The 56,880-nt window shown below is 44.4% G+C and overlaps 7 protein-coding genes and 1 pseudogene across 7 annotated transcripts; 3 read left to right on the top strand and 5 right to left on the bottom strand.

Annotated features, from left to right (window-relative positions):
- Positions 1–25,956: 25,956 nt before the first annotated feature.
- On the top strand, positions 25,957–26,350 carry LOC144494197 (histone H2B 1/2-like). The gene has a single exon (XM_078213799.1). It carries the CDS (start codon positions 25,957–25,959, stop codon positions 26,332–26,334), a length of 378 nt encoding a protein of 125 aa, XP_078069925.1. The 3' UTR covers positions 26,335–26,350.
- Positions 26,351–27,768: 1,418 nt separating this feature from the next.
- Positions 27,769–28,213, top strand: LOC144494196 (histone H2A type 1-J-like). The gene has a single exon (XM_078213798.1). The coding sequence runs from the start codon at positions 27,769–27,771 to the stop codon at positions 28,150–28,152; it is 384 nt and encodes a 127-aa protein (XP_078069924.1). The 3' UTR covers positions 28,153–28,213.
- A 742-nt stretch (positions 28,214–28,955) lies between these two features.
- Positions 28,956–29,366, bottom strand: LOC144494194 (histone H3). The gene has a single exon (XM_078213797.1). The coding sequence runs from the start codon at positions 29,364–29,366 to the stop codon at positions 28,956–28,958; it is 411 nt and encodes a 136-aa protein (XP_078069923.1).
- Positions 29,367–30,394: 1,028 nt separating this feature from the next.
- LOC144494040 (histone H4) lies at positions 30,395–30,706 on the bottom strand. Its single transcript, XM_078213615.1, has one exon. It carries the CDS (start codon positions 30,704–30,706, stop codon positions 30,395–30,397), a length of 312 nt encoding a protein of 103 aa, XP_078069741.1.
- Positions 30,707–46,690: 15,984 nt separating this feature from the next.
- On the top strand, positions 46,691–49,887 carry LOC144494193 (late histone H2B.2.1-like). Its single transcript, XM_078213796.1, has one exon. It carries the CDS (start codon positions 46,691–46,693, stop codon positions 47,069–47,071), a length of 381 nt encoding a protein of 126 aa, XP_078069922.1. The 3' UTR covers positions 47,072–49,887.
- LOC144494192 (histone H3) lies at positions 48,992–49,444 on the bottom strand. The gene has a single exon (XM_078213795.1). It carries the CDS (start codon positions 49,416–49,418, stop codon positions 49,008–49,010), a length of 411 nt encoding a protein of 136 aa, XP_078069921.1. The 5' UTR covers positions 49,419–49,444; the 3' UTR covers positions 48,992–49,007.
- A 606-nt stretch (positions 49,888–50,493) lies between the features above and the next one.
- Positions 50,494–50,805, bottom strand: LOC144494039 (histone H4). Its single transcript, XM_078213614.1, has one exon. It carries the CDS (start codon positions 50,803–50,805, stop codon positions 50,494–50,496), a length of 312 nt encoding a protein of 103 aa, XP_078069740.1.
- Positions 50,806–53,083: 2,278 nt separating this feature from the next.
- On the bottom strand, positions 53,084–53,255 carry LOC144494560 (U2 spliceosomal RNA; annotated as a pseudogene).
- Positions 53,256–56,880: the final 3,625 nt, after the last annotated feature.

Below are 56,880 nucleotides of genomic sequence, written 5' to 3'. Positions count from 1 at the left end.
GAGTGCCACATAGTATGTTGCCCGTCTGGTGTCAGGGTGAGGAACATCTCTGACCAGCTTGAAAGGATATTGGAGTGGGAAGGGGAAGATGCAGTTGTTGTGGTCCATTTTGGGACAAACAACATTGGCAAGACTTGGAGAGAGGACCTGTTTGGGGACTATGAAGCACTCGGAACTAAATTAAAGAACAGGCCGTAAAGGGTTATAGAAATTGGATCACTACTCGAGCCACATGCGAATTAGCATCAGGTTGAGAGTATTACAGAAGTTAACACATGGCTAAAGGAATGGTTGGGGAAAGAGGAGTTTCATTTCATGGGGAATTGGTATCGATATTGGAACACGAGGGATCTGTACCATTGGGACGGTCTCCACCTGAAGTGATCTGGGACCAGTGTTCTCGCAAAAAGGATAAACAGGGACTTTAAACTTGCAAGCTGGGGGGAAGTGAAGAGTAAAAGTACAGGAAATATAACTGATAATAGAAAGCAAAGCAACAGGTTAGTATGTGGGGAGAAGGTTCCAACTACATCAAAAATCAGGAAAGAAGTTAAAAGGAAGGAGAACTCAGGAGATGTTATTAATTGAGGAATTCAAAAATAAGGTATACAAACTAGCATAAGTGCACTTTATCTGAATGCTCGTAGCATTTGAAACAAGATAAATGAGTTGACGGCTCAAATCATCATGAATGAGTGTGATTTGGTGGCCATGACAGAGACATGGTTGCAGGATGGTCATGACTGGGAGTTAAATATCGAGGGATATCAGACTGTTTGGGTGGACAGACAGGAAGGTAAGGGAGGTGGTGTAGCTCTGATATTTAAGGATGACATCAGGGCGGTGGTGAGAGATGATATAGTTTCTATGGAAAAAAGGTTGAATGGATTTGGGTGGAAATTAGAAATAGTAAGGAGAAAAAGTCACTGATAGGTGGAGGCTATAGGCCACCAAATAATACCATCACGGTGGGGGGAGAAATAAACAAGGAAATAAGTCATGCATATAAAACTGTACAACAATTATCATGAGGGATTTTAATCTACATATTGATTGGTCAAACCAGGTCAGTCAAGGCAGAATTAAGGAGGAGTTCATAGAATGTATCCACGATAGCTTCCTTGAACAGTATGTAATGGAACCTATGCGGGAGCAAGCTGTCCTAGATCTGGTCCTGTGCAATGAGAAAGAAATAATTAACGATCTTACAATTAGGGATCCTCTCGGAAGAAGCCATCACAGATGGAGCGTGACAAGATAAAGTCCAAGACCAGTGTCTTGTGCTTAAAAAAAGGAGGCTACAATGGAATGAGGGAGGAGTTGGCTAAGGTAGACTGGGAGCAAAAACTTTATGGTGGGATAATTGAGGAACAGTGGAGGACTTTCAAAGCAATTTTTTACAGTGCTCAGCAAAATTATATACCAGTGATAAGGATGGACAGTAGAAAAATAGATAATTAGCCATGGATATCTAAGGAAATAAAGGAGGATATCAAAAGTAAATGTGTACAAAGTGGCAAGGATTAGTGGGAAACTAGATTCTTTGAAGGTCAACAGAAAGCCACGAAAAAAGCTATAAAGAAAAGTAAGATGGATTATGAGAGTGAACTAGCTCAGAATATAAAAACAGATAGCAAAAGATTCTGCAAATATATAAAAGGAAAAAGAGGGGCTCAAGTAAACATTGGTCCTTTAGAGGATGAGAAGGAGGATGTAATAACTGGAAATGAGGAAATGACGGAGGCATTGAACAGGTATTTTGTGTCTGTCTTCACACTGGAAGACATAAATAACATGCCAAAAATTGATGACAGGAAGGCTATGACAGGTGAGGACTTTGAAACTATCATTATTATGAATGAGATAGTGTTGAACAAGCTAATGGGGCTAAAGGTAGACAAGTCTCCTCGTCCTGATGGAATGCATTCCAGGGTACTAAAAGAGATGGCGGGAGAAATAGCAAATGCACTTGTGGTAATTTATCAAAATTCACTGGACTCTGGTGGTTCCCAGAGATTGGAAAAGAGCAAATGTGATCCCACTGTTTAAAAAAGGAGGCAGACAAAAAGCGGGTAACTATAGTACGGTTAGCTTAACTTCTGTAGTAGGGAAAATGCTTGAATCTATCATCAAGGAAGAAATAGCGAGACACCTGAATATAAATTGTCCCATTGGAAAGACGCAGCATGGGTTCATGAAGGGAAGGTCATGTTTGACTAATGTGGTGGATTTCTTTGAGAATATTACATGTGCGGTGGACAATGGAGTACTGTGGGTGTGGTGTATCTGGATTTCCAGAAGGCATTTGACAAGGTGCCGTACAAATGCTGCTGCATAAAATAAAGGTGCACAGTGTTACGGGTAATATATTAGCATGGATAGAGGATTGCTTAACTAACAGAAAGCAAAGAGTGGGGGTAAATGGGTGTTTTTTTGGTTGGCGATCAGTGACAAGTGGTGTGCCTCAGGGATCAGTGTTGGGACCAACATTGTTAATGATTTCCATAGATGATTTGGAGTTGGGAACCAAGTGTAGTGTGTCAAAATTCGCTGATAACACGAAGATGAGTGGCAAAGCAAAGTGTACAGAGGACATTGAAAGTCTGCAAAGGGATATAGATAGTTTGAGTGGGCAAGGGTCTGCAGATGGAGTACAATGTTGGTAAATGTGAGGTCATCCATTTTGATAGGAGTAACAGCAAAATGGACTATTATTTAAATGGTAAAAAATTGCAGCATGCTGCTGTGCAGAGGGACCTGGGTGTCATTGTGCAGGAATCACAAAGCGTTGGTTTGCAGGTGCAGCAGGTAATTAAGAAGGCAGATGGAATTTTGCCCTTCATTGCGAGAGGGATGGAGTTTAAAAACAGCGAGATTATGTTGCAGTTGTATAAGGTGCTGGTGAGGCCACACCTGGAGTACTGTGTACAGTTTTGGTCTCTTTACTTGAGAAAGGATATACTGGCAATGAAAGGGGTACAGAGGAGATTCACTCGGTTGATTCCAGAGTTGAGAGGGTTGGCTTATGAGGAGAGACTGAGTAGACTGGGGCTATACTCATTGCAATTCAGAAGAATGAGGTGAGATTTCATTGAAACATGTAAGATTATGAAGGGAATAGATAAGATAGAAGCAGGGAAGTTGTTTCCACTGGCAGGCAAAACTAGAACTAGGGGGCATGGCCTCAAAATAAGGGGAAGCAGAGTTAGGACTGAGTTGAGGAGGAACTTCTTTACACAAAAGGTTGTGAATCTGTGAAATTCCCTACCCAGTGAAGCAGTTGAGGCCACCTCATTGAATGTTTTTAAGGCAAGGATAGATACATTTTTGAACAGTAAAGGAATTAAGAGTTATGGTTGACCCCGCCAATGCGGTCAACCAGCTCCTCCTTCTGCCTGCTATGAAATTTTAGAATCAAATTCTAAACAGAAATGAAAAGAGCGCGCAGAACAAATGTACAAACTGGAATATCATATACAAGCTGGTTAGAAACCCGGATCTATTCAATCCAGACATGTCAGTAATATTCCCGTCTCAATGCAATCCTTTCTACAGTGAGTCGAACAGTGTGCTTCCATTTCAATCCCAGCTCCCATTCCATTCCCAAACAACTCCTCTCCTAGGCGAGTTGAGAAATTTACTATTGAACAATAAGTCTGGTCTGAACAGGGTCACGTCACCCTGGGCTCTTCCAAGCAGTTTGAGAAGTTGTGACTCAACTCTCACCGATCCTGTACCTGAGGCAGACACAGGATTAATCCCAATCTCCTGCAATGTGTCAGAGGATCAGATCAATAATGTCTGAAATGTATGGTCAATATCCTCTGGAATGATCTGGAATATTTTGATCAAATTGCTCGATCAGTGCCCAGTGACCAACATTAACAATCTGATTACATTAATCTGGGATTGTTCTATTCAGATATTAACTCCTGCGATATCACAGCAAACACACCGATTTGGGGTGAGGATGTATTGGCGACGATGTGCTGATGAACAGCAAAGGCACTGCAAGGGATGATCTCAGTTTGAACTTCAGACAGGGATTATCCAGCAGCTTGAACCGTTCTGTGCCTGTCCCCCACAGTCCAGCTTCCTTTGCTCAAACTGAGAGTACGTCAAACGGGGGGAACCGTGCAAATTGGAATAGAAACAGAAAATGCTGGAAAATCTCAGCAGGTTTGACAGCATCTGTGGAGAGAGAAAAGAGCGAATGTTTGGAGCCTTCCTCTTCCTAACTCGAAACATTGGCTCTATTCCCTCTCCACAGATGCTGTCAGACCTGCTGAGATTTTGCAGCATTTTCTGTTGTGGTTTCCGATTGCAGCATTCGCTGTATTTTCGCCTTTATTATAACTCAGCAAATTGCATTTGTTCTCTGAATGACTGTGGAGAGAGGCGCATGCGCGATGCTGCGCTGTTCGCGGCCCTGGTTGGTTGGGACTAGAAGAACGCATGCGCGCTGTCCTCCCCTGGCCCCGCCCATTTGTGATGTGGCGAACATTTGCTTGAAACTGACTGAAATGGAAATGTCAGCGCCCAGGTCAGCGAGGAAGCAGCGTTCACATCCCAGCAGCACATCCATTGGTGAGTGTGGACACAGAGGAGCTCAGAGATCCTCACTGACTCGGGGGAAGTTCAGGGAGATTCGGGAGCTGTTTGTAAGAGGCAGAGCGGAGCAGGAACCTGTTCCGGGATTGGAGTGAGCCGGGGGGAAGGGAGAGGCGTCCCTGGGACTGTGTGAGACACTGCTGAGGGAGCCAGAAGGTGAATAAGCTGCTAGTGAAAATGATCGGGTTTTTCTCTGCTCAAACCTGTGATGTATAATCCCGGTTCAGTTTTTTTGTTGGCACTGCCCAGTGAATGGTGGAAACAGGCGGGACAGTGAGGATGGGAACAATCCTGTAACTGACACTGATCGGAGGCACCAGCTCATCCTGCTGAGAAACGAGAAAGAAACGTGTTAGCAGCGGCTGTTGGTTTCAGTAAATGGTAAGTGAAATGTGAAATTGTAATCAGATCTGAGGAAATCTCACTGTACCCCCGGGCAGTGACATCCTCTGAGCGGTACTGGTGTGGATAGATTCTAAATGTTGTCAAGTGATATCAAAGCACCAAAAATAGCGGATGGATAAAGGCTGTGTGTGGTAGTGAAATGAGAAACCTTTTTTATTGTTAGTTATGATCTCTGGACCATGTTTTTCTAACTGATTACCAATTGAAAAATGTCTTTGACTCATTGACATCGTCTGAGCTTAACTTACAAGATATCTCTTTTCTTCCTCGAGGTGAACATATGAAGAAATCAATTCCAGGTGTGGATTCATCACAGAATAAGTTCTCCTGTCGCCTTCTAACTGCCAGTAGGTACAATATTAATTCTAGAGTGCAGGGACACAGACAGAACATCAGTTCCACCTTCACAGAGAATAAAGAGTCAGAGTTTTATTGAATCGAACTCTACAGTGCAGAAGGATGCCATTCGGCCCATCGAGTCTGCACCACCCACAATCCCATCCAGGCCCGATCCCCATAACCCCATGCATTTACCCTAGATGGTCCCCTGACACTAAGGGAAAATTTAGCATGGCCAATCCACCTAACTGCACATCGTTGGACTGTGGGAGGAAAATGGAGCACCCAGATCACTGGTGCACCTGGATCTCAAGTTCTAGGTAAACATGTTCAATCCAACAATCATACATTAAAGGACAGGTGGAAAAAAAAACCCCAATTCATTCACTGAGTGCAGGTGAGTCTCTCAATGTCCAATGTCCCAAGCATTATCGCAGAGTCAGAGTGTACAGAAGTGGCCTTTTGTCCCATTGACTCTGGACCAACAAAATTAAATCTACAGTAATCCCTCTTTCTAACCCTTTGCCATAACATTGACTGTTATGACATTCAAATGTTCATCCATGTACATTTTAAAAGTTGAGTTTTTCCCATCTCTATTACCCTCCAAGGCAGTGCATTCCTAACTTCCAGCACCATCCGGGTGAAACAACCTTTCCTCAAATCACATTGAAAGGTGGACCTATCATCTCACAAGTGTAGACCTTCAGCTGCCAATGAAATATCCGATGCTGCAGATGACTGAAATGCACAGAATTAATCCGAAATGCACAGAATTAATCCGAGCATTGTACCCAGGCATCTCATAAAACTACACATTAAATTCCTCGACAAGGATCTCAAACTTTATCTTTATTTTGATATTGTTTCATCTTCAGCAATATACCATGTGCCAGATCACTATTCTCACTGATGGTCATAATATCAGATCATAGCAAATAAAAAATGTTATACTGGAACTTGCTCAACTGGTTCTTGATTAATAAGGGGATCAGGGGGAATGGGGGAAAGTTAGGAGAATGGGGATGAGAAAAAATATCAGCCATGATTGAATGGTGGTGGAGACTCGATGGACCGAGTGGCGTAATTCTGCTTCTATGTCTTATGGACATGTACAGAGAATAAAATAACATCAGTCACATAGGAGAGATAATCTGATGGAAAATAAACCTGGGTTCCCATATAAAGTGAACAGTTGCAATGTAAAATCCACACACACATATTAGAGAGAGTGCAGATATTAATGGCTGCAGTAAAAAAAAGACGTATTTAAAACTTTCTAGTGCAAATTAAAATGGGGAACATCACACTTCCATACTATAAGCTGACAGTTCCATTCTTACTCCAAGACTCTTGTGTGAAAAGTTAAACAGCAATATTTGATTCAAAATGTCATAGGTACAGAATAAAGCCACACCATCATGAAATAAATTGATGAATAGTGTGAGACATGAACATTCACAGGTTGAATACTGACTTGAAGTCAAATAATGCACCAATAATAATTCACAGATGTTAATGGAGCACATTCATTCACAAGCACAAGCCACACACATGTGTGCACCAGGACACAGAAATCATCTTGCATTTACTATTAGATACAGAGTTAACTTGACACGCATATAAATTATATTAAAGGATGTAAAAACATGCCCCCACTTCCAACCCTGTGAAAGCCAGTGATTTATTGATATTCACAAGCTACATGCACAACTAAAACTGACATGCTGACTAAAATCAAATCCACATGTCAGTTATTGACAGATGCAGGATAATTCTCACATCCACGTGCCAGAAACTGACAGAGAGAGGGAGAGAGAAAGGAAAAAGAAACAAAGCTTGTGTACAAACAAGGCTCTGTTTCCAAGCAAAACAGATAATCAAAACCAGAAATGCTCAGGGACAATGAAACACCAGCCCTCAATGATCAGAATCACAGAATACCACAGTGCAGAAGAGGCTCTTTGGACCATGGAGACTGTACCGATGCATGAAATGCTCTGACCTGCCCACCTAGTCCCACTTGGCCCATAGCCTTGAATGTTATGGCATGCCAGGTACTTTTTAAAGGATGTGAGGCAACCCGCCTCCGCCACCCTCCCAGGCAGCGCATTCCAGACCATCACCACCCACTGAGTAAAAATATTTTTCTTTAAATCCTCCCTAAACCTCCCACCCCTCACTTTTAACTTGTGTCCCTCATAACTGGCCCTTCAACTAAGGGGAACATCTGCTCCCTATCCACCCTGTCCATGCCCCTAGTAGTCTTGAACACCTCAATCAGGTCTCCCTCAGTCTTCCCTGCTCCAACAAAAACAACCCAAGTCTATCCAACCACTCTTCATAACTTAAATGTTCCAACTCAGGCAGCATCCTGGTGAATCTCTTCTGCACCCCCTCCAGTGCATTCATGTCCTTCCGACATGTGGCGACCAGAACTGCACACAGTACTCCAGCTGTGGTCTTACCAAAGTTCTATATAGCTCCATCACGACCTCTCTGCTTTTGTGATCTCTACCCCGATTGATAAAGGCGAGTGTGCCATATGCCTTTTTCGCCACCTTATTTATCTGCCTTTCTGCCTTCAGAGATCTATGGCAAACACGCCAAGGTCCCTTTGTTCTTCGGAACTTTCCAGTATCAGACCTTTCATAGTATAGTTCCTTGTCAAATTACTCCTTCCAAAGTGTATCACCTCTCACTTTTCAGGGTTAAATTCCATCTGCCATTTATTCCCCTATTTGACCATCTCATCTATATCTTCTTGTAACCCAAGAAACTCAATCTCACTGTTAACCACTCGGCCAATTTTTGTGTCATCGGCAAACTTACTGATTCTACCCCCCACATAGTCATCTATGTCATTTATATAAATGATGAACAAAAGGGGTCCAGCACAAATCTCTTGGTACACCACTGGTCACTGGCAACCAATCACTAAAAAGTTTAACAACACCAGGTTAAAGTCCAACAGGTTTATTTGGTAGCAAAAGCCACACAAGCTTTCGGAGCTGCAAGCCCCTTCTTCAGGTGAACCTGAAGAAGGGGCTTGCAGCTCCGAAAGCTTGTGTGGCTTTTGCTACCAAATAAACCTGTTGGACTTTAACCTGGTGTTGCTAAACTTCTTACTGTGTTTACCCCAGTCCAACGCCGGCATCTCCACATCATGACAACCAATCACTAAAGCAGCCGTCTGTCACCACCCTCGGTCTCCTACCGTGAAGCCAATTATGTATCCACCTTGTCAGATCACTCTGCATCCCATGTGCATTGGTCTTCTTACTAAGTCTGCCATGTGGGACTTTGTCAAAGGGCTTGCTGAAATCCATGTAAATTATATCAACCGTACCACCCTCATCCACACACTTGGTTAATGCTCAAAAAACTCAATCAAATTTGTTAGGCATGACCTTCCTCTGACAAAACTATGCTGAATATCCCTGAACAAACCTTGCCTCTCCAAATGGAGATAGATTCTCTTCTTCAGAATCTTCCCCAGTAGTTTCCCAACCATAGATGTGAGACTCACTGGTCTGTAATTCCTTGGCTTGTCTCTACAACCTTTCTTAAATAGTGGGACCACATTAGCTGTTCTCCAGTTTTCTGGAGGTCATGGGAGGAATTAAAAATTTAGATCAGAGCCCCTGCAATTTCCTCCTTGTCTCCCACAACAGCCTTGGACGCAATTCATCCGGACCAAGAGATTTGTCCGCTTTTAAGCCTGCCAATACCTCCAATACCCTGGTCCCTCCCTATGATAATTTTCTCTAGAGCCTCACAGTCTCTCTCCCTGAGTTCCATAACTACCTCCTCACTCTCATGTATGAAGACAGATGCAAAATATTCATTTAACACTTGACCAATGTCCTCTGCCTCCACCTACAGATTTCCCCCTTGGTCCCTAATAGGCCTTACTCTTGCCCTGGTTATCCGCTTCCCATTGATATTCTTATCGAATATCTTAGGATTTTCCCTACTTTTACCAGCCAGAGCTCTCTCTATTCCCCTCTTTGTTCTCCTAATTCATTTCTTAAGCTCCATCCTGCACTTTCTGTACTCCACTAATGCCTCCGCAGACTTACTCCCCTTAGACTTGTTAAAAGCTTCTCTTCTCCTTCTGATTGTATTCTGAATGTCTCTGGTCATCCATGGTTCTCTGGGTTTGTTACACCTTCCTATTACCCTAGGGGGTACATGTTGAGCCTGTACCCTCCCCATTTCATCTTCAAACACCCCATCCCCACATCCCTTCTGTAGATTTCCCCACAAGTAACTTGTTCCAGTCTACCTTGTCCAGATCCTGCCTAATTTTGTTAAAATCTACTCTTCCCCCAATCCAAAACTTTTTTCTGCAAGTTGTCAATTTCTTTGCCCATAACAAATTTAAGTTGAACCATGTTGTGGTCACTGTCACCAAAATGCTACCCCATCAACACATCAACCGCCTGTCTGGCTTCATTCCCCAGAATTAGGTCCAGCACAGCTCCTCCCCTTGTCAGATTCTCTACTTATTGACCTAAGAAATTTCCCTGTATAGATTAAGAACTTTATTCCATCTAAGCCTTTAACATGATGGCTATCCCAATTAATGTTGGGAAAGTTGAAATCACCTACTATGATTACCCTCTTAATATTTTTACATCCCTCTGCGAATTGCGCACACATTTTCTCTTCAATTTCCCACTGACTATCTGGGGGTCTATAATAAACACCTAACAATGTAGCTGTCCTTTTTTCATTTCTAAGCTCTACCCACAAATCCTCATTTGATGCGCCCTCCAAGATATCATCTCTTCTTACTGCAGTAACTGCCTCCTTAACTAACAGTACAATGCCTCCTCCTCTTTTACCTCCTCCTCTGTCTTGCTTGAAGATTCTATATGCTGGGACATTGAGCTGCCAATTCTGCCCCTCACTCAACCACGTTTCTGTGATGGCTATTATATCATAATTACATGTGTCAATCCTCACCCTTAACTCATCCGTTTTACCTTTAATACTCCTGGCTTTAAAGTAGAGGCCCTCCAGCCTTGTTTTACTCCCTTGAAACTTACTACCGCTGTATTCCTTCTGACCTGATTGCTTTTTAATGTTATACTGTGTCCCTACTTTGCTCACAGTCTGGGTCCCCTCCCCCTGCCAAACTAGTTTAAACTCTTCCCAACAGCACATTCAAACCCACCAACAAGGATGTTAGTCCTGCTCTGATTCAGATGTAGATCTTTTACCGGTCCCACCTTCCCCAAAAACAGTCCCAGTGATCCAGAAATGTAAACCCCTGACAGGAAATGTGCAAACATCTCATTTGCACATCTTGTTCTGAGGGAAGGAAGAGTGATTTTGCTTCATAGCTCTTGTCTTTGACCTTTTAACACTGCATGTGATGGTTTTTGCAATGCCTGACTTTCCTAAAATACGTTAGATGTTAGAATGCAGAAAGGAATCACTTTCACACAACTGAAAATTTCCATGGCAGTTCAGAATTCCCATTCAAATTTATAAAGTGCTACGCCAAATGTAGTGTTCTGACAAATGCAAATCATAATGTTATAGACAAACAAAGGCATTTGCTTCTGCCAAACAAGCTTTGACATGTACGTATTTTAGGAAAGTCAGGCATTGCAAAAACCATCACATGCAGTGTTAAAAGGTCAAAGACAAGAGCTATGAAGCAAAATCACTCTTCCTTCCCTCAGAACAAGAGGTACAGAATAACATATATAACTATAACACAGTGGACTGTGAAGTAGAGAGCTGAGTAAGCAGGGCAACTAGGAGGCACTGGTGAGAAAGGTGAATGCGGACATGGCAAATTGAAAGGTACAGAATTTACATTGAACTCAAATATCAGAGGTTCACAATAAAACAGAAAATGACAGACATGAAGAAAAAGCAGTACCCACATAGGGACACAGGATAAATTCATGGACACATAGATGACCCTGGCATTTACAGAGGGAATATTACAGTTACATTTGCAATTACAACTGCAGTGACATATCACAGAGTTAAAAAAATTATCAATGAAACCCACACATATGGATGTCAGAAACATTTTACATTTCAGAAACATAGAATGAATTAAAGCACCTAGCTCCTAATTAGCCACATTATTTGCAGAATATCAGCCATATTCATGTTACAGAGAATGGTAAGTTCAGTATAAAACTCACAGTCATTGACACATATACCAAATATCTCCAATTGTTGCACTTTGTTGCAGCAATTAACAATATGCAGAGTAAAGTTCCCATAAACAAACACAATGATCAAAACCCATAGTAAGGTAAAGGAAATTGACAGACACAGAGGGATCCCACATTCATAGAAACATAGAAGATAGGAGGAGGCCATTTGGCCCTTCGAGCCTGATCCACCATTCATTAAGATCATGGCTGATCATCCAACTCAATAGCCTAACCCTGCTTTCTCCACATAAACTTTGATCCCATTCACCCCAGTGCTTTATCTTGCCGCCTCTTGGATACATTCAATGTTTTGGCACAATGACTTCCTGTGGTAATGAATGGCACAGGCTCACCACTCTTTGGGTGAAGAAATGTCTCCTCACCTCAGTCCTAAATGGACTACTCTGAATCCTCCCCTGGTCTGGCCTCACCCACCATCGGGATCATCCTCCCTGCATCTATCCTGTCTAGTCCTGTTCAAATTTTATAAGCCTCTATGAGATCCCCTTCTCATTCGTCTGAACTCCAGTGAAATAAATCCTAACCTAGTCAACCTCTCATACATCAGTCTCACCATCCCCAGAATCAGCCTGGTAAATCTTCACTGCACTCCATTGGTAGCAAGAATATCCTTCCTCAGAAAAGGAGACCAAAACTGCACACAATACTCCAGGTGTGGTCTCACCAAGGCCCTGTATAATTGCAACAACACATCCCTGCTCCTGTACTCAAAAATTCTCACAATGAAGGCCAACATGCCATTTGCCTTCTTTACTGCCTGCTACATCCACTGGTGCACAAGGATACCTAGGTCCCGCTGCACACTCCCCTCTCCCAATTTGCAGCCATTCAGGTAGTAATCTGTAATCTGCCGTCTTGTTTTTGCTTCCAAAGTGAATAACCTCACATTTATCCAAATTATGCTGCATCTGCCTTTGATTAGCCCACTCACCCAACCTGTCCAGATCATTCTGAAGGATCTCTGCATCCTCATCACAGTTCACCCTCCACCAACTTGGTATCAGCTGCAAACTTTGAGATGTTACATTTTGTTCCCTCGTCGAAATCACCGGTATATATTGTGAATAGCTGGGGTCCCAGCAGCGATCCCTGTGGCACCCCACTAGTTACTGTGCCAATTTTAAAAGCATCCATTAATTCCTACTCTTTGTTTCCTCTCTGCCAACCAGTTTTCTATCCATCTTAATACACTTACCCCAATCTCATGCACTTTAAACTTGCACGACAATCTCTTATGTGGGACTTTGTCAAAGGCTTTCTTAAAGTCCAAATATACTACATCGATTGGTTCCCCTTTGTCAACTCTACTAGTTACATCTTCAAAGAATTGCAATAGATTTGTCAAGAATGATTTCCCCTTTATAAATCCATGCTGACCCTGTCTGATCCTGCCAATGTTTTCGAAATGCTCTGCTATAAAATCCTTGATAATGGATTCAAGATTTTTTTCCCACACCACCGATGTTAAGCTTAGTGGTCTATAATTCTGTTTTCTCTCTACCTCCCTTTTTGAATATTGGAATGATATTAGCTACCCTCCAATTTTCAGGGACTGTTCCCCAGTCTATAGAATCCTGGAAGACGACCACCAATGCATCCACTATTTCTAGAACCACTTCCTTAAGTACTCTGGGATGTAGATTATAAAGCCCTGGGGATTTATCCGCCTTCAATCCCATCAATTTTCCCAGCACTATTTCTCTACTAATATTGATCTCCCTGAGTTCTTCCCTCTCAGTAAATCTTGCATTCTCCAACATTTCTGTCCTCTTTTGTGAAGACAGAACCAAAGTATGTATTCAGTTGCTCAGCCATTTCTTTGTCCCCTATTATACTTTCCCCCTTTTGTGTCTGCAGGAGACCTACACTTGTCTTCACCAACCTCTTTCTCTTCACGTATCTATAGATACTCTTAGTGTCAGTCTTTATGTTCCCTGCAAGCTTACTTTTGTACCGTATTTTCCCCTTCTTAATCAATCCCTTGCTCTTTCTTTGCTGAATTCTAAACTGCTCCCAATCCTCAGACCTATTACTATTCTTGGCAATCTGTATGCTTCTCCCTTGGATCAGATACTCTCTCTAATTTCCTTTGTGAACCATGGATTGGCGCACTTGCCCATTTTGCTTTTGTGCCAGAGAGGAATAAACAGTTGCTCCAGTTCCCCCGTGCATTCCTTGAATGTTTGCCATTGCTTATCCACTGTCATCCCTTTAAGTGACTCTCCCAATCTATCTCGGCCAACTTGTGCCTCAAATGCTCATAGTTTTCTTTATTAAGATTCAGCATCCTGGTCTCTGAATCAACTACTTCATTCTCCATCTTGACAAAAGATTCTCTCCTGTTATGGTCGCTCATCCCCAAGGTGTCTCGTACAGCTAGATTGGCAATGATTCCCTTCTCATTACACAGTACCCAGTCTAAGATGGCCTGCTCTCTAGTTGGTTCCTCCAGGTATATCAAGAAAACCTTCCCGTATACACTCCAGGAATTCCTCCTCTACGGCATTGTGGCTAATTTGATTTGCCCAATCTGTGTGCAGATTTAAATCACCCATGATCACCGATATTCCCTGATCACATGCATCTCTATTTTCATGTTTAATCCATTCCCAACATCACAACTGCAGCTTGGGGGTCTATATATATGACACTAATGTTTTTTGCCCCTTGGTATTTCTCACCTCTACCCATACAGACTCTGCGTTGTCAGAGCTAATATCCTTTCCCACTGTTGTGTTAATTTCCTCTTTAACCAGCAGTGTCACTCCACCACCTTTTCCTTTGTGCCTGTCCTTCCTAAATATTGAATACCCTGGGACATTCAATTCCCATCCCTGGTCACCTGCAGCCATGTCTCCGTAATCCCACTTATATTGTGCCCGTTTACATCTGTCTGCGTGATTAGTTCATCAACTTTATTGCATTTTATTCACTTGGCCTCATTAAAAAATGTAGAAGAGAAGACATTCTCCCAAACTAGAAAACAAGAGATGCAGAAACACCAACCCCCACTGGACACACATGTATGCACCAGCTCCAAGTGCAGAATCAGGCCCACTGCTTTCCAGTTTGTGTTCACAGATGGCAAGATCCAACTTATTGTGGATTGTTGTTGCCATCTGCTGGTCGAAAATGAGCACAAGGTAAAGATTCATTCGGAAACATTTTAACATGGAGTGAAGTAACAGGAAATTGGTACTGTCAGATTCAACTGTTCACAAATCATTATATTCATCAAATTTAAAGTTCTAAAGATCAAGGGTATGAAGCATTTCTATAAATGCAGAGTGTTTAGTGTAGTGTAAAATAAGAACATCAAAGTAAATGTAAATGTAAAATTATGTTTGTTTCTTGGATTAAAGTTTCTTGAAACTTTGTTGCAACAAAAGTACTGGTAAATTAATAAATAGGAAATTAATAAATGATTTCAAAACAAAAATAATCATTAAAACAGTAATTGTTTGAAACATACAAAAAAAGCGGGAACAAACCCGGGCAATGGATACTCCTGATGTCTTCTGAATTGAGTTAGGTACATAATAGTATCAATTTAAAAAGACAGAACTTAAAATCTAAAATGCTGAGCTAATTCCAAGACAATGTGGATAAAGTGTCACTCACAAAGTACACAGACACAGCCAGATCATCAGGCCCAATGTAACAATGAATGTAATTGTTCAGTCCGACACTGTTCATAGAATCATAGAATCCTACAGTACAGAAGGAGGCCATTCAGCCCATTGAGTCTGTACCGACCACAATCCCACCCAAATCCTGATTGATACATCCACATTTTATTATTCATAGTTTCAAATGAATACTATTCCACAACTCAAATACAGTTAGTGAGATTAGTCTATTACTATAACATACATCAAATCCATATTATAAATTATATCAAACAAATTTCGATATGTTAAGATGTTAAACAAATAAATTCCAACTCAATGCTTGAAATAAAAATTAACTTAAAAAAAAATAAGTACTATACCCCATAAGACCATAAGACATAGAAGCAGAATTAGGCCACTCGGCCCATCGAGTCTGCTCCACCATTCAATCATGGCTGATATTTTTCTCATCCCCATTCTACTGCCTTTTCCCCATAATCCATGAACCCCTTATTAATCAAGAACCTATCTATCTCTGTCTTAAAGACACTCAATGATCTGGCCTCCACAGCCTTCTGCGGCAAAGAGTTCCACAGATTCACCACCCTCTGGCTGAAGAAATTCATCCAAGGATCGTCCCTTCAGCCTGAGGTTGTGCCCTCTGGTTCTAGTTTTTCCGACTAGTGGAAACATCCTTCCACGTCCACTCTATCCAGGCCTTGCCGTATCCTGTAAGTTTCAATAAGATCTCCCCTCGTCCCCCACTTATATACGACAAAACAGATACAGATTCAAAACTACACTTTTATGGATAATGACAGAATCATAGCTGCAAAATTAATCTGCCATTTACATTCTTGCCTCAGACAGACCCAAGAACAATAGCTTCCGAAACATACCAGAGACAAAACAACAACAGAATGATTCCTACATATACACACCGCACTGGAGGCTGACAGATTGAGGATGCAGCCCTTAGTTATAAAAACTGCCAAGACTGAAATCTATATAATAAATCCCACAATCACTTACACTCTCTGAAACTGACGAATCAAGAAAATAATCTTGTTCATATAAAATCTGCATTAATACAGAATCTACCCTACAATCAAATACAATGTGTCCAGAAATGATACAATATATCAGGCACTAAAAGACAGATAGTGGCACATTAATACCCAACGGCAGAAACACAGGATATTCAAATGAATCATACACTCAATGTCAGCTGGAACTTGATGAGAACTGACTTAATCCACACTTGTAGTTGATTTTAGAGAGTGACAGATAGAGAATCATGTCCAGAATCTCAGAATCTCCAATAAACTGACAAGCCATGCAATAATCCCACCTCAGTAAGATTACGAGAAAAATACGCACAGGGCTATAACCACAGTAATATTTGCAGTCGATATATTTCAAAGTGCAATAGACACAGAGCTGAATCCGGAGTCACATGACATGCCACAGACTGAATGACACTGAAGAAATCTAACTCAAAGGTTTTGACTGGATCACAATCAACTTCAACTTCACATTTGTTCCAGACAGATCCTGCTGGAACCCACTCTCACAGATTGGACTGGATCATTTTAAAGACAGATTTAATTCCAGTTTTGCGACATTACAAATACTGAGCGATACACAGGGATATAAAATACACAACTTCACATTTCAGATGTGAAAATGGTGTATGCAGAGTGATGCAAATCGTTCAGCATTCACTCGAGAGTAGAAATCCTTTTGTTTCAGGATTGCATTTAAGGATTGGATAATAGGGTGTTCACTCTCTGATTTCTCCTCTCGAGAATCGAAAACAACATGCAGAGTACCACAGACTGACTGATATAGAAGGAAAATTTTATTCTGACAGTGAGACAAACAAGAGCAACACCCACTTGCAGAACCATAAATTCTGAAACCCAGAATCCCATAAAGAGATCTGAGAACCAGATTACTATTGTTAACAGTACTCACAAGTGTTTACTAAATTAGTACCTGGGTTCAGGGTGCCCTATGATGAGAGACTGAGTAAATGAGGATTATATTCCCCAGAGTTTAGTCTTTTGAGAAGGTGAATGATATGGGACAACAGTTTGGAAAATCAGTGTGAAATCCAACATCATTCGTGATCACATTGAATGGTGGGGCAGGAGTGATGGGCCACATGCTTTAATCCTGTGCAAATTATTGTGTTCCTGTGAGAGGTACATTGTACAACCCTCTTTAAAATGCGAGGAACAAAACAGGGAAGAAAAAAAAACATCTGTTCACAATTCAGGGAAGGACAGTGAATAATGGGCATAGCCACATTCCAGATAGAGTTTGAAAACCCTCAATCATTTATCCAAAAAATTGCTTACAGAATTATGATATGATTATGATGAAGTAACTAACAGGTAAAGAATGAATTCCAGACACAAACAATCACTTACAAGTGAAATTCCACTTCCACACACCAGAAAATCTCAGATACTGAGTAGCACAGCAATCAGTGAACCAGAACATGACAAGGTTTGGAACCGTTATAATTTCCTGCATCAGAGACTGTTAGAAACCAAAATTAAATAACATACTCACATAGACGTGGATAACTGTATCAGGTTGGCTCACACTGCCACAATTATCAAAGTAAAGTCTGGCAGCCACAGAGAACAACCCACATCTTCCATGCACTGACATGAACAGAGTAAAAAAAAAGCCACATGATTTGCTGCGTCTGGTAGATTCATTTCAAAACACCCAGACACAGAACCATAGAATCCCAACAGTGCAGATTCTTTCTGCACTGACACTCCGAGCATCCCAACCAGACACTACCCTCTCCTATCCCCATAACTCCATGCATTTACCATGTTTAATTCATCTCACTTGCTAATCTTTTGACACTAAAGGGTAATTTACCATGGCCAAACCACCTAACCTGCGCATCTTTGAACACAAAAGGGTTATTTAGCATGGCCAATCCACCTAAGCTGCACATATTTGGAATATGAGAGGAATCCAGAGCTCCTGGATGACGCCTGTGGAGAAACAGAGCTAATAATGAAACTTGCGTGTCAGAAGCTGTAAATTATGGAATAGCACTGATTGTAATAATGAACCATAGAATGTCGAATACAGAATATAAGCACAAATATGCACTGGGAAGGATAGATGGCAGAGGTCTTTTTACAGTCAGGTTTTTGTCATTGACCTGATATCCATGTCAGCTGGCGGACTTGTGTCAGCAATGTGCACATGAGCCGCAGTTTCATCATGTCATCTCTACAGTACAGAAGCAGGCCATTCGGCCCATCGAGGCTGCAGCTACTCTCTGCAAAAACATGTTACGCAGATCACTATCACAATAACATATTTACTCAGCTAATCCCCTAACATACATATGTTGGAACATGAAGAGGCAATTTAGCATAGCCAATAATCCCAACCTACGCATCTTTGGATTGTGGGAAGAAACCGGAGCGCCCAGATGAAATCCATGCAGACACGCTGAGAACATGCAAACTCCATACAGACAATTACCCGATGCCGGAATTGATCCCGGGTCCCCGACGCTGTGAGACAGCAGTGCTAACCAGCCTTTGGGATTAACTTCAATCTATGCTCCCTGGTTATTGACCCTTCCACTAAAGAAAACAGTTAATTCCAATCTATCATCTCTTCTCTAAGGGAAACAATCCTGGCATTATCAACCTCTCTTTGGAGATGAAACGCTTCAGCCCAGGCAAAATCATGGTGAATTTCCTCTGCACCCTCTCTCATGCCATTACATAGAAACTAGAAGCAGGAGTAAGCCATTCGCCCCTTCGAGTCTGCTCCGCCATTCATTTTGATCATGGCTGATCATCAAATTCAATATCCTGATCTCCCCTCCCCCCATATCCCTTGACCCCTTCAGCCCCAAGAGCTGTTATCTAATTTCTTCTTGAAATCAAACGTTTTGGCCTCAACTACATTGTGTGGTTGTGAATTCTGCACATTCACCACCCCTTGGGTGAAGAAATTTCTCCCCACCTCAGTTCTAAATGGTTTACCCCATATCAAACTAGGACCTCAAGATCTGGCCTCCCCCACCATTGGGAACATTTTTACTGAATCTACCCTGTCTGACGCTGTTAAAATTTTATTATTTCCTATGAGATCCCCTCTCGCTCTTCTAAACTCCAGTGAACATAATCCTAACCAAGTTAGTCTCTCCTCATATGACAGATATGCCATCCCAGGAACCAGCCTGGCAAACCTTCACTGTACTTCCTCGATAGGAATGATATCCTTCCTCAGATATTAACACCAAAATTGCACACAGTACTCCAGCTTTGGCCTCACAAACGCCCTTTACAATTGCAGCAAAACATCCCTATCCGTATACTCAAATCGTCACACTATGAAGGCCAACATACCATTTGCCTTCTTTACTGCCTGTTATACCTGATGCCGTACTTTCAGTGACTGATGTACGAGGACCCCAAGGTCTCGCTGATTATCCACCTCTCTCAATTTACACCCATTCAAGTCTTCCTATTAATACTACCAAAATGCATGAAATCACATTAATCCACATTATACTGCATCTGCCATGCACATATCCACACACTCAGTCTGTCCAAATCACTGAGCATCTCTGCATCATCCTCATTGCTCACCCCCCAACCAACTTTGTATCATCTGCAAATTTGGAGATAATAGATTCAAATCCCTCTTCCAAATCATTAATATATAATGTAAACAGTTGGGGTCCTAGCACAGATCCCTGTGTAACCCCATTTTTCACTGACTGCCATTCAAAAAGGACTCATTTCTGCCAACCTTTTGCTTCCTGTCTGCTAGCCAACTTTCTATCCATCTCAAGACACGACCTGCAATTCCATGTGCTTCAACTTTACACCGTAGTCTGTTATGTGAAATCTTATTGAAATGTAGAACATTACTATTTTCACGCTTTCCCAATTTTAAGTTGAATTCAATAGGTAAATCCCTGAGGATCACAGACTCTCCTGGTATACACACATCCCTGACAAACGGATTCCCATGACTTTATACATTCCCTTGGTAAAGGCACGCCCCAGATGTACACATTCCCTGGCTTTAGACACTCCACTGTTATACACATTCCTCTGCTTGATAAACTCAACTGGTATACTCATTCCCCAGTTTACACACTCCCCTGTTTAACACGCACCCAGTAAACACTTTCCCCAGTTTCAGCATTCCCCTGTTTTACACACTCCCCTGTTTTACACACTCCCCTGGTTTACAAAGTCGCACACTCTGATCTGTTTCCAAAGCAATTCTATCCCCTTTGAGTATGCTTGCGGTGCAATTATGAATTGTTGTATGTATGCATTCTAATGCTGTATTCATACCACATATTACCTCTGCTAATGCATGTGTTATTGTAATATTGTTCTTCATTCTGATGTTGACACAGAGCTTGGAACTGGAATACAATACCTTCTCACAGTGCCAGGGATTCGGGATTGATTCCCAGCTTGGGGCACTGTCTGTGTGAAGGTTGCATGTTCTCCTCATGTTGGCATTGGTACTCTGCTTCCTCCCAGAGTCTAAACGATATGCTTGTTAGGTTCATTGGCCATGCTAAATTCTCCCTCAGTGTACCTGAACAGACACCGGATGGTGGCGACTAGGAGATTTTCACAGTAGCTTCATTGCAGTGCTCATGTAAGCTAACTTGTGACACGAATAAATAGACTTAACTTCAACTTAATATTGAATTTTCATTCACCCATTCCTCCTCTCTCTCTGTCTCTATCATTCATTTTCTCTGTCCCTCTATGAGTCTCTCCCGTTCTATCTCCCTCAATCTCTCTTTATCTGTCACTGTGCCTCCCGTCTCAGTGTGACTCTCTATATCACTCTAAGTGTGTCTCTATTTGTCTCACCATCTCTCTCTCTCTCCCTCTGTCTTCCTCTCTCTCTATTACTCGCTATGTTTTCCATTCCATTTCTCTGTAGTTCTGTCCCAATATCTCTCTATCTGTCTCACTTTCCCTCTCTCTGTCTTTTGCTGTGTGTGTTTATCTCTCACTCTCTCTCTGTCTCTCTAACTATATGTATCTCCCATTTTTGTCCCTAACTCTCCCTTTATCTCTATCCTTTTGTGTTTGTCTGTCTTTCTCAATCTTTCTCTTACTCTGTCACTCTGTTCCGCTATCTCCATGTCGCTCATTTCTCCATCTCCCTCTCCCTTAGTCTATGTGTCTGGCTATGTGTCTGCATATCTCTCTCTCTTTCCAGTATGTTATTGCGCATGATTTGGACAAAATGCTAACATGTGTAACACTGACACTCACTGTGAACACTGCTGCCATGTTGTGGGTGACATGGTTTCTGTTCCGTCTTCTCAGAATGTCCAGGATTTTATCCCTTTTTAAAAAATATCCAGTTTGGATCAGAATGGTCAGAGTTTGCCTGTGACTGTCAGAAACTCCAGGATCAGCGACTGGGGACTATTCTTTAACTGGACGTCCCTGCTGTTGAGTTCAGGGTTTAGTGTTACTGAGCAGTGCAGGAGGATAACCTCAAACTGGAAAATCTTGAGGTTTAGTGAAAATATCATTTGTATTTTCACCTTGAGGAGAGCTGCACGATCAATGTAATTTCATGAAAACACATCTGGCTGCTGCTGGGGAGTGAGGTTAACACAATACGTGGGGCAGGAAATACAGAGAGATTAACAAAGTGAATGTAGAATTTACAATTATCCAACATAGCAGGGGAAAGAGAGGGACAATATGCCCTCGGAAGTTTCAATTTCCAAAACATTTTAGCCTGTGATTGTGTAGATGTGAATAATGTGCAGGAGAGACTGTGTGATAGGGGTGGGGGAAACAGGAGAATATCACTGTGTTTGTGTGTCCATTCAGATTGTGAGATCTCCGCATCATTCTTGCACAAAACAAAAATGTAACATACAAAAAAAATTCAAACAAACCTGGGCAATGGATACTCCTGATGCCTTCTGAATTGAGGTCGATACATAATAGTATCAATTTAAAAAGACAGAACTTAAGCACCTGAAATGCTCAGCTAATTCCGACACAATGTAGATAAGTGTCACTCACAAAGTACACAGATACTGCAAGATCATCAGGCCCAATGTAACAAAGAGTATAATTATTCAGTCCCGTACTGTTCATAGAATCATAGAATCCCCACAGTACAGAAGAAAGCCATTCATCCCATCAAGTCCGTACCGACCACAATCCCATCCAGGTCCTATTCCCGCAACCCCACACATTTACCCTGTTCACCCCCCTGAAACTATGGTCCCGCACATATTTGGACTCCCAAGCTAAAGAACAACTTTCAGTCCAAGAGTAAAACAGTGCACAATTGGGTGACTATTTAACATTTCCCTCTAACCCAGGTGAGAGGAGGAGACTACAATTACAGAATTTTTAAAAAGCTAGACTTAAATATCCTGTCTGACATTGGAATGAAATAGTAATTTGTAGTAGAATGGACAAAATATAATTTACAGGCAGAAGCTGTATACATTACGAGAAAAATACGCACAGAGCTATAACCACAGTAATAATTGCAGTCGATATATTTCAAAGTCGAATAGACACAGAGCTGAATCCACAGTCACATGACATGCCACAGACTGAATGACACAAAATAAATCTAACTCAACGGTTTTGATGGGATCACAATCAACTTCAACCTCACATTTGTTCCAGACAGATTCTGCTGGAACCCACTCTCACAGGTTGTACCAGATAATTTTAGAGACAGATTTAATCCCAGTTTTGCTACATTACAAATACCAATTGATACAAAGAGGGAATAAATACACAACTTTACATGTGCAAATGGTGTGTGCAGAGTAATGCAAATCATTCAGCATTCACAGGGAGGAGAAATCATAGAATGAACATCCTATTTTACAATCCTGAAGAATAATCATCAAATAAAAGGATTTCTACTCTCGAGAATGGAAAACAACAGGCAGAGTACCACAAACTGACTGATATAAAAGCAAAACTTTGTTCTGACAGTGAGACAAACAATAGCAACACCCACTTGCAGAACGATAAATCCTAAAACCCAGAATCCCATAAAGAGATCAGAGAACCAGATTACTATTGTTAACAATACTCACAAGTGTTTACTAAATTAGTACCTGGGTTCAGGGTGCCATATGATGAGAGACTGAGTAAATTAGAGTTATGTTACCTCGAGTTTAGTCTTTTGAGAAGGCGAGGATATGGGACAACAATTTGGAAAATCAGTGTGAAATCCAACACCATTCATGATCACATTGAATGGTGGAGCAGGAGCGATGGGCAATGTGCTCCAATCCTATGCAATTTATTGTTTTCCTATCAGAGATATATTGTACAACCCACTTTAAAATGCGAGGACCAAGACAGGGAAAAAAAAGACATCTGTTCACAATTCAGGAAAAGGCAGTGAATAATTGGCATATCCACATTCCAGAGACAGAGTTTGAAAACCCTCAATCAATTATAAAATAAAATGCTTACAGAATTATGACAATTATAATGAAGTAGCTAACAGGTAGAGAATAAAATCCAGACACAAATAATCACATATGAGTGAAATTCCACTCTCACATTCCAGAAACTCTCAGATTCTGTGTTGAATAGTGATCAGCGAACCAAAAAATGACACAGGTTGGAACCATTATAATTTCCTGTGTGAGAAACTGTCAGAAACCAAAATGAAATAACATACTCACATACACATGGGACAACGGAATCAGGTTGGCTCACACTGCAACAATTATCAAAGTTTGGCAGCCACAGAGAACAACCCACATCTTCCATGCACTGACATGAACAGAGTAAACAAGAAAACATGATTTGCAGCAACTGGTAGATTCATTTCCAAACACCCAGAGATAGAACCATAGAATCCCAACAGTGCAGAAAGAGGCTGCACCATCCCTCCAAGCATCCCAACCAGACACTACCCTCGACTCTATCCCCATAACCCCACCCATTTACCATATTTAATTCATCTAATTTGCTGATATTTTGACACCAAGGGGCAATTTGCCATCGCGAATCCACTTAACCTGTACATCTTTGAACATGAAGTGGTTATTTAGCATGTCCAATCCACCTACGTTGCACATATTTGGAATATGGGAGGAATCCAGAACTCCCGGAGAAAACCTGTGGAGAAACAGAGTTAATAATGAAACTTCCGTGTCAGAAGATGTAAACTATGAAATAATATTGATGATAATAATGAAACATAGAATGTCTAATACTGAATAATACTAAATCATAGAATCCTACAGTGCAGAAAGAGGCCATTCGGCTCATTGAGTCTGGACCAACCACAACCCCACCCAGGCCCTATCCCCCTAACCCCATGTATTTACCCCAGCTAGTCTCCCTGACACTAAGGAGCAATTTTGCATGGCCAAACCATTTAACCCACACATCTTTGGACTGTGGGAGGAGACCAGAGCACCCAGAGGGAACCCACGCAGGCACAGGGAGAATGTGCAAACTCCACACAGACAGTGATCCAAGCCAGAAATCGAACCCAGGTCCCTGGTGCTGTGAGGCAGCAGTGTGAACCACTGTGCCACCATGCTGCCCATATAAACACGAGGATCGGATAGATGGCAGAGGTCTTTTACAGTCAGGCTTTTTGAGATTGACCTGATACCCATGTCCACTGGGGGACTTGTGTCAGCAACGTGCACATGAGCCGCAGTTTCATCATGTCATCTTTATAGTACAGAAGCAGGCCATTCGGTCCATTGAGTCTGCAGCTACTCCCTGAGAAAACATGTTACCCAGACCCCTATCTCCATAACGTATTTACTCAGCTAATCCCCTAACCAACACACGTTGTAGGGGTGGAATGTTGGCACAGTGGTTAGTACTGCTGCCTCACGGTGTCAGGAACCCGCATTCGATTCTTGGCTTGGGTGACTGTGTGGAGTTTGCATGTTCTCCCCGTGTCTGCGTGGGTTTACTCTGGGTGCTCTGGTTTCCTCCCACAGTCCGAAAGGAGTGCTGGTTAGATGCATTGGCAATACTAAATTATCCCTCAGTATACCTGAACAGGCGCCGGAGTGTGGCGACTGGGAGATTTTCACAGTAACTTCATTGCAGTGTTAATGTGAGCCTTTTTGTGTGTAGTAAATAAACTTTACTTTAAATTTTACCTTATGTTGGGATATTAAGAGGCAATTTAGCATGGCCAATAAACCTAACTTGCGCATCTTTGTGGGGGCAAACCAGAGCACCCGGAGGAAACCCATGCAGACACGGGGAGAACGTGCAAACTCCACACCGACAGTGATCCGAGGGCGAATTTGATCCCGGATCCCTGGCGCTGCGAGGCAGCAGTGCTAACCAGCCTTTGGGATTGAACTCAAATATTCTGGACTGCGACATCGAGTCGATGGAATAAAATAAGGAGCAGTTCTTACTCGTGAGGAAGGGAAGAGGTGTGAACGGTGTCAGCAGTATTTTATAGTGATGTGGTTTTATCAGCAGTGAGGAAGTTAGGGAATTGTTTGAATAAGGAGGCAGTAAGGGGAGTGGAGGATGTGGCTGCAGAGAATTTGTGGATGTGAGGAGCAATAACTGTGATTGGTTATCGGACCGAACCAATGAAATAAGCAGAAAACACAGCATCATTATAGATTAGTCAATGATGAACACGTCTTTCGCCCATCCTTCATTTGCATAGTTGTCTGGGTTAATCTTTAAGAGAGGAGTTCTGGGGACGTTTCAGTTATTCTGTGTCTGCAGTCTTCATGCACCATGCCTGAAGAAAAGAAACTCCAAGGTTCCAAGAAGGGCGCCAAAAAAGCGCAGAAGAAACCGGCAACCGCAAGTGGTAAGAAGAGGAGGAAGACCAGGAAGCAGAGTTACAGTCTGTACATCTACAAAGTGATGAAGCAGGTTCACCCCGATACCGGCATCTCCTCCAAGGCCATGAGCATCATGAACTCGTTCGTTAACGACATCTTCGAGCGCATCGCGGGTGAGGCTTCCCGCCTGACCCATTACAACAAGCGCAGCACCATCAGCTCCCGGGAGATCCAGACCGCCGTGCGCCTGCTGCTGCCCGGGGAACTGGCCAAGCACGCCGTGTCGGAGGGGACAAAGGCGGTGACCAAGTACACCAGCTCCAAGTAAAACTACACAATGCACTGAAAAATATACGCAACGGCTCTTTTAAGAGCCACCCACAACTTCTGTGAGAAAGCTATACTATATTTGTTTTTGAAATATACTTCTAATTTTTTTTTCGTTAGTGTTTCAGTCCGGATGTTCTGGATAATAGAGTTCTCGCCTGTTTGGCTATTAGTCTTAACTATTGCCGACGAATAATGTCTGGCCACTGACCCCCTGAGTTGATATTCGGACAGTTTCACTGTCTTTAGGGAGAGACAGCAAATAGGAAACAAATGTTTCCAATTCCAGTTCTGTTCCGGTTTTGTCTCTGTAACCGATCATTTCATTCCCTGTAAGCACTGGTGTTTTATGAAGCATCAATCTCAATACTGGCAAATTTAAACCAAGATGTGCTCTCTGCTTTTGAGCGGCGCCAATCGGCAGCAGTCCATAACACGGAGACGGTATTAGAATATTGTTTTATAATACAATGTTAATTTGTTCAAAATCCGCACCATTGTCGTCCAAAGTACTAGAAATGGGACTTCCCGCCGCCAGGAAAGCGGGTTTCAAAAAAGACCGAGATTAAACTCGAATGGATCCCGGTTTGTAAAAGCGAATCTGAGACTTGTGATAAAATAGGAACCAGTAAAATACTGGACGGTAGTTTCTAAACATGGTCATTGAGCGGTGTTGACTATTCTGGAGACTTTCCGGGTGAAAGCATTTCCTTGATTCTGACATATATCGACGGTCTCATCCATGTTGAATTAAAAAAAAAACATTTTGGGATTCTGCTAATTTGGCGCTATTTTCGAATTATTGCCCTGTACTCATTAACCAGACAGACACAATCAGGAACTGGAGAAAGATAGATTGGATGAATGTTAAAAAAAATCACATTAAAAGCTGGTTTGTTATTTGAATTATTTCTTGTTGGCGGGATTTTAAACGTGAAAATCAATCGGTTGGAATTTGAAAATGTTGCTCCTGATTTTAATTCAAATTTCCCGCGGTGGGTTCCTTCAACTAATTTCCGACTTGTTGACAGTTACGCAGAAATCCCACACATAAAACCAGAAACTGCCTGAGAAAGGGAAATTTTAGATTAGGAAGAGAAATGGAGTGTATTCTAATCTTGAGCTGAAATCTGAATTAGGCATTAACATTTTTTACAGTTCCTATTCGACTTTTCCTGTGTATTTTGGCGCTTATTTGAAATAATGAATCGGTTGGAATCTGAGAATTTGGCGCCCTTTCCACCTTCAGCACCGTGGCCTTTCCCGATTGGTGCTTTAAACAGATATCTGATTGGTCATTATGGAGAAGGTGTCATCAGGTTTTCCCCATAGCCAATCAGCAATGTGTGCACCGCCATCCCTCCCCAAGCTATAAGAGAAGTGAATCTGGGCGGCTTTTCTCATTCTCTGTCAAAGTCTTTGAGAGATTGTCACCATGTCTGGAAGAGGAAAGACCGGAAAAACTCGGACTAAGGCCAAGTCTCGCTCCTCCCGGGCTGGACTGCAGTTCCCGGTGGGCCGTGTTCACAGGCTCCTGAGAAAGGGCAACTATGCGCAGCGTGTGGGTGCCGGAGCCCCGGTCTACCTGGCTGCAGTGCTCGAGTATCTGACGGCTGAAATCCTGGAGCTGGCCGGCAACGCGGCCCGGGACAACAAGAAAACCCGCATCATCCCCAGACACCTCCAGTTGGCCGTGCGTAACGACGAGGAGCTCAACAAGCTGCTGGGAAAGGTGACCATCGCTCAGGGAGGGGTGCTGCCCAATATCCAGGCCGTGCTGCTGCCAAAGAAATCCTCCGCGGCATCGAAGACCAAGTGAAGTGACCACTGAAATCTAACAACCCAAAGGCTCTTTTCAGAGCCACCCACTTTCTCTGAGAAAGGGTGACCCGTTATCCGTCTGATTGGTGGCGAATGAGAGATTTCTTCACTAGAATGAGCTGGATTGAGTATCTGTGAAAGGGCGGGGAGGGTCAACGCGTAGGAAGATAAGTGCGGACATGTTTCTATATCAGCCTCTCAAATTTGACGTGTTGTAATTTTTCTATCAATATTTTGCAGCCACTGAGTGTGCGATTGATCCATATCTGTCTGACAATGCATCATTATCCTCTTAGAGAAGAGTACAGGAATTAAATTTGTACGTGTTACAAATCACAATTGAGAACCACTCTTCCTTTCATTCATTTATGTGTCTCCCTACAAATAACATTGGATGCATTTCCCGGATGAAGGGAGATTGAATTCTGCATTGACCAGTCCGGACTGAATGTGCATTTTAAAATCGTTATTCATATATCTAACGTTAGGGGAATGTGGGTTCGAGGAAATCTTCATATTTCTGGCACCCAGTATAAAATGTCGGTACATTAAAGTATTAGCAATATATCTCAGGAATTGCGTTTAAAACATTCCCTCAGTATGTGTCATGGATTTGTTATTACCTTTGGAATGTGGATATGCCTATTATACACTGTTTCCCTTAACTGTGAATAGATGTTCCCCGCCCTGGTGGTTAGATAGATTGCTCTAATGATCCGCAATCCGCGGTGCAGCTCTTTTCCTGACAGAATAGTTGGCTCTGAAAAGAGCCTTTTTTGGATTGGGGGTTGAGGTCGGTTTTTAGGCGCGCTCCCCACGGATGCGTCGGGCCAACTGGATGTCTTTGGGCATGATGGTGACTCGCTTGGCGTGGATGGCGCACAGGTTGGTGTCCTCAAAGAGCCCCACCAGGTAAGCCTCGCTGGCCTCCTGCAGCGCCATGACGGCCGAGCTCTGGAAGCGCAGGTCGGTCTTGAAGTCCTGAGCGATCTCCCGCACCAGGCGCTGGAAGGGCAGCTTGCGGATCAGCAGCTCGGTGGATTTCTGGTAGCGGCGGATCTCCCGCAGAGCCACAGTGCCGGGCCGGTAGCGGTGAGGCTTCTTCACTCCGCCCGTGGCTGGAGCGCTCTTGCGGGCAGCTTTGGTAGCCAGCTGCTTGCGGGGAGCTTTCCCTCCGGTGGACTTGCGCGCTGTCTGCTTGGTTCTGGCCATCTCTTCAAACGCAGCAACTCGGAATGTCAGACCGGCTTCCAGCCTCCCTTTTTCAACTGGCTGAAGCACCGCCCAGCGCCACTGATTGGCTCCCGCCACAGCCCTATCCAATCACCCTCATAGCAACCACAGGCTGCCAGCTCTGATTGGCTGAGCTCGGATGGCGCCTGTTTTTCAAAATTCACCGCCAAAAATACCGCCAATTTCACTGCAAACTTTTCCTCACTGCCTTCGCACCAGGAACACATTCAGATTCATTCCGTGATAGAGCCAGAACAGGCTGGGAGCAAACTCCCAGTGATAGGCGCAAAACAGTGTCACACACACACTTCACCATGAAGGATGGCCTCTTTCTGCACAGTAAGAGGTTTAACAACACCAGGTTAAAGTTCAACAGGTTTATTTGGTAGCAAAAGCCACAAGCTTTCGGAGCCTTAAGCCCCTTCCTCAGGTGAGTGGGAACTCTGTTCACAAAAGGGCCTATAAAGACAAACTCAATTTACAGAATAATGATTGGAATATGAATACTTACAGCTAATCAAGTCTTTAATATACAAACAATGTGAGTGGAGAGAGCATCAAGACAGGCTAAAGAGATGTGTCTTGTCTCCAGACAGGACAGCCAGTGAGACTCTGAAGGTCCAGGCAAGCTGTGGGGGTTACAGATAGTGTGACATGAACCCAATATCCCGGTTGAGGCCGTCCTCATGTGTGCGGAACGTGGCTATCGTGCTGCTCCGAAAACTAATGGCATTTGCTACCAAATAAATCAGTTGGAATTTAACTTGGTGTTATTAAAACTCTTACTGTGTTTACCCCAGTCCAACGCCGGCATTTCCAGAGCTTGTGCAACAGGATTGTTACAGGGATAATGCAGAATGGTCCAATTCCGAAACAGATGATAAAGCTGCATGAAATTCAATATGTAGAAAGAGCCCGCTGCTGTACCAAGGTCAGTGCTCTCAATGTGAGGATCTGGGCGGCCCTGAAAAGAGCCTTTGGGTTTTGTGAGAATTGGGTGAATTTGTTCAGCCGCCGAATCCATAGAGAGTGCGGCCTTGGCGTTTCAGAGCGTACACCACATCCATGGCGGTGACCGTCTTGCGCTTGGCGTGCTCGGTGTAGGTGACCGCATCCCTGATCACATTCTCCAGGAAAACCTTCAGCACCCCGCGGGTCTCCTCGTAGATCAAGCCCGAGATCCGTTTGACCCCGCCACGGCGAGCCAGGCGGCGGATGGCTGGCTTGGTGATGCCCTGGATGTTATCACGAAGCACTTTGCGGTGCCGCTTTGCTCCGCCTTTCCCCAGTCCTTTGCCTCCTTTTCCTCTGCCAGACATGATTCTTCTTCAGTCAAATCGCTGCTGAATGAGGGAGGAGCTGCTGCAGCTTCCTTTATTATACAGCTCGCCCCGACCTGGCTGAGAAAGCGAGAGAGAGAGGCGGGGCGGGGAGGAGACTGAGAGACAGACAGAGCAGTGAAATGTCTTTCACCATCCAGCTCCTCCTCCTGCCGGCTCGAACCGACATTTTGGATTCAAATTCAAACAGAAGTGAAAAAAGCGCGCGGAACAAAACGTACAAACTGGAATATCAGATACAAGCTAGTTAGGAACCCGGATCTATTCAATCCAGACTTGTCAGTAACATTCCGCCTCAGTGCAATCCTTTCTGTAGCCAGTCAAACTTGACTTCTCCCATTTCAATCCCAGCTCCTATTCCATTCCCGACAACTCTTCTTCCAGACGGGTTGAGCATTTTATTCAGATCTCTCCCAGCTGATAAAATGTGTTTGGGGTTTGTTGTGAGGTGGGCTTTCTCCGCCAGGATTCCTCTTTTACACCCACACCCTGAATCTGTGAATAAAGAAACTAACACAAAGTGTGAGTGTTCCCCTGGAGCCATTCCCGGGTCAGGGAGAGGCAGCAACATCCCTATGTTTGAGTGCAGAGTGTGAGGGGGGTCCGGGTCTGGAACATGTCAGCGAGTGAGCGGGAATATTGGATTGACATTTCTATCTGAAATCTGCTCCCAGCGCCGGGACAGCGATTCATTGACCGCGGGGAGTTCAGCTCATTCCTGAGAGAGGTGGGTGGCTCTGAGAAGAGCCTTTGGGTTTAGAGGTTTAGGATTTGCTCGGTGTATTTCACTTCTTTCCTGCTTTCTTAGACTTTGCTGCTGCCGCTTTGGGTTTGGCCTTTGATGTCTTTCCCTTCGCGACCTTCTTCACAACAATCTTTTTCTTGGGTGTCACTTTCTTCACGCTCTTTTTTGGAGTCGCCTTCTTGGTTGTTTTCTTGACTGTTTTCTTCGCGATGGGTTTCTTGGCTGCTGGTTTCTTGGCTGTGGGTTTCTTTGTTGCCGTTTTCTTTGTTGCTGGTTTCTTTGTTGCTTTCTTGGCCACCGCTTTCTTCACTGGGGTTTTCCTGGCCGCTCCTGTCTTTACCTTCTTTACAGTTTTCCGCTCCGCTGTTTTCTGAGCGAGTCTGTAGGAGCCGGAGGCGCCAATGCCACTGAGCTGAATCAGCTTTCCATTTTCCACATTCCTCTTTAAACTTTGCTTGATCAGGGCCACCCGTTTCGCCACATCCACCCCTTTGCTCCGCAGCTCATTCTTGATGGCGGCAGCGGAGATCCCCTTGCGATTCTTGCTTTCCGCCACGATCTGGAGGATCAGATCGCCCAGACTGGGACCTGATGCTTTCTTCGAGGGAGCCGCTGCCTTCTTTTTGGTTGTCTTGCTTGTGGCGGCGGCTGGAGGAGCCGTTTCGGCGGCTGCACTGTCGCTCATGTCTGGAACTCTGCACCAAATCACTCCGTCAATGTGAACTGGATGAGAAATGAAGCGTCTGGCGGCGGCACTGAGCAACTTAAAGGCAGCGAGCGGACGGGGCGGAGACAAGCTGCTGTCAGCTCCAGGCTGCTGCTGCCTTCTCTGTGTTTTTCTCTCGTCCCATACTCTCAATTTCCACTCAAATCCCGGCTCCACATTGTCCCAGGTTTAATCCTCACTGTGTCTGACATCCTAATGTCTGTTGTAGAAAAGATTTCACCCGGATTGAAGGCTGCATTTGGGATTAAATCCCGTTTCGCTGCTGTACTGTTCGCGCTCTCTCACCCCATCGCTGTCATCTTCCTCAGTTTTCGACTGAAAGTTGGAAATCGAAATGGAAATTGCATTGAAATCTAACTTTGAGAAGTAGGAGGGATCCAGGGGGAGAATTTGGTTGAAAAATATTTGTGTTTTACACAAGAATGATGCGGAGATCTCATGATCTGAACGGACACACAAACACAGTGATGTTCTCCTGTTTCCCCCGCCCCTATCACACACTATCTCCTGCACAATATTCACATCTACACAATCCCAGGCTAAAATGATTTTGCAATTTAAACTTCCCAGGGCATATTGTTGCTCTCTTCCACACTTATCCCCCGTTATGTTGGTTAATTGTAAATTCTCCATTCACTTTGTTCATCTCTCTGTATTTTCTGCTCCACATATTGTGTGTTAACCTCACTCCCCAGCAACAGCCAATCAGATGTGTTTTCATAAAATTACATTGATCGTGCACCTTTCTTCAAGGTGAAAATGCAAATGATCTCTTCACTAAACCTCGAAATTTTCCAGTTTGAGTTTATCCACTTGCACTGCTCAGTAACACAGATGTGGAGATGCCGGCTTTGGACAATGGTAAACACAGTAAGACGTCTCACAACACCAGGATAAAGTACCTGGTGAAGGGGCAGTGCTCCAAAAGCGAGTGGCTTTTGCTGCCAAATTAACCTGTTGGACTTTAACCTGGTGTTGTGAGAATTCTTACTGCAGTAACACAGAAACAGTGAGTGAGAGATGGGAAGACATACAGAAGTAGGCATAGAGAGACATAGAGAGTCACACTGAGATTGGAGGCACAGTGACACAGAAAGTGAAGTAGATTGAGGGAGATAGAAAATGGGAGAGACATACAAAGACAGATAAAATGAATCAGAGACACTGAGAATTAGAGACAGAGCGAGTGAGAGAGAGAGAGAGAAAGAAGATTCAATACTGCACTATTGTGTCAATATCAGAATGAAGAACAATATTATACTAACACATGCATTAGCAGATGATGTAAGATGCGGTATGAATACAGCATTAGAATACATAGATATCACAATCCATAACTGTGCCAAAAGCATATATACATCCTCAAAGGGAAATGGAATTGCTTTGGAAACAGAACAGATTAGAGGAGGTTGTAAAACAGGGGACTATGTATACCAGAGGATGTTTAAAACCAGAGACTGTGTAACATCAAGCGAGTTTGTGAAACCAGGGAAGTGCGTATACCAGTGGTGTGCAAATTGGGGAACATGTATACCTGGGGATATGTGCACACCAGGACAGTGAGTAAGAGGAGAGAGTGTGTAAACCAGAGGATTATGTGCAAGGAGGGAAGAGTACAAACCAGGGAAGTGTTAAATCCAAGGGTATGTGTAAACTCAGGGATTGCGCAAACCAGGGGAGTGTGTAAATCAGGGGAGTGTATTAACCCAGGAGAGTGTGCAAACCTAGATAACAAGGACACCTATGTCAGACTTTTATTGATTGACTACAGCTCAGCCTTCAACACTATTAGTCCCATGAAACACATCTCCAAACTCCGTGGCCTGGGCCTCGGCACTTCCCTCTGCGACTGGATCCTGAACTTCCTAACTCACAGACCACAATCAGTAAGGATAGGCAACAACACCTCCTTCACGATCATCTTCAACACCAGCGCCCCACAAGGCTGTGTTTTCAGCCCCCTACTATACTCCTTATATACCAAATTCTCCTCCAATTCGATTTTCAAGTTTGCTGACGACACCAGCGTAGTGGGTCGGATCTCAAACAATGATGAGACAGAGTACAGGAATGAGATGGAGAATCTGGAGAATTGGCGCAGCAACAATAATCTCCCCCTCAATGTCAACAAAACGAAGGAGATTGTCATCAACTTCAGGAAGTGTAAAGGAGAACATGCCCCTGTCTACATCAACGGGGATGAAGTAGAAAGGGTCGAGACCTTCAATTTATTAGGTGTCCAGATCACCAACAACCTGTCCTGGTCCTCCCATGCTGATGCTTTAGTTAAGAAAGCCCACCAATGCCTCTACTTTCTCAGAAGACGAAGGAATTTTGGCATGTCAGCTGCTACTCTCACCAACTTTTACAGATGCACCATAGAAAGCATTCTTTCTGGTTGCATCACAGCTTGGTATGGTCCTGCTCTGCCCAAGACCACAAGGAACTACAAAAGGCCATGAATGTAGCCCAATCCATCACACAAACCAACCTCCCATCCATTGTCACTGTCTATCCTTCCTCCTTAATCGGCAAAGCAGCCAGCATAATTAAGGACTCCATGCACCCCAGACATTCGCGATTCCATCATCTTCCTTCGGGAAAAATACACAACCGTATCATGTACCAACCGACTCAAGAACAGCTTCATCCCTGCTCCTGTCAGACTTTTGAATGGACTTACTTTGCATTAAGTTGATCTTTCTCTACACCCTAGCTATGATTGTAACACTACATTCTGCACTCTCTCGTTTCCTTCTCTATGAATGGTATTCTTTGTCTGTTTAGTGCACAAGAAACAATACTTTACCCTGTATGTTAATATATGTTACAATAGTAAATCAAATCAAATCAAAACCAGTGGAGTGTGCAAACCAGGGGAATGTGCAAACTTGGGGAGTGCACAAACCCGGGGTGTGTGTGAACCAGGGAAGCGCATAAACCAGGGGAGCATGCAAACCAGGGGAGTGCGCAAACTTGGGGAGTGCGCAACCAGGGGACTGCGCAAACCTGGGGAGTGCGCAACCAGGGGACTGCGCAAACAGGGCACTGCGCAAACCAGGGGAGTGCACAAACGAGAGGAGTGTGCAAACCAGGGGAATGTGTAAACTAAGGGAATGAGCAAGCCAGAGTAGTGTGTAAAACAGGGGGGTGTATATAACAGGGGAATGTGCACACACAGGTATGTATGAACCAGGGGAGGGCACAAACCAGGGGAGTGTGCAAACCAGGGAGGTACACAAACCAGGGAGGTGCACAAACCAGGGAGGTACACAAACCAGGGAGGTACACAAACCAGGGGAGTGCACAAACCAGGGAGGTGCACAAACGAGGGAGGTGCGTATATCAGGGGAATGCGTATACCAGGGGAGCGTGTGAACCAAGGTGATTTACCTATTCATTCAATTTACAATTGGAAAACGGTGAAAATTCAGTCAAATAATAAAGTTCTAGTTTGGAGAATCTCTGGATTTGACGGGATGGGTCACAGTGTGATAACAAACACACTGTGGTTGGCACAGTGGTTAACACTGCCGCCTCACACCGCCAGGGACCTGGGTTCGATTCCTGGCTTGGGTCACTGTCTGTGTGGAGTTTGCACTTTCTCCCCATGTCTGCGTGGATTTCCCCCAGGTGCTCCGGTTTCCTCCCACAGTCCACTGATGTGCAGGTTAGGTGAATTGGCCATGCTGAATTGTCCCTCAGTGCTCGACGAACAGGCGCCGGACTATTGTGACTCGGGGATTTTCACAGTAACTGCATCGTAGTGTGAATGTAAGCCTCCTTGTGACTAATAAATAAACTTTACTTTAAATAAACTTTACATTAACAAGCCACAGGGAATGACTGCAAATTGAATATCTAATTGGGACAAACACAGAGCTTCAATCGCTATAGCTTCACTCAGCCTCTCCACCGAGCACTCCCCCCACACACCAGGATAACAGGGGTTTGGAGCTTTTGCTCTGTGTGTCTGATGAGAGGGAAATGGGGAAAATTCCCATTGATTTCCGGAAGCTGAGTACGAGGCGAGATCTGCGCTTGCGTAATCCATGCCCCTCCCCTTCCGGACGTCACATTGAGTTTCAGAGCGCATGTGCAGCCTCTGTTTCCGTCACGCTGCCGCTCACTCAGTGAGGGGAGTGGGCTTCCCTTCAGCAGCTTTGGGAGACATCAGCGTTCCCAAAAGTAAGAGGTGAGTCTGTGTTAAGGTGAGGCCAGTGCAGCCTCCATGGAATTCAGATCAAAAAGGTAGGAGACATGGGGTACTGGGCAGTTTGGATCCAAGATTGACTTCGGGCAGGAGGCAGAGGGTGATAGTCGGAGCTTGTTGCTGTGACTAGAAGCCTGTGTTCAGTGGTGCACACAGTAACAGTTTTAACAACAGCAGGTTAAAGTCCAACAGGTTTATTTGGTAGCAAATACCATTAGCTTTTGGAGCGCTGCTCCTTCGTCAGATGGAGTGGAAATCTGCTCTCAAACAGGGCACGGAGACACAGTGGTGCACCACAGGGGTGGGTGTGGGATCCTTAATTGTTTGTAGTGAACTTTAATGATCTGGACATAAATTGTGTTATGATGCGGAGGTGATGTTTCCCTCTGCGCAATTTTGGAACCCCCCCCCCCCCCCCACCCCCCCAGAAAGGGATATACTTCACCTCGTATTCTTAAGGAAGTGTGCGAGAGATGGTATGAAGCTACTGGTTTTGGTACCTTGAAGCAGGATCTGCCACACTCTATCATGAACAATTAACAGATCTTTATTTTAGAACCGGGGACAAGCTTATTAAAATAATTAGCAAACTGAATAAATTCCCCAATAGAATGCTGTTCCAATTACAAGACTCATTCAGGACTAATGCAGAATATAGTCACTCTCAAATAATAGGCGTCAGTTGGAAGTATGAACTTTCTTCTGATGCTTTGGTCTGGAATGCTTTCTGAGTTGGTTTCTCCCAGTTAGATGGTGATTTGATGAAGCTATATATATTACTGCAGGATTTCATTTCAGAGACTCGCCGTTCCCTCCTTCAATCTAAAGTGGTGGCAAGGTTGCTCTGACTGTCATCTCCCCTTGTCTGGGTTTAAATACCTGGAATTACCCCACAGTATTCCTGTGATTTGAATGGCTTCAGGCTGTCAACAAACCTTACATTTGAATTCCATTGGTTCTGTGCCTCAGCGTGTTTGCCTTGAACCCATTGGTTCAATTGAAAAGCTTGTTTTGCTTCGCTGGAACTCTGGCTGCTGCTTTGGATACAAGTGTTGCTTCTGCAGCCTGCTTCCTGCAGTTTAAAATCCGAAGCATAAAGACACATGCTTTTTAAAGAGACAATGCTATATGATTTATTTTGGTTTTCTGAGCATTTCTTTTCAATATTTACATTTGTAAAACACCACATTATTAACCTTATATATCCAACTTCATGACAATTGGGGGTGGGGTGGTGGGGATGCGATGATCAGTAATTTTACAAATGGTATGAAACTTAGTGCAGCAGTCTTAGATTACAGGATGATATAGATGGGCTGGTCAGATGGGCAAAACAGTGGCAAGTGGAATTTAACCCTGAATTTTGAATAAATAATACACAATGAATAGTAGAACGTTCAGAAGACCAGAGGGACCTTTGGGTTCATGCTGGAAGATCCCAGAAGGCAGCAAAACAGATACAGAGGTGGATAAGTAAGCAAATGGAACACCTGCTTTTATTTACTGAGGCATAGAATCCCGACGGTGCAGAAGGAAGCCATTCCCCCCATCTAGCCTGCACTGGCAACAACCCCAGCCAGGCTCTATCCCTGTAACCCCACACAAAGGGGCAATTTAGCATGGCCAATCAACCTAACCTGCACATCTTTGGACTGTGGGAGAAAGGCCATGCAGACACGGGGGAGAATGTACAAATTGCACACAGACAGTGATCTGAGACCAGAATTGAACCCAGGTCCATGGCATTGTCAGTAGTAGAATCCCTACAGTGCAGGGAGAGGTCATTCAGCCCATCGAGCATGCACCGACAACAATCCCACCCAGGCCCTTTCCCCGTAACCCCATGTATTCATTCTGCAAATCTCCCTGACATTAAGGGTCAATTTAGCATGGTCAATCCACCTAACCCGCACATCTTTGGAATGTGGGAGGAGACCGGAGAACCTGAAGGAATCCCACGCAGATACAGTAAGAATGTGCAAACTCCACACAGATAGTGACCCAAGGCCGCAATTGAGCTCAGGTCCCTGGTGCTGTGATACTGCAGTGCCAGACACTGGACCACCCAATGTACACATTGGGAGATTAGGTTGGAAGTGTAAAATGTTGGTTAGGTCACACCAAGAGTACTGTACGCAGTTTTGGTTTCCACATTATCGGAAGGAAGTAATTACAGCAGAAAATATTGCGAGGAGATTCACCAGGAGGTTGCCTATACTGGTGCATTTCTGCTGTGAAATGAGGCTGGATCAGCTGGGGTTGCTTTCCTTAGAGCAGAGAAGGCTGAACAGGGTAAAACTTCAAGGTGTGCAAAATTATGAGGGACATACATAGGAGAGGTCGAAGGAATATTTTCCCTGAGTAGATGGGTCAATAATAAGTGTTAAAGATTTAAGTTAAGTAGAAGGTGATTCAGAGGGGCTGGTGGAGAAAGTAAACCTCACAACATTTAAGAAGCATTTAGGCAAGTACCTGAAATACCATAGCAAGCAAGGCAATGGAGCAGGGGCTGTAAAATGGGATTAGAATAGGCAGGCGCCTGATGGCTGGTGCAGACACGATGGGCCGAAGGGCATCGAGCTGTTCTGTAAAACTCTAACTGTCTGACTATGACTTGTTTCCCACTGCACAGTTAGTTAAAAGAGAGCTGCAAATTTAAATCTGACCCTTGCTGAAATCTCAGCCTGATCTGGATAGCCCATATGAAGCAGCAGTATGCTGGAAAGACTGATTCTCAATCCCACCCATCAAAGAATGTCAGATGAAGCAGGAACTGATTGCTGTAGTACTGTGATGGGCTCAGATACTGATTTTAACTGGTTTTACTATTATGATTAATTATTTGACCACTTTTCTGCCTTCGAGCTTGCCTATTCTTCAGAGTTAGGAGCTCTGGAAGGAAACAAATGACAAATGATTGCTGAGGCAGATGCTACCTTGAAAGAAGGACAAGTGCAGGGAGCTGGTTCCAACACACAGCAGGTAGGGTGTGACTCACAAAGCACAGCGATACTACCAGATCATTAGATCCATAGTAAATGGGAAAATATAATTACAGACTATTTTACACTTCAAGGAAAGCTGAAAGAAAGGACAAATGAAACGCAAAGGCTCTCATTTACACAGGAAATATTGAAGCCAAATGAATCTGTAATGGACACAATAGAGAAATACAAAGTAACCGTGTAGGATTATTCCTGCTTTCATACACAGTACCATGTCTGAGAGATCCAGAATGTAAATAATATTTATATACAGTAGCAGAGACATATATGAATCAGGCACACATGCACCTGGGTAATGACTGATGAATGTGGAACTAATGTAGAACTAAACTCACACTCACCTCCAGGCACTGAAAGTTTCACAATGTAACATTCACCTGTAATGTTGGAGACTTCAACGCATAATAGATCACAACATTGTATTTGATTCCATGGGCAAACAGGTACTTAACTCATCTCAATCTCAGACACTGTATCATAGAGAAAACTATACATAATGTACAGACCTTTCACATACAGCACACGGACTGACAGGTACAGAAGTAAACTATCTTTCAGATTTATTAACAGAGAATGGCAGGAAGAGAAAATAGGCCATACTGGTGTACAGGACAAGATAGTGAATATAAACCACACTCCCATTCCAATGGAGGGCCTAACATTTGCAGAATTAAGGCCATAACAACACAGCTGCAATAGATGACACTCACACCCTTAAGTTGAAGTGATAAAAATAGAGAGCCACGCTGACAGTCTCCCAAGGACTGAAGATCACAATTACAGAAAGGTACAGATTGATAACAACATTCACATAGGATAAGACTAAAAAAAAAACATGATCTCTCGTACATTGTGATTGGGGACTGAGTGCTGCAGAGTGAATCCTATATGTGCACAAAGTACCAAAACTGACAGATAGAGAATAAATCATACAATCACAAAAACATAAATGAGTGTGACAGATACAGAACACATCTCATGCATGTGCATCTCAAGGAGCTGGAACATACAGCATGAATCCTTTAGTTGCAGTCATCCCAGCGACAATCTAATATTGAATTGTATTCATGCACACATACCAGAAAATGACAGAAAAAAAAGTAGCCGATATTGAAGGAGACAAAGCCTCACAAACGAACTCAAAGAATGATGAAAATTCATCCCACAACCACATATATAGAATGACTTATAAACCAGTGATGAACAGATGCAGATCAAATGTATTTCACATACCGATCACTTACCAGACTGATGATATTTGTTCTTTGAACAGAGAAAGGTGAGCAATTTGTTCTGCACTAGTCATCTTAGAACCACCTCCTTGCACCATGCTGTCTGCGAAAGGTACAGCCATGTTCGAGATAGGTAGGAAGAGTGAATATTTTACTCCAATGACAACGAAGGAATGGTGATAGAATTTCAAGTCATAGTGGTGTTTGAATTGGAGGTGAACTTGCATGTGGTGTGATTTCCATGTACCAACTGTCCATGATCTTCTATGTTGTGGAGATGCCGGTGTTGGACTGGGGTGGTCACAGTAAGAAGTCTCACAACACCAGGTTAAAGTCCAGCAGGTTTATTTTAAGCTTAGTTTGGGCATCATGATTGGCACAGACTTGGAGCTGTTCCTGTTCTGTACTTTTTTTTGATAGAAAGAGGATTTGAGTGTAGGAATCGGGATGTTTTACTGCAATTGTATAGGTTGGTGAGGCCACACCTGGAAAAAATTATAAGGGATAGGATTTATAGTTATTTGGAGAGTAATGAATTGATAGGTGATAGTCAGCATGGTTTTGTGGCAGGTAGGTCGTGCCTTACTAACCTTATTGAGTTTTTTGAGAAAGTGACCAAGGAGGTGGATGGGGGCAAGGCAGTGGACGTGGTATATATGGATTTTAGTAAGGCGTTTGATAAGGTTCACCATGGTAGGCTTCTGCAGAAAATGCAGATGTATGGGATTGGGGGTGATCTAGGAAATTGGATCAGGAATTGGCTAGCGGATAGGAAACAGAGGGTGGTGGTTGATAGTAAATATTCATCATGGAGTGCGGTTACAAGTGGTGTACCTCAGGGATCTGTTTTGGGGCCACTGCTGTTTGTAATATTTATTAATGATCTGGATGAGGGTATAGTTGGGTGGATTAGCAAATTTGCTGATGACACCAAAGTCGGTGGTGTGGTAGACAGTGAGGAAGGGTGTCGTAGTTTGCAGGAAGACTTAGACAGGTTGCAAAGTTGGGCCGAGAGGTGGCGGATGGAGTTTAATGCGGAGAAGTGTGAGGTAATTCACTTTGGTAGGAATAACAGATGTGTTGAGTATAGGGCTAACGGGAGGACTTTGAATAGTGTGGAGGAGCAGAGGGATCTAGGTGTATGTGTGCATAGATCCCTGAAAGTTGGGAATCAAGTAGATAAGGTTGTTAAGAAGGCATATGGTGTCTTGGCGTTTATTGGTAGGGGGATTGAATTTAGGAGTCGTAGCGTTATGTTGCAACTGTACACAACTCTGGTGCGGCCGCACTTGGAGTACTGTGTGCAGTTCTGGTCCCCACATTACAGGAAGGATGTGGAGGCTTTGGAGAGGGTGCAGAGGAGGTTTACCAGGATGTTGCCTGGTATGGAGGGGAGATCCTATGAGGAGAGGCTGAGGGATTTGGGATTGTTTTCGCTAGAAAGGCGGCGGCTAAGAGGGGATCTTATTGAAACATATAAGATGATTAGAGGTTTAGATAGGGTGGATAGTGATAGCCTTTTTCCTCTGATGGAGAAATCCAGCACGAGGGGGCATGGCTTTAAATTGAGGGGGGGTAGTTATAGAACCGATGTCAGGGGTAGGTTCTTTACCCAGAGGGTGGTGAGGGATTGGAATGCCCTGCCAGCATCAGTAGTAAATGCGCCTAGTTTGGGGGCGTTTAAGAGATCCGTAGATAGGTTCATGGACGAAAAGAAATTGGTTTAGGTTGGAGGGTCACAGTTTTTTTTTTTAACTGGTCGGTGCAACATCGTGGGCCGAAGGGCCTGTTCTGCGCTGTAATGTTCTATGTTCTATGTTCTATGTTGTGTGCAGTTTTGATGTCCTTATCTGACGGAGGAAGTTCTTTGCTGTAGGCGGCACGGTAGCACAGTGGTTAGCACTGCTGCTTCACAGCTCCAGGGTCCCGGGTTCGATTCCCAGCTCGGGTCACTGTCTGTGTGGAGTTTGCACATTCTCCTCGTGTCTGCGTGGGTTTCCTCCGGGTGCTCCGCTTTCCTCCCACATCCAAAGATGTGCAGGTTAGGTTGATTGGCCAGGTTAAAAATTGCCCCTTAGAATCCTGGGATGCGTAGATTAGTGGGTAAATATGTGGGGGTAGGGCCTGGGTGGGATTGTGGTCGGTGCAGACTCGATGGGCCGAATGGCCTCCTTCTGCACTGTAGGGTTTCTATGATTTCTATGATTTCTAGTAGGACTGCAGCGAAGGTTTACCAGGCTGATTCCTGTGAAAGCAGGTCTGTCATATGAGGAGTGATTAAGCTAGTTAGGATTATATCACCAGAGTTCAGAAGGGTGAGAGGGGATCTCATAGAAGCTTATAACATTTTCACAGGATTAGACAGGGTAGATTCAGAGAGAATGTACCCAATGGTGTGGGTGTCCAGAATTAGTGATCACAGTGGACGGTTAAGGGGGAAGCCTTTTAGAACTGAGTTGAGGAGAAATTTCTTCACCCAGAGAGTGCAAAGGTGTGGAATGCACTACCACAGGCAGTAGTTGAGGCCAAGACATTGAATGGTTTCAAGAAGATATAGATATAGCTCTTGGGGCTAAATAGATCAAGGGATATGTAGGAGAAGGTGGGTTCACGATATTGAATTTGATGATAATAATGAATGGCAGTGTAGGCTTGAAAAGCCAACAGGCCTGCTCCTGCTTCTATTTTCTATGTTTCTATTGTTATTGTTTGTTTGAAATATATATAATGTGTATATAAAAAACCTGTGTTCAATTCTCGGCTTGGGTGTCTGTGCGGAGTCTGCATGTTCTCCCTGTGTCTGCGTGGTTTTCCTCCGGGTGCTCCAGATTCCTCCCACAGTCTGAAAGACATTGTGGTTAGGTGCATTAGCCATGCTAACTTCTCCCTCAGTGTACCAGAACAGGCACCGTAGTATGGCGACGAGGGGATTTTCACAGTAACTTCATTGCAGTGTTAATGTAAGCCTACTTGTGACACTAAACTTCAGATGATAGGAAAGTGTAAGCTAAGTGAACTGTGAGGGGATTAGTGTATTACTGCGAGGATGTAGGCACGTTGGAAGAATGGGAAGACAGTTGGCAGATAAAGTTCAAAGCAGAAGCATGTGAAATCTTTCATTTTGGTTGGAAGGACTTGTAGGAAAAGTATAACATACAGGATATAATGCAAACGTGGGTGCAGATGCAAAGGGACCTCCATGGATGTATCTGTAAGTCATTGAAGGTGGCAGGGCAGGTTGAAAGAGAGAATAAAGCATACTGCATCTTGGGCTTTGTTAATTAGGGCAGAGAGTACAAGAACAATGGAGCTTTGTTCAATTTGCACAAGTCACCTGTATGCCTCAGCAGGAATGTAGGGTCCAGTTCGGTGCACCCGACATTAGAAAGGATGAGAAGACATTGGAGGTATTGTGTTCAGGATTCACAACACTGGTTCCAGGGGTGAGGAACAACAGTTATATCAAGCAATTGGAGAAGTTGGAACTGTTTTCCCATGAGAAATGATGGCCGAGAGGAGCATTCATTGAGGAAAATGAGATCTTGGTGAAGATATTGTGGCACAGTGTTCGGGGAGAGGTCAATAATGTTTCCTGGGCTTTATTAATAGAGGTGTTGTGTACAGCAGCACAGAGCTTATGATCAATTTGTGGGATCACCAGTTCAGTCTCACCTGTGTCCATTTCTGGGATCCACATTTTAGGAAGGAGATGAAGGCATCAGAGACAGAGTGCAGAAAATATACTGTAGAAAGGCTCCAGGGGTGAGGAACTTCATTCTGAAGATAGATTTGAGAAGTTGTTTACTTTACAGACGAGAAGGTTGAGAAGAGATTTGATGGATTTCTTGAAAATATTGAGGAATCTGAGCAACACGGAGAGGGATGAACAGCTCCCACTCCTGAAAGGATCGAGAATGAGAGGGGACAATGGAATGTAAAGAGTAAAACAAGCAAAAGTTGTATGAGGAGAAGCTTTCTTAGGCAGCGAGTTGTTAGGGCTTGCAATGCATGGTCTGAGTACGTTGGAGACAGGTTCAATCAAATCATTTGAAATTGACTTAGACTGATATCCAAAACGGAAGAACGTACATGGTCAGGGGAGAATGTTGGGGGTGGGGGGGGGGGGGGGGGGGGGTGGTGGGATCCAGGTGAGTTGCTCATATGGAAAGCCAGTGCTGTAATGATGGAACAAATGGCCTCTTGTTGCACCACAACAGATCTATCCTTTTGCCTGAGATCATGTGTTTGATCAAATCAAAGATGGGATGCAGTGAGTTATCTTGTCAGCTTGGATCTTGTTTGTCTCTCCTCTGCGAAACATGGTTTAGATCCAATTCGATTTGAATTTGGGTTTGGAGCAAGTGTTAGCATTTCAGACCAGAAACCCCAGGTATATTATAAAGCCAGATGAGACCCAAACAATTATTCTATTCTGGCATCAATTTGAGAAAAGGATGCTTTTGCTCCAGAAGTAATTCCACTGACAAAACAAGCTTTATCCACGACACCGTTTGAGTATAACTTTAACAAAATGAAACAGTTGACTCTTAATCATTGACACTTCTTTGAACGAAACGATTCTTAACCTGTAACTCAGTTCCAATTAAGCAATAAAAGCAAATTACTGTGGATGCTGCAATCTGAAATCAAAACTTTGACAATGGATCACCTGGACTCGTAATGTCAGCACTTTTCTCTCCTTACAGATGTTGCCAGACCTGCTGGGATTTTCCAGCATTTTCTCTTTTGGTTTTCAACAAGCAATATTTTTCCTGGAGACTTAAAACCTGCTTAAAATAGTTTGGACGTCCATGCAAACTTGCTTTGGAGGTTCCAGAAAGATTATGTAAAGAGAGAGTTGCTTGGAGGCTGTTAACTTTATCAGGCCTTTCCAGCAACTGAACTCAGACAGCTGTTTTTTCTCAGGTACAAACCTAACTCCTTCCTTTTCTCGTATCGCATGACTATATGACCCTGTAACACAATCCCTCCAAGGTCTTCACATGCTTTCTAACGTCGGGTGCACCGAACAGGACCCTACATTCCTGCTGAGGCATACAGGTGACTTGTGCAAATTGAACAAAGCTCCATTGTTCTTGTACTCTCTGCCCCTATTAGCAAAGCCCAAAAAAGGTCCTCTTTTTTGGTAAACAAACTCATTCAGTCTCCTGCTAAATAAAGACTTACATGACGAAAATGAGTACTTATCCTGTTTTCCAGCATCTGTTGTATTCCTTTCAGACAAGCCAAATATTCGTAGCAAGACACTGAACGTTAAAGCACTCCCTCTTAAACATAAAACATATCGGTAGTGCAGTGTCACCGCACAAGGAATGGATATGATTCCGTCCTGTCCATTCTCAGTATTGGCTTTGTAACTTTAAGAATGGGGTTTAAAAAAAGGGATTCAGTGATGCACAAAATGGACAAGTCCAAACTTCCTTGGAGAAGTGACAGCGGAGAGATTAGGTAGAGGCTCTCAAACCCCTGAGGGGCATGGGCTGAGTTAATTTGGAGAAATTACACCCCGCATGACATAATCAGGCAGGTGGGAACACGGAACTGAAATGACTGCTTGTCAATGTGAAAGAAAAATATGTTGATGCAGGGGATGGTTACAGACTGCAATGCCCCGCTTGAGAGTATTATGGAGGCTGGTTCAAAGAAAGAGTTCACATTTGGAATAAGCTGTTCTGTGAAGAGAAAGATTGTGCAATGTTCCTAAGGGAAGGCAGGAGAACGGGGACTGGGTGAGTTGCAAATCCGGAGACAGTATAGACAGGATGAGTCGAATAGCCCACTGCACTGCCAAACCTCTGTCATTCTGACATTGTGGCTGTGACGAGCAGTGAATCTGATTGGCTATCGAAAGTAACCAATCAGTGACAGATAGAACATTGCGATTTGACATCATTGTGAATCAGCCAATGGGGAAAGTTGTCCTCCCCAATCCTTCATTTGCATTGGGCCTTGTCTGAGTCGATAAATACTGAGTTCTGGGGCCCGCTCCAGTTATTGCTTTTCTGAAATTGAAGGCGAGAATGGGTGAGGATAAGAAGCAACAGCAAATTTCCAAGAAGGGCGGCAAGAAAGCCCTGAAGAAACCGACAACCAAGAGTGGCAAGAAGAAGAGGAGGTCCAGGAGGGAGAGTTACGGCATCTACATCTACAAAGTGATGAAGCAGGTTCACCCCGATACCGGCATCTCCTCCAAGGCCATGAGCATCATGAACTCGTTCGTTAACGACATCTTCGAGCGCATCGCGGGTGAAGCTTCCCGCCTGGCCCATTACAACAAGCGCAGCACCATCAGCTCCCGGGAGATCCAGACCGCCGTGCGCCTGCTGCTGCCCGGGGAACTGGCCAAGCACGCCGTGTCGGAGGGGACAAAGGCGGTGACCAAATACACCAGCTCCAAGTAAAACTGCACAATGCACTGAATAAAACACAACGGCTCTTTTAAGAGCCACCCACAACTTCTGTGAAGTAGCTAAGCCCACTTTTAGTAATTGATTTTTTTATCGTCAATAAGAATGCACTTTGAACTTGATTTTCTAATGAGTTTGAGTATTGAGTGATGCAGAATGAGTCCCGTGGATCTTCGTGTTTTGTTCGTAAAGTCGCTACATTTAGTGGCTGCTCGGTGACCCTGGCTGCGCTCTGATATCCGCCCTTGTCGCTGGGTTTGCACAGAGAGCGAATAAATCGGAAATGCGTCCGTTTCTTTGAGTTAAAGAATGTTCTCAATTGTCGATCAGTTTGCTAAACATCAACCTTACTGGTGTCGAAACTTCAGTCTCCATATTGGCAAGCTGGCACCAAAAGTGAAAACTCCGCTTTTGACACTGAATTTGTAGCCTATTACAAAATGGATACATTAGACTATTTGCAGGGGGCGGTGAATGAGACATTCTGGCTCCTGGTCAGGCTGGTTTAAACAATTGCCAGATTCATCTTGATCATACTCGGGATTGTAAAAATTAATTTGGAATTTGTGACTAAATTTAGACCATTAGAAAGAGGTAGGACGACATTGTAAATCTTGTTCATTCAATAGTTTAACTTCGGACTAATTTCCATTTGTAACTTGTTCCTTAACTTACAAATACATCGACGGTTTACTTTAAAAGTTTAGATTCCGCAAGGTTGCCGCCTTTATTTTGGATGTGAATTTTATTTTGGAATAACTACTGCAGTTCCCGGTAGGCCGTGTTCACAGGCTCCTGAAAAAGGACAACTATGCGGAGAGTGTGGGTGCCGGAGCCCCGGTCTACCTGGCCGCTGTACTCGAGTATCTGACGGCTGAAATCCTGGAGCTGGCCGGCAACGCGGCCCGGGACAAGAGCCGCATCATCCCCAGACACCTCCAGCTGGCCGTGCGCAACGACGAGGATACAACATGCTGCTGGGAGGGGTGATCATTGCTCAGGGCGGGGTGCTGCCTAATATCCAAGATGTGTAGAGGAAAAGCGGGGTAAATACGTGGAATTATGGAGCAGATGTTAGATCAGGGATTCCTCCCTGCAGTGCAGGAGGCCATTCTGCTCATCGATGCCCGATCCCCATTACCCCATGTATGAACCCTGCCAATTCCTCGGACAAGGGGCAATTTCGAATGGGCAATCTTCCTAATTCGCATATCTTTTGTCGTTGCGGACTCGAATAGCCGAATGGCTTTAACCTGCACGGCAACCTCCAAACGAAGGACAGTCAAATAAGCCAGCAAAGCTAATTGCTGGAAAATGGGTTTAGAATGTATAGGTGCTGGGTGGCCCGCACAGACACAATATCCGAAGGGAATCTTTCATTATTACGTGAACTCCGTAACTGGAGTGGAAGAGGGAGGCAGTGGCGGAGCGCAAGAGAGACCTATGATAATACTCCGGAGAACACAAAGGTTCGAATCCCACCATGCAGATGATGGAATGGGTTAGGACAACAAAATCTGCCTTTTGGAAACTGCCATGCATACCCATATGAATTTCAAACCCATATGCAATCTGGGACAACAGAAGCGCAGAGAAACCGACAGCCCATGAATGAAACCATATTACAGCAGAAACAGAGGCTCTTCCCCTGCATGCGACTTGGAAATCTGGAATAATTTCTTCCAGATCGCTGGACGGGCGGCTGAACGAGGCCCATATCCCCCCATTTGTTGTATTCGCAATATAAAAATGGCTTACTCTTGATTCAACAGCTGCAAAATCGGATTGGGAGTTAGTAAATACCAGGTACCCTGGAACCGAAGACGCACAACACGCCGATTACTGCTCCTTTTGATGGATTTGGTGGCTCTGAAAAGAGCCTTTTGGGTTTATTTTTGGATTTGAAAGGCCAATAGTGGGTCCGGGCAGTTTAGGCGCGCTCCCCGCGGATGCGGCGGGCCAGTTGGATGTCTTTGGGCATGATGGTGACTCGCTTGGCGTGGATGGCGCACAGGTTGGTGTCCTCAAAGAGCCCCACCAGGTAAGCCTCGCTGGCCTCCTGCAGCGCCATGACGGCCGAGCTCTGGAAGCGCAGGTCGGTCTTGAAGTCCTGAGCGATCTCCCGCACCAGGCGCTGGAAGGGCAGCTTGCGGATCAGCAGCTCGGTGGATTTCTGGTAGCGGCGGATCTCCCGCAGAGCCACAGTGCCGGGCCGGTAGCGGTGAGGCTTCTTCACTCCGCCCGTGGCTGGAGCGCTCTTGCGGGCAGCTTTGGTAGCCAGCTGCTTGCGGGGAGCTTTCCCTCCGGTGGACTTGCGCGCTGTCTGCTTGGTTCTGGCCATCTCCTCAAACGCAGCAACTCGGAATGTCAGAGCGGCTTCCAGCCTCCCTTTTTCAACTGGCTGAAGCACCGCCCAGCGCCACTGATTGGCTCCCGCCACAGCCCTATCCAATCACCCTCATAGCAACCACAGGCTGCCAGCTCTGATTGGCTGAGCTCGGATGGCGCCTGATTTTCAAAATTCACCGCCAAAAATACCGCCAATTTCACTGCAAACTTTTCCTCACAGCCTTCGCACCAGGAACACATTCAGATTCATTCCGTGATAGAGCCAGAACAGGCTGGGAGCAAACTCCCAGTGATAGGCGCAAAACAGTGTCACACACACCACCATGAAGGATGGCCTCTTTCTGCACTGCAGGGATTCTGTGGATTGAAGGAATGATTAAAAAACAGCTTTAGACGGTCGAAGGGAGTGAAATCCCTGCAAACCGATTGAAGGAATGGAATAAAAAGATACAACTGCTTAAAATATCCACAAATGTTCATGGTAATAAATGATTAACAGGAAATTGCAGGAAGTTTTGCAATCTTACACATTCTGTTCACTATTTTGCTATCTCAAAGCCAGTCTTTCCATCCTCACACAAATGTTGAAATGGACAGCAATAATTGTGACATTGTTGTTTAATGGGACACAGTAAGGAGTCGAACAACATCAGGTTAAAGTCCAAATTTTATTTGGTAGCAAACGCCACTAGCTTTTGGAGCGGTGTTGCATTTCCACATAATGGGACACACACAGGGTGAATGCGTAATCTACCCTTTCATAAGTTGAAATATAATTGGAAAAAGGGATGCTGCCAAACATTTAAATACTGGCTCCTGCTCGAAGGTCAGAGTTCTAAACGTGAGCGGCTCTGAAACAGGCAGCAATAATGTCCAGCTTGTTGTGTAACAGGATTGTCACAGGGATAATGCAGAATGGTCCGATCCCTAAAGAGATGATAAAGTTGCATGAAATTCGAGATGTAGAAAGAGCCCGCTGCTGTACTGAGGTCAGTGCTCTCAATGTGAGGATGTGGGCGGCCCTGAAAAGGGCCTTTGGGTTTTGTGTGAGAATTGAGCGGACTTGTTCAACCGCCAAATCCATAGAGAGTGCGGCCCTGGCGTTTCAGAGCGTACACCACATCCATGGCGGTGACCGTCTTGCGCTTGGCGTGCTCGGTGTAGGTGACCGCATCCCTGATCACATTCTCCAGGAAAACCTTCAGCACCCCGCGGGTCTCCTCGTAGATCAAGCCCGAGATCCGCTTGACCCCGCCACGGCGAGCCAGGCGGCGGATGGCTGGCTTGGTGATGCCCTGGATGTTATCACGAAGCACTTTGCGGTGTCGCTTTGCTCCGCCTTTCCCCAGTCCTTTGCCTCCTTTTCCTCTGCCAGACATGATTCTTCTTCAGTCAAATCGCTGCTGAATGAGAGAGGAGCAGCTGCAGCTTCCTTTATTATACAGCTCGCCCCGACCTGACTGAGAAAGAGAGAGAGAGAGAGAGGCGGGGCGGGGAGGGGACTGAGAGACAGACAGAGCAGTGAAATGTCTTTCACCATCCAGCTCCTCCTCCTGCCGGCTCGAACCAATATTTTAGAAGAAAACGTACAAACTGGAATATCAGATACAAGCTAGTTAGGAACCCGATCTATTCAATCCAGACTTGTCAGTAACATTCCGCCTCAGTGCAATCCTTTCTATAACCTGTCGAACTGCCTCCTCCCATTTCAATCCCACCTCCTGTTCCATTCCCGACAACTCCTCTTCCAGACGGGTTGAGAATTTTATTCAGATCTCTCCCAGCTGATAAAATGCGTTTGGGGTTTGAGTTGTGAGGTGGGCTTTCTCCGCCAGGATTCCTCTTTTACACCCACACCCTGAATCTGTGAATAAACAAACTAACACAAAGTGTGAGTGTTCCCCTGGAGCCATTCCCGGGTCAGGGAGAGGCAGCAACATCCCTGTGTTTGAGTGCAGAGTGTGAGGGGGGTCCGGGTCTAGAACATGTCAGCGAGTGAGCGGGAATATTGGATTGACATTTCTATCTGAAATCTGCTCCCAGCGCCGGGACAGCGATTCATTGACCGCGGGGGGTTCAGCTCATTCCTGAGAGAGGTGGGTGGCTCTGAGAAGAGCCTTTGGGTTAAGAGGTTTAGGATTTGCTCGGTGTATTTCACTTCTTTCCTGCTTTCTTAGACTTTGCTGCTGCCGCTTTGGGTTTGGCCTTTGATGTCTTTCCCTTCGCGACCTTCTTCACAACAATCTTTTTCTTGGGTGTTACTTTCTTCACGCTCTTTTTTGGAGTCGCCTTCTTGATTGCTTTCTTGACTGTTTTCTTGGCTGTGGGTTTCTTCGTTGCCGATTTCTTTGTTGCTGGTTTCTTTGTTGCTTTCTTGGCCACCGCTTTCTTCACTGGGGTTTTCCTGGCCGCTCCTGTCTTTACCTTCTTTACAGTTTTCCGCTCCGCTGTTTTCTGAGCGATTCTGTAGGAGCCGGAGGCGCCAGTCCCACGGAGCTGAATCAGCTTTCCATTTTCCACATTCCTCTTTAAACTTTGCCTGATCAGGGCCACCCGTTTCTCCACATCCACCCCTTTGCTCCGCAGCTCCTTCTTGATGGCGGCAGCGGAGATTCCCGTGCGATCCTTGCATTCCGCCACGATCTGGAGGATCAGATCGCCCAGACTGGGACCTGTTGCTTTCTTCGAGGGAGCTGCTGCCTTTTTCTTCTTGGCTGTCTTGCCTGTGGCGGCGGCTGGAGGAGCCGTTTCGGCGGCTGCACTGTCGCTCATGTCCGGAACTCTGCACCAAATCTCTCCGTCAATGTGAACTGGATGAGAAATGAAGCGTCTGGCGGCGACACTGAGCAATTTAAAGGCAGCGAGCGGACGGGGCGGAGACAAGCTGCTGTCAGCTCCAGGCTGCTGCTGCCTTCTCTGTGTTTCTCTCTCGTCCCAAACTCTCAATTTCCACTCAAATCCCGGCTCCACGTTGTCCCAGGTTCAATCCTCACTGTGCCTGACACTTTAGTGTATGTTGTATAAAAGATTTCACCCGGATTGAAGGCTGCATTAAGGATTAAATCCCGTTTCGCTGTTGTACTGTTCGCGCTCTCTCACCCCATCGCTGTCATCTTCCTCAGTTTTCGGCTGAAATGTGGAAATCGACCTAGAAACTGCATTGAAATCTAACTTTGAGAAGTAGGAGGGATACAGGGGGAGAATTTGATTGAAAAATATTTGCGTTTTACACAAGAATGATGCGGAGATCTCATGATCTGAACGGACACACAAACACAGTGATGTTCTTCTGTTTCTCCCTCCCCTATCACACACTCTCTCCTGCACAATATTCACATCTACACAATCCCATGCTAAAATGTTTTTGTAATTTAAACTTCCCAGGGCATATTGTCGTTCTCTTCGACACTTTCCCCAATTATGTTGGTTAATTGTAAATTCTCCATTCACTTTGTTAATCTCTCTGTATTTTCTGCTCCACATATTGTGTGTTAACCTCACTCCCCAGCAGCGGCCAATCAGATGTGTGTTCATGAAATTACTTTGTGCACCTTTTTTTTGTATTTTTATTCCAATTCAATCAAATCAAGTCCAATTCAGAATCTCAACAAGTTGAGACATTTCCGATCCAAGCTGATCCACTCCTGTCTTGGGCCTGAGGTTTCCTCCTCCAAGGCAAAAGGCCGAGATGCCGCTTTAAAAAATTGCTTCATATGAATATGAAGCTTAAATGTAACCTAATGGCCTCAACAAAGTGCAGCACCCTATCCATACTACACTTGATCAACAGATACTACACTTGATCTGAGCCAAAAGTCCAAGAAGCGATCTTCATGGTGAAAATGCAAATGATCTCTTCTCTAAACCTCGAGATTTTCCAGTTTGAGGTTATCGTCCTGCACTGCTCAGTAACACTAAACCCTGAACTCAAACAGCAGGGACGTCCAGTTAAAGAATAGTCCCACAGCCGCTGATAGTGTAGTTGTTGACAGTCACAGACAGACTCTGACCATTCTGATCCGAACTGGAGATTTAAAAACTAAAAATAAAATAATGGACCAGGATGTTCTGAGGAGACAGTGTAGGGACCGTCTCACCCACAACACCACAGCAGTGTTCACAGTGAGTGTCAGAGTTCCATGTTAGCATTTTGTCCACAACACACGCAATAAAATACTGCAAATGAGAGAGATGTGGAGACACATAGCCAGGGACAAAGAGACAGAGATGGTGAGACTTCGAGTGAGGGAGATGGAGAAAAGAGAAACAGGAGATTGAAGAACAGAGAGGCAGAGTTAGAGAAAGAATGAGAAAAAACATTGAGAAAGACAAAGGTAAAGTTAGATGGAGATGGAGGGGTTGAATGGGAGATATATATAGGTGGAGAGAGAGAGGGTGAGAGAGATAGAGAGAGAGAGAGTCACAAACGCACACAGCAAAGTTAAAGTTAGAGAAAGTGAGACAGAGAGAGGAGAGAGAGATAGGGGGACAGCACGACTGAGGCAGAGAATGGGAAGCATAGAGAGACAAACAGAAACAGAGGGACACAGAGTGAGATTGAGATGTAGAGACACATAGCGATGCACATAGAGCGAGACGTAGACAGCCTCACTGAGATGCAAGGCACAGTGACAGAGAAAGACAGATAGACTGAGAGATATAGTAGGGCAGTGACACATAGAGGGACATAGAAATTGAACGACAGATACAGAATTACAGACACAGAGACTGAGAGAAAATGGGAGAATGAATATTGAGTATTAAATAGAATTTAAGGTTATTTATCAGTATCACAAGTCGGCTTATATTAACACTGCAATGAAGTTACTCTGAAAACCCCCTAGTCGCCATACTCTGATGCCTGTTCAGGTACACTGAGGGAGAATTTATCTTGGCCATTGCATCGAAACAGCATGCCCTTTGGACTGTGGGAGGAAACCAGAATACTCAAAGTAAATCCATGCTGACACGGGGAGAACCCTCAAAATTCACACAGTGTCCCAAATTGAGAATCGATCCTGGATCCCTGACGCTGTGAGGCAGCAATGTAATCCAGTATCGAGCTCTGTGTCAATATCAGAATGAAGAGCACTATTACACAAACTGGTTTACATGGACAAGTTGGGCTGACGGGCCTGTTTCCATGCTATAACAATCTACGACTCTGATACTGACACATGCATAGCAAAGGATGTCAGATGCGGTATGAATACAGCATTAGAATACATGCATATCACAGTGCATAACTGTGGTGCAAGCATAGGTACATTCACAAAGGGGGATAGAATTGCTTTTGAAACAGATCAGAGAAGTGGACTTTACGAGGATTGTGTTTATCAGGCGACTGTGCAGAGCAGGGGAGCGTTTAAAACCAGGGGAATATTTAAAAGCAGGCAGGACATAAACCAAGGCGGTGCTCAAAGCAGGTGACTGCGTGAACCAGGGGACTTCATAAACCAGATGAGTGTGCAAACCGGAGGAATGCGCAAACCAGGGGAGTGCGTGAACCAGGGGAGTGTGCAATCCAGATGTTGTGGGAAAAAATCCACTAGTCGTCAGATCTCGAGATTCCAAAACACAGTTTATTCAACAGAGCTCCGTGGAGACAAGGCACAAGTCTGTAGCAAACCTTCTCTCAGTAAAATGACGGGAACGGTCCATCTTTATACTTTCTACACAATAGATGGACCGGAGATTTGAACATTATCACATCGTTAAAGGCAGATACAAACAGATACAGACATTTGACATAGTATTGTTCTTATGAATGGGTACATTTCCTATGTCTGTGGCTATCAATGGTTGGTTTCGGCTCATTCAGGTGCTAATCGGTTTTCCTGCATTCATATTTTCCCGCTCTTCCTATGACTAATCTATTCCCTTTGCCTCGGGTTTTTTCCTTATCTAAAAGATGTCTTGATCCTTGGCTGGCTTCCTGAAGTGTTTGTTTACTTTAAATCACTGTGATTTTTAAATGGCTTGTCTGTTGGGTTTGATTTGAAGTGATCTTTGTATAAGTGGAAGCCGGTGTCTGCTTTATGGTTCCTTTCCCAGTTAACTTTTTATGTGCCAGGCAGCTATTTTAAAGTGTGCTTTCCTTACATTTTTCCCCTTACACCAGGGAACTGTGCAAAGCAGGGGACTGCACAAACCAGGAGATTGCACAAAAGAGGGAGTATGTTAACCAGGGGAGTGCGCAATCCAGGGGAGTGTATAAACCAGGAGAGTGCACAAACCAGGGAACTGCGCAAACCAAGGGACTGCACAAACCAGGGAACTGCGCAAACCAGGAGATTGTGCAAAACAGGGACTGTGTTAACCAGGGGAGTGCGCAATTCAGAGGAGTGTGCAAACCAGCGGAGTGTGCAAACCAGCAGAGTGCGCAAACCAGGGGAGTGCGCAATCCAGGGGAGTGCGCAATCCAGGGGAGTGCGCAATCCAGGGGAGTGCGCAATCCAGGGGAGTGCGCAATCCAGGGGAGTGCGCAATCCAGGGGAGTGCGCAATCCAGGGGAGTGCGCAATCCAGGGGAGTGCGCAATCCAGGGGAGTGCGCAATCCAGGGGAGTGCGCAATCCAGGGGAGTGCGCAATCCAGGGGAGTGCGCAATCCAGGGGAGTGCGCAATCCAGGGGAGTGCGCAATCCAGGGGAGTGCGCAATCCAGGGGAGTGCGCAATCCAGGGGAGTGCGCAATCCAGGGGAGTGCGCAATCCAGGGGAGTGCGCAATCCAGGGGAGTGCGCAATCCAGGGGAGTGTGCAAACCAAGGGAGTGCAGAAACCAGGGGAGTGTGTAAACCAGGGAAGTGTGTAAACCAGCGAAGTGTGTAAACCAGGGGAGTGAGTAAACCAGGGAAGTGTGTAAACCAGGGGAGTGCACAAACCAGAGAAATGTGCAAACCAGAGGAGTGCACACAATACGGGACTGTGTTAACCAGTGCAGTGTGCAAACTGGGAGAGTGTGCAAATCAGGGACATATACAAACTAGGGGAGTGCACAAACTAGGGGAGTGCACAATCCTGTGGAGTGCACAAACCAGGGGACTGCACAAATCAGGAGATTGTGCAAACCAGGGAGTGTGTTATTCAGAGGAGTGTGTAAACCAGGAAAGTGTGCAAACCAGGGGAGTGGGCAAACCAGGGGTGGGTGCAAAACATGGGAGTGCACAAACCAGGGGACTGTACAAATCAGGAGATTGTGCAAACCAGGGAGTGTGTTATTCAGAGGAGTGTGTAAACCAGGAAAGTGTGCAAACCAGGGGAGTGGGCAAACCAGGGGTGGGTGCAAAACATGGGAGTGCACAAACCAGGGGAGCGCACAATCCAGGGGAATGTGCAAACCAAGGGAGTGCAGAAACCAGGGGTGTGTGTAAACTAGGGGAGTGTGTAAACTGGGGGAGTGTGTAAACCAGGCGAGTGCACAAACCAGAGCAATGTGCAAACCAGAGGACTGTGCA

This window comes from Mustelus asterias, chromosome 5, assembly GCF_964213995.1.
Source record: "Mustelus asterias chromosome 5, sMusAst1.hap1.1, whole genome shotgun sequence".
Taxonomy (NCBI): Eukaryota; Metazoa; Chordata; class Chondrichthyes; order Carcharhiniformes; family Triakidae; genus Mustelus; species Mustelus asterias.
Note: the sequence above shows the minus strand (reverse complement) of the source record. Positions and strands in the feature narration are given on the sequence as shown.

Coding starts and splice junctions, on each gene's coding strand:
- LOC144494197 (XM_078213799.1), top strand. CDS start 25,957: ATGCCTGAAGAAAAGAAACTCCAAGGTTCCAAGAAGGGCGCCAAAAAA.
- LOC144494196 (XM_078213798.1), top strand. CDS start 27,769: ATGTCTGGAAGAGGAAAGACCGGAAAAACTCGGACTAAGGCCAAGTCT.
- LOC144494194 (XM_078213797.1), bottom strand. CDS start 29,366: ATGGCCAGAACCAAGCAGACAGCGCGCAAGTCCACCGGAGGGAAAGCT.
- LOC144494040 (XM_078213615.1), bottom strand. CDS start 30,706: ATGTCTGGCAGAGGAAAAGGAGGCAAAGGACTGGGGAAAGGCGGAGCA.
- LOC144494193 (XM_078213796.1), top strand. CDS start 46,691: ATGGGTGAGGATAAGAAGCAACAGCAAATTTCCAAGAAGGGCGGCAAG.
- LOC144494192 (XM_078213795.1), bottom strand. CDS start 49,418: ATGGCCAGAACCAAGCAGACAGCGCGCAAGTCCACCGGAGGGAAAGCT.
- LOC144494039 (XM_078213614.1), bottom strand. CDS start 50,805: ATGTCTGGCAGAGGAAAAGGAGGCAAAGGACTGGGGAAAGGCGGAGCA.